Here is a 72089-nt window from a genome sequence, read left to right as displayed (position 1 = left end):
ATATATGTGTCGGAGGTGGAGGGAACGAGAAGAGGGAGACCAAATTGGAGGTGGAAAGATGGAGTGAAAAAGATTTTGTGTGATCAGGGCCTGAACATGCAGGAGGGTGAAAGGAGGGCAAGGAATAGAGTGAATTGGAGCGATGTGGTATACCGGGGTTGACGTGCTGTCAGTGGATTGAATCAAGGCATGTGAAGCGTCTGGGGTAAACCATGGAAAGCTGTGTAGGTATGTATATTTGCGTGTGTGGACGTATGTATATACATGTGTATGGGGGGGGTTGGGCCATTTCTTTCGTCTGTTTCCTTGCGCTACCTCGCAAACGCGGGAGACAGCGACAAAGTATAAAAAAAAAAAAAAGAATGTGATGTCATAAGCACAGCCAGATAGTGACTATGGACTGCCAACCACCCAGGCCAAGCAGGTGGCCTTGAAATACAGGTACGAAACCAGATGCATATATCAACATCTAGAGGAGTCACTCACCTAGCATATATTTACATCTGGAGGATGTAAGGGAGTTACAGTTGAGCTGCTAAGATATTGCAACAGAGGGTTAAAGATGGCTGGAAATGAAGTGAAAACTGGAAATGCAAGATGTTTAAATGGGAAGTGAATGACAGGGTTAAGAGCAGAGTATTCACTGCTACTAATGACAATGATTGTATGGGTAATAATTATCCCTGGAGTTAAGGGAGAAAGAATACTTCCCACACATTCCCCGCGTGTCAGAGAAGGCGACTACAGGGGACGGGAGCGGGGTCTAGAAACCCTCCCCTCCTTGTATTTCAACTTTCTAAAAGGGGAAACAGATGAATGAGTCATGCAGGGAGTGCTCATCCTCCTTGAAGGCTCAGATCAAGGTGTCTAAATGTGTGTGGATGTAACCAAGATGAGAAAAAACGAGAGATAGGTAGTATGTTAGAGGAAAGAAACCTAGATATTTTGGCTCTGAGTGAAACGAAGCTCAAGGGTAAGGGGGAAGAGTGGTTTGGGAATGTCTTGGGGGTAAAGTCACGGGTTGGTGAGAGGACAAGAGCAAAGGAAGGAGTAGCACTACTCCTGAAACAGGAGTTGTGGGAGTATGTAACAGAGTGTAAGAAAAACTCTTAGATTGGTATAGGTAAAACTGAAAGTGGATGGAGAGAGATGGGTGATTATTGGTGCCTATGCACCTGGTCATGAGAAGAGAAATCCTTAGAGGCAAGTGTTTTGGGAGTAGCTGAGTGAGCGTGTTGGCAGCTTTGATGCAGGAGACCGGTTTACAGTGATGGGTGATTTGAATGCACAGGTGAGTAATGTAGCAGTTGAGGGTATAATTAGGGTACATGGGGTGTTCAGTGTTGTAAATGGAAATTGTGAAGAGCTTGTAGATTTGTGTGCTGAAAAAGGACTGGGGATTGGGAATTCCTGGCTTAAAAAGAGAGATATACATAAGTATATGTATGTAAGTAGGAGAGATGGTCAGAGTGTTATTGGATTACATGTAAATTGATAGGTGCGTGAAAGAGAGACTTTTGGACGTTAATGTGCTGAGAGGGGGCAACTGGAGGGATGTCTGATCATTATCTTGTGGAGGGGAAGATATGTAGAGGTTTTCAGAAAAGAAGAGAGAATGTTGGGGTGAAGAGAGTGGTGACAGTAAGTGAGCTTGGAAAGGAGACTTGTGTGAGGAAGTACCAGGAGAGAGCAAGCGACGTAAGGGGAAAGGGGGAGGAATCATATGTATTTAGGAAAGCAGTGAAGGTTTGCACAAAAGATGCCTGTGGCATGAGAAAGGTAGGGGGTGGGCAGATTAGAAAGGGTAGTTGAGTGGTGGGATGAAGAAGTAAGATTGTTAGTGAAAGAGAAGAAAGAGACATTTGGAATATTTTTGCAGAAAGGTAGTGCGAATGACTGGGAGATGTATAAAAGAATGAGGCAAGAGGTCAAGAGAAAGGTGCAAAAGGCATTAAATCTTAAGGAGAATAAAAATATGTTCGGAAGGAGGTAAATAAAATGCATAGGACAAGAGAACAAATGGGAACATCGGTGAAGGGGGCAAATGGGGAGGTAATAACAAGTAGTAGTGGAGATTCATAAATGCCACATACAAAGCCAACTGTTTCTCTAAGTATTTCTTACATTCTTCAAAGCAAACACCTCATCCACACATCCTCCACCACCTCGAAACCTACACTGCTCTTTCCCAATCTGATGCTCTGTACATGCCCTCATCCTCTCAATCAATCTTTTTTCTTTTTCTTTCATACTATTCGCCATTTCCCGCATCAGCGAGGTAGCACCAAGAACAGAGGACTGGACCTTTGAGGGAATATCCTCATCTGGCCCCCTTCTCTGTTCCTTCTATTGGAAAATAAAAAAAAAAAGAGGGGAGGATTTCCAGCCCCCCACTGGAAATATAGTTTCCCATATACTTTCCCAGGAATACCCAACAAACTTATGCCTCAGTAGTTTGAACAATCACTCTTATCCCCTATGCCCCTGCAACAACAGCACTATGCATGCATTTCGCCAATCCTCAGGCACTTCACCACGGTCCATACATACACAGAATATCTCCACCAACCAGTCAACAACACAGTCACCCCCTTTCTTAATAAATTCCACAGCAATACCATCCAAACTTGCCACCTTGCTGGATTTCATCTGCAAAGCTTTCACTACCTCTTAACCAAACCATTCCCCTGACCCTCTCACTCTGCATACCAACCCAACCAAAACACCATATATCTGCCACTCTATCATTAAATACATTCAACAAACCTTCAAAATACTCACTCCATCTTCTCACTTTACTTTTATCTGTTATTACCTCCCCACTTGCCCCCTCCACCAATGTTCCCATTAGTTCTCTTGTTTTACGCATATCATTTACTGCCTTCCAAAACATCTTTATATTCTCCTAAACTTTAATGATAATCTCTCCACCCAACTCTCATTTACCCTCTTTTTCAACTCTTGCACCTTTCTCTAGACCTCCTGCCACTTTATACATCTCCCAGCCATTTGCAGTACTTCCCTGCAAGTATCATCCAAATGCTTCTCTTTTCTCTCACTAACAACCTTATTTCTTCATCCCACCACTCACTACCCTTTCTAATCTGCCCACCTCCCACCCTTCTCATGCCACATGCATCTCTTGCGCAAGCCATCAGTGCTTCCCTAAATACATGCCAATCCTCATCCACTCCCCTCACATCATTTGCTCTCACCTTTTGCTATTCTACATTCAATCTCTCCAGGTACTTCCTCACACAAGTATCCTTTCCAAGCTCACTTACTCTCACCTGCTTTTTATTTTGACTTTGGCTGCACCACTACTCATTAAACCACTGATTATCATTATCATTAATATCATCATCATCATTGTTTTTGTAATAGTCAAATGGATATGCCCCATATTTTGTGAAAAATAGAATTCTGATTCCCCTCATATATGAATCGGGATCTGCTGGTAGGTGAAAAAGAGGTAGAAGTATAGAGATATCCAAAGATCATTCTTTCGCTAAACTTACTCGTAATTTGTTCTCTAATTCTGAGGTCCACTGGCGAGTGTGAGTAACCAAAGCATTGCCTGACTTAACAGAGCGAACATGAATGGTAGATCGTGGAGAAAAGATTGGGTTTGGTCCCCCATCCAGTGCATCCTCCACCACTAGTGTCAGCTGACCATCTAGAAATTCATCTTCCTGAAAAAAACATGCACATTTTGAAGTATAAAAAAAGTGTTTGTCCCTTGGGCAATATCCTAAATACCTTAATCTCTAGAATCCCTGGAGGTCAAAAACCTCAATCCTCTTCCTTTTGGTGAGTTAAATACCTCTTACCACTTGCTTGCCACCTATTCAATGAGAGCAGCCAGCTGGCTCAACCTGCAATCACTCATGCTATTTGGTGGTAATGTCACTATCCCCTGGCCATTGTTACCAACCTCTTGCATAATTCTCAAGACATGGATATCAACCCGATGGTGGTCACTGTCAGTTAATTAACCCTAAGGTTGTGGAACTAAGTTCTAGCTGCATTCCCGAGGAGTGTGAATTCTCCAGTAAAATAAGAAAATGGTAATGTCCTATTTTTTGTCACAGCCAAACTAAACTTGTAAATGTTGATCAGATTTGGTTTCATGGGGGATTCAACTAAAAACTGTCTTCTTTTTATCTATAAAACATATGCTATGTAATAAGTGACACTGCCAGGAATGCATCTATATAGACACCAAGTTAAAGCTAACCCTTTTAGAGGATTTTTCACTTAACAAACAAACCTCAAAAAATGCATCTTATCTAGGTATCATTGTATCAAAAAATATATGCGGGTTAAGACTGATATTCACTACAATAATTATCTATCCTTACATGTCTTAAGTATATATTCACAACTGATCATTGAACATGATATCAACCAATCTTATCATTACTAAACATAATCACAAAATCAGTAATAATGTGGGTGAGCTGAGACTGATATAGACTGAGATGATTTTTGTGTGTCTATGTAAATATTCACAGCAAAAGTTGAATAAATCATCAAACTTTCTATCAATCAGTCTCCTTATCACTTAACATAATTTCTATCATCAAAAAATAAGGGTGGGCTGAGATCTGCAGTGATAATAATCAAAAATGCAGTTGTTTGTGTGTATCTATAAATATGTTGACTAGTGATATTGTTTAAATCATCAAATACCTATCAATAATCATATTCATCATTCAAACTTACTGATGAAAAGGGTATGTCGAGATACATATGGTTCTAGAATGATTTCTGCAGACATAAGTTTTTAGGGATGGCGGAATTTTTGTGGCTGAGTATTGTACCAACCATTGGACTTCAAGGCATTAGCTAAAAACCTACCATTGTTTGTCTTATTATTAGTCATTGTACTTATACGTAATATATGTAGGCCAAGATCAACACTGAAATAATTGGTATATTGTGTTTTTCTCTAATAATGTATTAACAACTAAAGAGGAATATATCATGAATCAAACTATCTTTTTCATATCACCATGCAATGGGAGGGGGCTAAAATTACCAAGTTCATGGGCCAATCACTTAAATTATCAGCTAAATCTGAACAATCTTTCATTTTTGTCTGTACATACTGAAACCAAGTACATCATCAAACATGCCATCAATGATTAACTTCAGCATTCAGTGATAATCAAAGTATAATAATAAGAATGGTCAGAGATCAGTTATAAGAAACTAACAAAAACTTATTAACAAAGTAAACATCAAGGGTATTCACATGTGAAGCAACAGCAGGAGGAGGAGGGTGTGGAGCATTAGTGTACAATAAGGGATGAAATGTTGGTATGGGCTGGTGTCAGAACAAATCAGGGGCCAGGGTAACACTGGTGAAGCCCTGTTGACTAAAGAAATCTTGATTCATAATAGCATGTAATGACTTTTCAGTATGTATTTCTATGAGTTATGATCCACCAAAATTCAAGAGGAATGCAACAGAAATTGGGTATATTAGGATAAACAATGAAATCCACTGAACCAGAAGTGAAACAAATTAATCTATTTGGATTTTGGATTAAGGTTCATATTAATTGAGAAGGTTTGTAACTTTTAGTGGGAAGTATGACACTAAGCAATGAAATCCATGATGATTGTAGGAGTATCAGTGAAATACACCTGTAATGATGTGGGAGGCCTAGTCATCCAATGAATTCTCTTGGATTTTGATAAATTTTGTTATGGAGGCTGAGAAACTATCTCAAGATTTTGGTAGGAAGTAAAGGCATCCCTTAATCAACAACACATAAGAGAGCTGTTGTAAGTGTTGAAATAAACTTGTAGAACTGCAGCTAACTCACTAACTTGCAGCTAACTCACTAACTGATAAATCTCGTGGATTTTGGCGGATCTCGTAGCAAAGGCAATAATACTTGTGTATCATTTACTTATACAAGGATGTAAGTGTGGCATCACATCATCAGGATGGAGATCATAACAAAAATCATAAAATCCATAGTGAAGAACTAAACTGGTAATATAAACATAAACCCCCTTCGTTCACGTGGTTTCTTACAGTATCACAGTGATCCAAGGGAAAATTTCTTGGATTTTGGTTGATTTTATATATCTTTATTTAGCGATAACAGACCAAGTGGTTACATAATCCCAGCAGCATATAATATAATGCTGGTACATTTTTTATCACCATTTTTCCCAAGATATAATACTGGTACATTTTTTACACTTACTGGGCTATAATGTTGGAATATTTTTACCTCCATTCTGACAATCTGGTGAAATTAGTGCAATTTTTTTGAGTATGCTGATTTTCTGCAAGAGCATTACTTACTTTACATCGATCATCCGTATACTTTCCCTGAACTATATAACTCTTGTTAAATGATTTATTATAGTCTAACAGAAATTAAGCACCAAAAAAACGGGTACTGTATTCCCAAACGCTACGCTAACAATGGAAATAAAAAAAAGATTCACTCAATATTGGTAAATTTATCACTGGAACCGGTGAACATTGCTTGCACTAGTCATGTCCGTGTTGTTCAAGGAATGTGACTATGGATGATACAGTTGTAGGTAATGAAAATATGATTCAATAAAGCGGTGGTGGCACCTGTTGGATCCAAATAACTTTTATCCTGTTCTTTGCCACTGAACTTCCTACCCCATATTTTATCTTTTGCTCTTTCAAGTCAATATCCAACAGTGTAAACCACATTTACTATTACCTGGAAGCTATAAGATCCCACTGATGCAGCCGCCAGGGAACTCAGAAATATAAATTGACATAATACCGATATTCTTGTCATCATCCACAGACGGCACCCGTTCACAGGCCTGAAAACAACAACCACCACTGTTTGTTGAGATTTTGGATACTCCGTCAGATATTTCATTACAGAGACAACATCTTGTTCATCAAGAAACAATTATATACCAAGTAATTTTGACATTATATAAACAATATACCCAATTGTATTTTGAGATGTATTGGTGATATATATTACATATCGTCATGCGTCTGAACGCATTCTTAATCCCGTTCTCATCCATTACATGCTGTAGGAACCTATTTGGTACAAAATTGAATTAAACGAGGGAATGTTATCTTTTTAGATAGGAAATATAGCATTATTTTTTTCTATCAATAAATTCAATGCAATGTGGATCACGAAACAGCCACGTTTCATATGAATATTCAGGAATCGAAATGAAGGGCCTTTGGTAATTTCTTATCAACATATGACCAATGTCAACATGAGGTCCAAGGGATCCTAGAGAGTTATGTAAAAACTAATAATAAATATTTTTAGCCGTGAGATAAGTTTACACACACACACACACACACACACACACACACACACACATATATATATATATATATATATATATATATATATATATATATATATATATATATATATATATATATATATTCCTATGAGTCCACAGGAAAAATGAAACACGATAAGTTCCCAAGAGTACTTTCGTGTAATAATCATATCATCAGAGGAGACACAAGAGAGAAATATGTCAGTTTACCTTAAATTAAAATTTGGTTGGGAAATGAATACTATGTTCCATCAGATGGCAATAAAGCACTACATTATGATAAAATAAGACAAGTGTAAAATATTTTAGAACGACTGACATCTTTAATACCAGTATATCAATTATTTTTAATTCTTAAGTCGAATTCAAATGATAACGTCATAGCTACGCAGTACTCTGAACTGCGCTATGTTGTCAGTTACTAAATTATTGGCATAGCGGAGGTTGGTCGGTCAGAGTCCATTCCTAACAAAATCATCTCTTCCCGCTCCAAAATGGATTTATCTTATATACATATTAGCTTTTGTTCAATTTATTACATATCATATGCAGTGCTAAGAATTATGAGTTGCCGTAACTATATTAGATGAAATATACCTGAAATGTTAGGTATCTGGTATAAGTTGGAAATGACATTGTAGCGGGAACAAGTGTGATGTTAGAGCAACATGCTTGATCTCCATGTGGGAAATAAGCAATGTATATAATGGAAGACTCAACTTTAACAAACAACTGCAGAGTTTCTTCTGATATATCTATATGTCGAATAACTCCTCTCACGTTGACAGCCTTAGCAGCCACAGTCACACTGTAAAATCACTACAGTCTGCCAAAGAAAATATATCAACAAGTACATTTACCTGAAAACAGTAAATTTTGTCAATTGTGCAGACTTCAAATTTATCCACAGCGAGTGAAAAATATATTAAAACATTTTACCTAAATACTTGGTAAATCTTATTAACCATCTTTATTTATATACTATTGATTATCATCTCTATATCATTGTACAGACATCAAATATATACAATGCCAACGAAAAACATAGTAACAAATACATTTAACCTGGACACAGTAAATTTTATCAATTGTAACAGACTTCAAATTAACACACTCAGCAAGTGAAAATACATAAACAAAAAAGGTTTCCCAAAAAAACTTAGTAAATCTTATCAACCATCTTTGTATCAAATACAAAATCAATCGAAATAATTTACTCTCACCATAATCGAATGCTTCATACGTCAAGCTCGCTAAGAGTAACAAAAACATCAGAAATCGCTCACTAACTTGTAGGAAGACAACATGTCACTGTCTTTCAAAATGTGATATTTCACTATCTTCATGTCCACACATATTTGGAGCGGGTTCATAATAGAAGCCAGCGATGTCATATCCTTCTGAAAACTGAACGAGCTGAATTTTGTGGTACATAAGTCGACAAGCTGAAAAGGAAGCCTTTACATTAGGAAGGTACGTAAGCTGATTCGACCATGAATACTTTTGGTCATGTGCTAGACGGGCATTTTAGCTGTCGGATATCTGCTTCTGCTGTAATAAACAAGGTCGTATGTCATAATGTCCGAGGTAGTAAAAAAAAAAAAAGGGGGAGGGGGGCGAGGTTGGGAATGATTCGGCTTCCATACTATCATTTGCTCAGTTGTACAACTACAGTAATGCTATAGTGAGTGACATGAAGGTTGATCATATTAAAGTTTGCTACCATACCTCATTCTTCAAAGGAACTTTGACAAAGCCACACGCTTAATAATGCCAAGTACAGCAGAATAGCTTGATTTTGGTGTCGAAATAAGCCACAGGATAACAGTTCTTGTTGAACGGATTCGCTGCTTGCACACAGTACAGTAAGGAAAAGTTCCTTGTACGTAATTTTCATAACTATAGTGTTTTCGCGGTGTTTAAGTTAGCTCAGTCTCTGCTGTTGATAGCTGCTTTTCCCGGAGAGCACGTGTTGCATAAGGGTATTGCTGGGACTTGCAAAGTTCCATTGTGTACGAAGACCCATGTGGGTAAAAGATATTATGTCCATACCTGATGTCTACGGCCTGTTAGGTTATGATTCAGTTGGCATCATTGTGTTCAGTGAACCTCTTGAGTTACGGATGCTTCCATGGGATGGTTCCTTTGTTGTGTCTGGACACCACCTGGTCGTCTCCTGGTGCAGAAAACATGGCTGGAAAGTGCTGCTGAGTGGGATGACTTAGAAATATATGTCCTGCAAGAGGACTTCGGGTATGCTGCCAGGGAAGCATATGTAATGATTACTCGTGCGCTGATAATATTGACTGCTTCCTCCATTCCACGGTTGATACGCCTCTTCTGGTGATGTGCCAACAATTGGTGAGGGTTTTACAGGCTCAGGAGACCAGTTTAGAAGGACGTGAGGCCCAAGTGTCCTCTGAGTATGTTATTCGTTCCGTGTGATTAGGATCTCTTTAACATGTAACATTGCATCCAGTGTTATTACCTGTCTGCTGTCTCCTCTAATAGACATACTGATTAGCCAATCCATGAGGATTTGATTGAAGGTATAGACGCAAGCAAGGCTTGCAAAGGCAACTAGTAGCCTTCTGCTAGTAAAGTTGATGATTTTTCCGATTATCAAACCTGCTCATTCGTTCCCCTTACCCTAAAAGGAGCAACTAATTTTTCCAGCATTTTAAGATAACAGAATTGCACGGGATAGAGTGGACTGAAGCAATGTGGTATACGGGGGCGGGGGGGGGGGGAACCTGTTATCAATAGATTACATCAGGGCAAAGGGTGCGGTCAGGGGAAACCATGAAAAGGTCTGTGGAGCCTGGTTGTGAATATGGGGCTGTGGCTTCGGTTATGACATATGATAGCTAGAAAATGAATGTGAGTGAATGAGGCCTTCCTATGTTCCTGCCGCTACCTAGCTAATGCGGGGAACGAAGAACACGTATGAAAAAGTGAGTGTTAGTGGATACCCTCCAGAATTTAAGGATGGTAACGAGGTTTATTGAGTTGTACTGTGTATATTTCAGATAATATATTTTCAGTGTGTCGTGTTGGCATATATCCCTTTGAACTGCGTCCAGTGATTGCTAGGACTGGTGGGAACATCGCCTGTTGTCACAGCTTATTCATCCGGGCCACAAGGATCCCAGATTAAGGCTACTCCATCCCTATAAGAAACACGACTAGGCTTTAGGTTACCCTGTCATTTAGAAGTTCGGTAGAGCGACATCTGTAGTCAGGGGACTTACCCAACTTGGACCATCTTAATACTGTCTCCATCCCGGTTTAACACGCCTTGTCCTCCATAAGCACTGGCATCTGCCCGGCGGTAGCAGTAGTCTCCCGCAGTATTCGTGGATGTTGAGGTGATGGAAGCAGTCCTGAGGACTGCAGGTGATGCTAGGATTGGTGACTTGCAGCCCTGCGGTTCCGCCTACAGCTATCCGGTCAACATTGCTGATGCGCCCTGATGGATTCTTGCAGGTCACTGCTGACGCTGGTGCGGCCCTTGATGTTTATAACGCACTCCCAACAAGAATAAGTTCAGCAGTAGTTCCAGCTCCACCGGTTTTGAATTGCTTAGTGTTCTGCTGGCACTGGCATACATTGTCCGACTCCCAGATCTTGCTGTATTCCTCTCTCACTCAATTTCTCAAAACGCTGTTCACTTTCTGCTCGGAAAGCCAATTACAATCCTCAAGATATCCACTTCCCATGGATCGTAAGCGTTATGTTGATAACCCTGATTAAAATAAGTTGCTGTTCCCAGATTTGGTCTGACTAAAGTCGTAGTTAGCACCGTCCTCACCAGCGAGGCACAGTACGACTTAATCTCTAGAAAAGTTACAGAAACACCTGGCGCCATGGGCAGTTTTCCTTGGGATTTCACTGTACGGGTAGGTCTCAACAAAACAGTTTTGAGAAATTGTTTCGTTAGAACTAAAGAAACAATACAATAACTACCCGAGCACTTAGCTTAATGGGAAATAAGAGCATGTCACTCATGAATCTGCTATGAAATGCAAACCATAGCAAGTAAGGATGACATATAACCTGGATTAGGTGACTGGTCCTTCAATATACAGGGTCCTCTACATTTAAAGCCGCCCCTACCTGTTTTCTGTGGTTCTAAATTTTAATGATATACAGTTGAGAAACAGTCAGTATGAAAAACGTTGACAATATGCTATCCAGTGTGATATTGTCACTACTTCCAGTTACATTTATATCTGGTAAGTTCCAGATAACCATGAACCCAAACATTCCAACTGTCGGCTCTGACACCCTCATACTAATCTAGGAACTTCATGTCTTAAGAGTCGAAAGTGTAGAGAACAGAGATCACTTTACTAATATTGATGCTCTTGAAGATATTCCCTTTTTCTCATGAGAGGTCAGTGTCGCTGTATAGACTGTTTATCATGCACCTTTTTTTTTTTTTTTGTTATTACGCTGTTCTGCATCACTACCATCACAGTGCTTTCTGTATATTGGATAACTTAATCTGATGTCAGTACTTTGACCATCCATGGTATTGGTATTAACATCATTCTAATCTGAACATTGCCATTTATATGTACATTTGTTGAAAAGTAGCCCGCCCTCTTTGTAACATAGCGTTATTAGCATTATTCCATATATCCCTCCGACGACACAAGAACCCTCTGGGTCAGATCTGGGTCCACTTAGAAGCACCTGTCACTCTTATCGAAGCAATATACCTGCTGTACACTCTATGCATTCTTGATTAACAATGGAAGTTCCTGTAGGGGTGCCGCAACATTGACTACATGTAATGCAGGTGGTGACATTTCCCTTCCGTGGCTTTGTGTGAACTTAATGGGTGTCTGTAGAAAGTCACTGAAAATGAGAGCCCCCCTCAAAAAAAAAAAGCCTTCAATGTGTTCCCTCTGTACAAAGAGCTACGTAATGTGTACCTTAGGAAAATTAGAGGAAACAACAGCTTCGTATGTAGTCGGACATTACGAGGAACAATGTTTAGATTACTCTACAGAAATAACACCCTACCTGTGTCACTCATCATTAAATTCATACCAAATTCAGGCGCAAACAGCTTCCCTTAACACGCAGATGTGCTGGAAACTGACTATAATAGCAAACTACTCTCTTACCCCTGGTGCTGAGATGAAGAACTAAAGATGAGACTGCCAGATACTGCCAGATGAATAGTCTGCCTGGCGGCAACTGAGCTATCCGTGTCCAAACAGGAATCTGTATAGCGTGCCTCTTGTCCGTCAGCCTTACACACGAGGAGACGCACTTTGCTCACGGAGCTGATTGAACATTGCTAAATCTTCTGTTGAATCCTACTATCCCTGTTATAACTATGAAGGTAAGTGGTTCCATTCTTATTATTATAAGAGAAGTAGTTAGCGCCATCAGAGAACTTTAAAGCAAAATTTGAAGATGATACTCCCAGAGGTAACAGGGTGCAGGACATATTGACGTGGTGTTTGTTTTCTAGGCTCACGTGGTCTTGTAGGTGCCTTTTCTCATGGCTTACTTTACATCATAACGCATTAGTGAGATGTAAGAGGTACTTAGTTATATTCGTAACTAAATGCAGCAATGGGATGAATTGTTAGGATCAAAGTGTCTGCTAGCACACAGGTGCTTAAGCCTGAGCCTTGGGGTTCAAACGTCCTTAGCTAAACTTAGAGATTGAAAGAACGTAGATAGCGCTGTCCAGAAGTTGAACAAAAATATTAATTGGAACTGAAATAAGTCGTGTCATTTATTTTGGTTCACCTGGGTTCAAAAACCTGGGATCTTCCAAAACTGAAATCCAAGAGGCCTATTGTAGTAGTATCGGTGAAATACACTTATGTTAGAGACCCAGTCAACTATTGATTTTTTTTCCTTTATTAGTATAAATTGTAAAGTTTAAATTTTATTTCGCTGTCTCCGTCCTGATGCATCACCATACTTCCTGCTGTGCTAGACGAACTAATTTTGAGATACTTCTATGCTTCATTAAGTAACATGAATAAAGTTCTTGAAATATCGCCTCCGTATAGGACATGAAATAAGGGATTCTGATTAGAAAAAGTAGATTCAGGTTCGGGAATAGGTTACCAGATTTATGCCAAGGGACAAGTTGCCAGGGACAGTAGTGGAAGCTATAGTAGGTCTTTAGGTAGCTTTCATCGAAGGTTGGATGTGTTTATGGGTTCAGGCAGTTGGTTGTAGGGTAGACAGACTCAGGACATACCTAGCATGGTCCAATAGGCCTCTTGCTGTGTCCTTTCTCTTACTGTTAGTGAAGTGGGTCTCGCAGAGCAACATTTCAGTTTTGGATATTCTTCCATTAAGAAGTTGCAGTTTTGTGTTTGCTATGATATTTATTGTTTGTAAGATTCTAACCTTAATTTCTACTTCAAATTACTACTTTTTGAAATATCTCCCCCTCGTATTCAGTGATAATGGGGGACACCAGTGGCTATGAAGGTTTTCGGTTGGGAAGATATGCGTCAGAAATAAAGATATTTCAAAAGATAGCAAAACTATTGGGAAAATTTTCAACTAAACCAGCCTTGACTCTATGTGACAAACTTTATCCGAATGTCTGAAGATGTTATTATACCAGCTTTGTCTAGAGCTGCTTACATAGATTTCAAAATTCAGTTGTCTTCCTTCCGCTGTCCTTAGGATTTTGTTATGTCGTATACGTTTAATGTAAATCTGACCATGCTGTTCATGGTTGAAGTGTATTTATGAAAATTATATCAAACATTGGTATGTCAATTTTGGCTATGCGTTGAAACGGGCTTCGAATATTTAGTATTGATAGTGCAGTGTTGTTAGTAAAAGGTAAATTATATTTTCAAGCATTATTCTGAAAGGTTTAAAATGGTATGAAACACTTTGAAGTTAAGGAAAGATATCAACTTAACCAAACCTGTGTGGATGTTTCTCTGAATATTTTGCTGTCGTTTTACTATTTTTTGTTAGAGGTAACCCCATAGTATAGCCAGTTAGGGCATATAGTATATAGTATGATTTGAGTAAATCATGTACATTTTTTGTTTGGTAGTTTAGTGGTTGTCCAGTTTAGCCCTGCATTGCTCTTAGATGTGGATATTTCATGATCATGCTGTACAGTGCCATTGTATTTTGTGGGGAGGAAGAGGTGGTGAGAGAGGTGGCATGTGGGGAGGAAGAGTGGTGAGAGAGGTGCATGTGGGGAGGAAGAGGTGGTGAGAGAGGTGCATGTGGGGAGGAAGAGTGGTGAGAGAGGTGCATGTGGGGAGGAAGAGTGGTGAGAGAGGTGCATGTGGGGAGGAAGAGTGGTGAGAGAGGTGGCATGTGGGGAGGAAGAGGTGGTGAGAGAGGTGGCATGTGGGGAGGAAGAGTGGTGAGAGAGGTGGCATGTGGGGAGGAAGAGGTGGTGAGAGAGGTGGCATGTGGGGAGGAAGAGTGGTGAGAGAGGTGCATGTGGGGAGGAAGAGGTGGCATGTGGGGAGGAAGAGGTGGTGAGAGAGGTGCATGTGGGGAGGAAGAGGTGGTGAGAGAGGTGCATGTGGGGAGGAAGAGTGGTGAGAGAGGTGGCATGTGGGGAGGAAGAGGTGGTGAGAGAGGTGCATGTGGGGAGGAAGAGGTGGTGAGAGAGGTGGCATGTGGGGAGGAAGAGGTGGTGAGAGAGGTGCATGTGGGGAGGAAGAGTGGTGAGAGAGGTGCATGTGGGGAGGAAGAGGTGGTGAGAGAGGTGGCATGTGGGGAGGAAGAGGTGGTGAGAGAGGTGGCATGTGGGGAGGAAGAGGTGGTGAGAGAGGTGGCATGTGGGGAGGAAGAGGTGGTGAGAGAGGTGGCATGTGGGGAGGAAGAGTGGTGAGAGAGGTGGCATGTGGGGAGGAAGAGTGGTGAGAGAGGTGGCATGTGGGGAGGAAGAGGTGGTGAGAGAGGTGCATGTGGGGAGGAAGAGGTGGTGAGAGAGGTGCATGTGGGGAGGAAGAGTGGTGAGAGAGGTGGCATGTGGGGAGGAAGAGGTGGCATGTGGGGAGGAAGAGGTGGTGAGAGAGGTGGCATGTGGGGAGGAAGAGTGGTGAGAGAGGTGGCATGTGGGGAGGAAGAGGTGGTGAGAGAGGTGGCATGTGGGGAGGAAGAGGTGGTGAGAGAGGTGCATGTGGGGAGGAAGAGGTGGCATGTGGGGAGGAAGAGTGGTGAGAGAGGTGCATGTGGGGAGGAAGAGTGGTGAGAGAGGTGGCATGTGGGGAGGAAGAGTGGTGAGAGAGGTGCATGTGGGGAGGAAGAGTGGTGAGAGAGGTGGCAATGTGGGGAGGAAGAGTGGTGAGAGAGGTGGCATGTGGGGAGGAAGAGGTGGTGAGAGAGGTGCATGTGGGGAGGAAGAGGTGGTGAGAGAGGTGGCATGTGGGGAGGAAGAGTGGTGAGAGAGGTGCATGTGGGGAGGAAGAGGTGGTGAGAGAGGTGCATGTGGGGAGGAAGAGTGGTGAGAGAGGTGGCATGTGGGGAGGAAGAGGTGGTGAGAGAGGTGGCATGTGGGGAGGAAGAGGTGGCATGTGGGGAGGAAGAGTGGTGAGAGAGGTGCATGTGGGGAGGAAGAGTGGTGAGAGAGGTGGCATGTGGGGAGGAAGAGGTGGTGAGAGAGGTGCATGTGGGGAGGAAGAGGTGGTGAGAGAGGTGGCATGTGGGGAGGAAGAGGTGGTGAGAGAGGTGCATGTGGGGAGGAAGAGTGGTGAGAGAGGTGCATGTGGGGAGGAAGAGGTGGTGAGAGAGGTGCATGTGGGGAGGAAGAGGTGGCATGTGGGGAGGAAGAGTGGTGAGAGAGGTGCATGTGGGGAGGAAGAGTGGTGAGAGAGGTGGCATGTGGGGAGGAAGAGGTGGTGAGAGAGGTGCATGTGGGGAGGAAGAGTGGTGAGAGAGGTGGCATGTGGGGAGGAAGAGTGGTGAGAGAGGTGGCATGTGGGGAGGAAGAGGTGGTGAGAGAGGTGCATGTGGGGAGGAAGAGGTGGTGAGAGAGGTGCATGTGGGGAGGAAGAGTGGTGAGAGAGGTGCATGTGGGGAGGAAGAGTGGTGAGAGAGGTGCATGTGGGGAGGAAGAGTGGTGAGAGAGGTGCATGTGGGGAGGAAGAGGTGGCATGTGGGGAGGAAGAGTGGTGAGAGAGGTGCATGTGGGGAGGAAGAGGTGGTGAGAGAGGTGGCATGTGGGGAGGAAGAGTGGTGAGAGAGGTGGCATGTGGGGAGGAAGAGGTGGTGAGAGAGGTGCATGTGGGGAGGAAGAGTGGTGAGAGAGGTGCATGTGGGGAGGAAGAGGTGGTGAGAGAGGTGCATGTGGGGAGGAAGAGTGGTGAGAGAGGTGCATGTGGGGAGGAAGAGGTGGTGAGAGAGGTGCATGTGGGGAGGAAGAGGTGGTGAGAGAGGTGGCATGTGGGGAGGAAGAGGTGGTGAGAGAGGTGGCATGTGGGGAGGAAGAGTGGTGAGAGAGGTGCATGTGGGGAGGAAGAGGTGGTGAGAGAGGTGCATGTGGGGAGGAAGAGTGGTGAGAGAGGTGCATGTGGGGAGGAAGAGGTGGTGAGAGAGGTGCATGTGGGGAGGAAGAGTGGTGAGAGAGGTGCATGTGGGGAGGAAGAGTGGTGAGAGAGGTGCATGTGGGGAGGAAGAGGTGGTGAGAGAGGTGCATGTGGGGAGGAAGAGGTGGTGAGAGAGGTGCATGTGGGGAGGAAGAGTGGTGAGAGAGGTGGCATGTGGGGAGGAAGAGGTGGTGAGAGAGGTGCATGTGGGGAGGAAGAGGTGGCATGTGGGGAGGAAGAGGTGGTGAGAGAGGTGCATGTGGGGAGGAAGAGTGGTGAGAGAGGTGCATGTGGGGAGGAAGAGTGGTGAGAGAGGTGGCATGTGGGGAGGAAGAGTGGTGAGAGAGGTGGCATGTGGGGAGGAAGAGTGGTGAGAGAGGTGCATGTGGGGAGGAAGAGTGGTGAGAGAGGTGCATGTGGGGAGGAAGAGGTGGCATGTGGGGAGGAAGAGGTGGTGAGAGAGGTGCATGTGGGGAGGAAGAGTGGTGAGAGAGGTGCATGTGGGGAGGAAGAGTGGTGAGAGAGGTGCATGTGGGGAGGAAGAGTGGTGAGAGAGGTGCATGTGGGGAGGAAGAGTGGTGAGAGAGGTGCATGTGGGGAGGAAGAGGTGGTGAGAGAGGTGCATGTGGGGAGGAAGAGTGGTGAGAGAGGTGCATGTGGGGAGGAAGAGGTGGCATGTGGGGAGGAAGAGGTGGTGAGAGAGGTGGCATGTGGGGAGGAAGAGGTGGTGAGAGAGGTGGCATGTGGGGAGGAAGAGGTGGTGAGAGAGGTGGCATGTGGGGAGGAAGAGGTGGTGAGAGAGGTGGCATGTGGAGAGGAAGAGGAGATAGGGGAGGAGTTAGTTTCAGAGGAAGGGCCAAAGTTGGTTCCCCATTTCAAGGGAATTACTACAGATGGAGTGAGGTTAGTATAACATCAAGCAATTTGTTTTTCGTTTCGTATTTTTTGATGTTTCATGTATCTCGGCCAAATTGTTGACGCATAGCTTATTAAAGTATAGTAAAGCTTGCCTTGCTCTCTATTAGAGTTTGCAGTGAAGGAGTACCAATTTGTCATTGAGCTGGGATAGTTTGAAGCTCTCACTGCACGACTCACATGATTGACAGTACTGTTTCTTGCTGCCATTATGCCCATTACCTTATCATCAATCCTGGATTCATTTGTAAATGTTTTAACCATTTATCCCAGCTTCTTTTAAATATTTATCCCTTGTCCATGCTTGTTTGCTGTTACATATGTTCATGCATGTTTCTTGTTTTTGGTGGTATTGTTCAATGAATTGTTGAAACATTTTTCTTGCTGAGCTCCTATTTATTTTATTATTCATACATTCTTAAGTTTTTTTTTTCTTTTTTTGCTTTGTCGCTGTCTCCAGCGTTTGCGAGGTAGCGCAAGGAAACAGATGAAAGAAATGGCCCAACCCACCCCCATACACATGTATATACATACGTCCACACACGCAAATATACATACCTACACAGCTTTCCATGGTTTACCTCAGACGCTTCACAAGCCCTGATTCAATCCACTGACAGCACGTCAACCCCAGTATACCACATCGATCCAATTCACTCTATTCCTTGCCCACCTTTCACCCTTCTGCATGTTCAGGCCCCGATCACACAAAATCTTTTTCACTCCATCTTTCCACCTCCAATTTGGTCTCCCACTTCTCCTCGTTCCCTCCACCTCCGACACATATATCCTCTTGGTCAATCTTTCCTCACTCATTCTCTCCATGTGCCCAAACCATTTCAAAACACCCTCTTCTGCTCTCTCAACCACGCTCTTTTTATTTCCACACATCTCTCTTACCCTTACGTTACTTACTCGATCAAACCACCTCACACCACACATTGTCCTCAAACATCTCATTTCCAGTACATCCATCCTCCTGTGCACAACTCTATCCATAGCCCACGCCTCGCAACCATACAACATTGTTGGAACCACTATTCCTTCAAACATACCCATTTTTGCTTTCCGAGATAATGTTCTCGACTTCCACACTTTCTTCAAGGCTCCCAGAATTTTCGCCCCCTCCCCCACCCTATGATCCTCTTCCGCTTCCATGGTTCCATCCGCTGCCAGATCCACTCCCAGATATCTAAAACTTTTTACTTCCTCCAGTTTTTATCCATTCAAACTTACCTCCCAATTGACTTGACCCTCAACCCTACTGTACCTAATAACCTTGCTCTTATTCACATTTATTCTTAACTTTCTTTTCACACACTTTACCAAACTCAGTCACCAGCTTCTGCAGTTTCTCACATGAATCAGCCACCAGCACTGTATCATCAGCGAACAACAACTGACTCGCTTCCCAAGCTCTCTCATCCCCAACAGACTTCATACTTGCCCCTCTTTCCAAAACTCTTGCATTCACCTCCCTAACAACCCCATCCATAAACAAATTAAACAACCATGGAGACATCACACACCCCTGCTGCAAACCTACATTCACTGAGAACCAATCACTTTCCTCTCTTCCTACACGTACACATGCCTTACATCCTCGATAAAAACTTTTCACTGCTTCTAACAACTTGCCTCCCACACCATATATTCTTAATACCTTCCACAGAGCATCTCTATCAACTCTATCATATGCCTTCTCCAGATCCATAAATGCTACATACAAATCCATTTGCTTTTCTAAGTATTTCTCACATACATTCTTCAAAGCAAACACCTGATCCACACATCCTCTACCACTTCTGAAACCACACTGCTCTTCCCCAATCTGATGCTCTGTACATGCCTTCACCCTCGCAATCAATACCCTCCCATATAATTTACCAGGAATACTCAACAAACTTACACCTCTGTAATTTGAGCACTCACTCTTATCCCCTTTGCCTTTGTACAATGGCACTATGCATGCATTCCGCCAATCCTCAGGCACCTCACCATGAATCATACATACATTAAATAACCTTACCAACCAGTCAATAATACGGTCACCCCTTTTTTTAATAAATTCCACTGCAATACCATCCAAACCTGCTGCCTTGCCGGCTTTCATCTTACACAAAGCTTTTACTACCTCTTCTCTGTTTACCAAATCATTTTCCCTAACCCTCTCTCTTTGCACACCACCTCGACCAAAACACTCTATATCTGCCACTCTGTCATCAAACACATTCAACAAACCTTCAAAATACTCTCTCCTTCTCACATCACCACTACTTATCACCTCCCCATTTGCTCCCTTCACTGAAGTTCCCATTTGCTCCCTTGTCTTACGCACTTTATTTACCTCCTTCCAGAACATCTTTTTATTCTCCCTAAAATTTAATGATACTCTCTCACCCCAACTCTCATTTGCCCTCTTTTTCACCTCTTGCACCTTTCTCTTGACCTCCTGTCTCTTTCTTTTATACATCTCCCACTCTATTGCATTTTTTCCCTGCAAAAATCGTCCAAATGCCTCTCTCTTCTCTTTCACTAATACTCTTATTTCTTCATCCCACCACTCACTACCCTTTCTAATCAACCCACCTCCCACTCTTCTCATGCCACAAGCATCTTTTGTGCAATCCATCACTGATTCCCAAAATACATCCCATTCCTCCCCCACTCCCCTTACTTAAGTAGTATAATTGCATAATTTGTTTTTAACTTGTTGTAGTACTTTAGGCTTAGTGCAACAAAACCTTTGTTGTCCGAAATGCTTATGGATTTATCTGTTGCATATAAAAAATTTTGAGTGCTTGAGCCTGAACATACAAAGGGGTGAAAGAAAGGCATGTATGGGATAAAGTGAATTGGAGAAATATTTGAGGAGCTGTGCGTATTTGTAAAGATACTTTTGACTTGACAGCATTGCATTGGTGTTCTTTGGGCATTTAAGAATTAATTGAGATTGGAGTCTCTGTAACAGCCAGCTTGAATGTGCTTAGTGAATGACTGTAACTAGTTATTTAGAAGATTGATCAGAAGCTCATTTTAATTAAAAGTATTTTGGCTATTAGATCTGATTAAAGCAAAATTGGATGGCCCCAAAGTCCCTCATTTACAGTGTACAAAATCTCTCTATGACCCACCATCTGGCATTCCATTAATAATAGGAAGAATGAAATTGTTGGAGAAATTTCAGATTGTAATGTTAGTGTAAACAGACTTCAATCTTCTAAAGAAAACATAAAGATATGATTTTAAGGAAAGAGATAAAAGTTTTTAGATATCTTTTAAAGAGGCCCAAATATGTAATTTTGTGTGTATGAGTTTAAGTTTTTGTTATCTTTTCCTGCTAAAAATTGCTAGGTATCCCGTAGGTTCTAATGCTTAAATTTCACAATCAATTAGTTCAGTAATGGATCGTCAGGAAAGGGCCAAGTATATACAGCCATTCCAGTAAAGCATCAAATGGAAAATATCTTTCTTGAGGGTTTTATCTTTGCTTGCTAGTGAAATTTGTATTGCATATCACTTGGAGAATATTCTATTTAAGGGAAATTGTTTGCCCAAGGGAATTTGGCATTGCTTCTCTTTGCCAGCATGAGGGTTTAGATTGGTTTACTTGTCCTGCAGAATTGATTTCCATTTATTATGCATGCTTGTAAGCTGTCAATCCAGAGTTGAATGCTAATGAAGTTTCTATATGTAGGAGAGAGCATTGAAAAATTATTATGTTTTGGTATGGAAAGCTAATTAAGTGATGTGAAAAACTCACCATAATGACCAACAGGTATTTGAAATAGTTTTCTTTTCTGTACAGACAAAACCAGAAGTTGATCCTTGTGGATTTTTTGTAGTGTTCCCAGAAAATATTGGCCGTGAAAATATGAAGAAGTTGACTGATATTATTGATTCATCCAAAGACTATCATATATCAAGGTAAGTTGAAAAGATAGGGACATATAATCTCACTTAATCTGTATAACATAGATCTTGTTTTACCAATTATTGTATCTTGAGTCTGTCCTACAAGCACAAGATATATTCCCTGGGAATGTGGAGTATTAGTCAGGACTTCCCAGCCCTCAAGGTGTCTACCTTTGCTCACTATCAATGAACTGGTGTTAATGGCTGCTCACATACATATGGGGTCACCCCTGGCCAATCAGCAGTTGCCACCAGGCTGATGCCATCAACCACACTCATGTTCTCATAGTTGTTTGGGATCACATAAGTCAGATATGCAGTCTAGTGCTGCCATCAGCTAAGCCTATAGGGATTGGTATTCATTTCTTTTACTCATTAGTTTATATATTTATTTATTTATTTTGCTTTGTCGCTGTCTCCCGCGTTAGCGAGGTAGCGCAAGGAAACAGACGAAAGAATGGCCAAACCCACCCACATACACATGTATATACATACATGTCCACGCATGCAAATATACATACCTATACATCTCAACGTATACATATATATACACACACAGACATATACATATATACACATGTACATAATTCATAGTCTGCCTTTATTCATTCCCATCACCTCCTTGCCACATGAAATAACAACCCCCTCTCCCTTCATGTGTGCGAGTAGGCGCTAGGAAAAGACAACAAAGGCCCCATTCGTTCACACTCAGTCTCTAGCTGTCATGTAATAATGCACCGAAACCATACCTCCCTTTCCACATCCAGGCCCCACAGAACTTTCCATAGTTTACCCCAGACGCTTCACATGCCCTGATTCAATCCATTGACAGCACGTCAACCCCAGTATACCACATCGTTCCAATTCACTCTATTCCTTGCACGCCTTTCAACCTCCTGCATGTTCAGGCCCTGATCACTCAAGATCTTTTTCACTCCAACTTTCCACCTCCAATTTGGTCTCCCACTTCTCGTTCCCTCCACCTCTGACACACATATTCTCTTTGTCAACCTTTCCTCACTCATTCTCTCCATGTGCCCAAACCATTTCCAAACACCCTCTTCTGCTCTCTCAACCACACTTTTTATTACCACACATCTCTCTTACCCTATTATTACTTACTCGATCAAACCACCTCACACCACATACTGTCCTCATACATCTCATTTCCAGCACATCCACCCTCCTGCGCACAATTCTATCCATAGCCCACGCCTAGCAACCATACAACATTGTTGGAACCATTATTCCTTCAAACATACCCATATTTGCTTTCCGAGATAATGTTCTTGACTTCCACACATTCTTCAAGGCTCCCAGAATTTTTGCCCCCTCCCCCACCCTATGATTCACTTCCGCTTTCATGGTGCCATCCACTGCCAAATCCACTCTCCGATATCTAAAACACTTTACTTCCTCAAGTTTTTCTCCATTCAAACTTACCTCCCCTTTGACTTGACCCTCAACCCTACTGTACCTAATAACCTTGCTCTTATTCACATTTACTCTCAACTTTCTTCTTTCGCACACTTTACCAAACTCAGTCACCAGCTTCTGCAGTTTCTCACATGACTCCAGTGCTGTTAAATCAGTGAACAACTGACTCGCTTCCCAAGCTCTCTCATCCACAACAGCCTGCATACTTGCCCCTCTTTCCAAAACTCTTGCATTCACCTCCCTAACAACCCCATCCATAAACAAATTAAACAACCATGGAGACATGACACACCCCTGCTGCAAACGTACATTCACTGAGAACCAATCACTTTCCTTTCTTCCTACATTTACACATGCCTTACATCCTCGATAAAAACTTTTCACTGCTACTAACAACTTTCCTCCCACACCATATACTCTTAATACCTTCCACAGAGGATCTCTATCAACTCATGCCTTCTCCAGATCCATAAATGCTACATACAAATCCATTTGTTTTTCTAAGTATTTCTCGCATGCATTTTTGAAAGCAAACACCTGATCCGCACATCCTCAACCACTTCTGAAAGTGGATGGAGAGAGATGGGTGATTATTGGTGCCTATGCACTTGGGCATGAGAAGAAAGATCAACCACTTCTGAAACCACACTGCTCTTCCCCAATCTGATGCTCTGTACATGCCTTCACCCTCTCAATCAATACCCTCGCATATAATTTCCCAGGAATACTCAACAAACTGATACCTCTGTAGTTTGAGCACTCACCTTTGTCCCCTTTGTCTTTGTACAATGGCACCATGCAAGCATTCCGCCAATCCTCAGGCACCTCACCATGAATCATACATTAAATAACATTACCAACCACTCAACAGTACAGTCTCCCCCTTTTTTAATAAATTCCACTGCAATACCATCCAAACCTGCTGCCTTGCTGGCTTTCATCTTCTGCAAAGCTTTTACTACCTCTTCTCTGTTTGCCAAATCATTTTCCCTAACCCTCTCACTTTGCACACCACCTCGACCAAAACACCCCATATCTGCCACTCTATCATCAAACACATTCAACAAACCTTCAAAGTACTCACTCCATTTCCTTCTCACATCACCACTACTTATCACCTCCCCATTAGCCCACTTCACTGAAGTTTCCATTTGTTCCCTTGTCTTACGCACTTTATTTACATCCTTCCAAATTATCTTTTTATCCTCCCTAAGATTTAATGATACTCTCTCACCCCAACTCTCATTTGCCCCTTTTTCACCTCTTGTACCTTTCTCTTGACCTCCTGCCTCTTTCTTTTATACATCTCCCACTCATTTGCATTATTTCCCTGCAAAAATCGTCCAAATGCCTCTCTCTTCTCTTTCACTAATAATCTTACTTCTTCATCCCACCACTCACTACCCTTTCTACTCTGCCTACCTCCCACGCTTCTCATGCCACAAGCATCTTTTGTGCAAGCCATCACTGCTTCCCTAAATACATCCCATTCCTCCCCCACTCCCCTTACCTCGTTTGTTCTCACCTTTTTCCATTCTGTACTCAGTCTCTCCTGGTACTTCCTCACACAAGTCTCCTTCCTAAGCTCACTTACTCTCACCACTCTCTTCACCCCAACATTCTCTCTTTTCTGAAAGCCTGTACAAATCTTCTTTGCCTCCACAAGATAATGATCAGACATCCCTCCAGTTGCACCTCTCAGCACATTAACATCCAAAAGTCTCTCTTTCGCATGCCTACCAATTAACACGTAATCCAATAATGCTCTCTGGCCATCTCTCCTACTTACATACGTATACTTATGTATATCTCTTATTAAACCATGAATTCCCAATCACCAGTCCTTTTTCAGCACATGAATCTACAAGCCCTTCATTTCCATTTACAACACTGAACATCCCATGTATACCAATTATTCCCTAAACTGCCACATTACTCACCTTTGCATTCAAATCACCCATCACTATAACCCAGTCTCATGCATCAAAACCACTAACACACTCATTCAGCTGCTCCCAAAACAATTGCCTCATGATCTTTCTTCTCATGCCCAGGTGCATATGCACCAATAATCACCCATCTCTCTCCATCAACTTTGTTTTACCCATATCAATCTTGAGTTTACTTTCTTAACACTCTATCACATACTCCCACCACTCCTGTTTCAGGAGTAGTGCTACTCCTTCCCTTTCTTTTGTCCTCTCACTATATCCTGACTTTACTCCCAAGACATTCCCAAATTACTTCGTTTCACACAGAGCCAAAACATCCAGGTTCCTTTCCTCAAACATACTACCTATCTCTCCTTTTTTCTCATCTTGGTTACATCCACACTCATTTAGACACTCCAATCTGAGCTCTCGAGGAGGATGAGCACTCCCTGCGTGGCTCCTTCTGTTTCCCCTTTTAGAACGTTAGAATAGGAGGGGAGGGTTTCTAGCCCCCCGCTCCTGTCCCCTATAGTCGCCTTCTACGACAATATATTATCCCAGGGGATGGGGAGAAAGAATACTTCCCTCGTACTCGTTTTTAATTTATCAAATGAAGGAACAGAGAATGGGGTTAAGTGAGGATATTCCCTCAAAGGCTCAGTCCTCTGTTTTTAACACTACCTCACTAACGTGGGAGAAAACAAATAGTATGAAAAGAAAAAATTATACTTTATTGCTGTCTCCCGCATTAGCGAGGTAGCGCAAGGAAACAGACAAAAGAAAGGGCCAATCTACCCACATGCACATGTAAATACATAAACGCCCACACGCACATATACATACCTATATATTTCAACGTATACATGCATGTACAAAAACAGACAAACATACACAGACAAACATATACACATGTACATATTCATACATGTACATGTGTATGTGTTTGTCTGTGTATGTTTGTCTGTTTATGTACATGCATGTATACGTTGAAATATATAGGTATGTATATGTGCGTGTGGGCGTTTATGTATTTACATGTGCATGTGGGTGGATTGGCCCTTTCTTTTGTCTGTTTCCTTGCGCTACCTCGCTAATGCGGGAGACAGCAATAAAGTATAATTTTTTTCTTTTCATACTATTTGTTTTCTCCCGCGTTAGTGAGGTAGTGTTAAAAACAGAGGACTGAGCCTTTGAGGGAATATCCTCACTTAACCCCATTCTCTGTTCCTTCATTTGATAAATTAAAAACGAGAAGGGAGAATTTCCAGCCCCCGCTCCCTCCCCTTATGGTCATCTTCTACGACACGCAAGATATACGAGGGAAGTATTCTTTCTCCCCATCCCCTGGGATAATATATTGTTGTAGAGGGCGACTATAGGGGACAGGAGCGGGGGGCTAGAAACCCTCCCCTCCCTTCATCTATTCCTGCCACCATCCCGCAACACATGAAATGACAACCCCCGTCCCCGTGTGTGTGAGAGGACTCGCTAAGAAAAGATGACAAAGGCCACATTCGTTCGCACTCGGTCTCTATATTATTTATTTTATATACTTTGTCACTGTCTCCTGCATTAACGAGGTAGCGAAAGGAGACATGAAATAATTGCCCAACCCACCCACATACACATGTATATACACACACGCCCACACACACACATATACATGCCTATACATTTCACCATATACATACATATACTTACCTTTACATTTCAACGTATACATACATTTAAATACACTGACATACATATATACACTTGTACATATTCAAACTTGCTGCCTGTATTCATTCCCATTGCCACCCTGCCGCACGTGAAATAGCAAAGAAAAAAAAAAAGAGCACTTGGAAATGACAGAAGGCTACATTCGTTCACACTCAGTCTGTAGCTGTCATGTGTAATGCACTGAAACTACAGCTCCCTTTCCACATCCAGGACCCACAAAACTTTCCATGTTTACCCAAAACGCCTCACATGCCCTTGTGCAATCCATTGACAGCATGTCATCCCCGGTATACCACATTGTTCCAATTCACTCTATTCCTTGCACGCCTTTCACCCTCCTGTATGTTCAGGCCCCAATTGTTCAAGATCTTTTTCACTCCATCCTTCCACCTCCAATTTGGTCTTCCACTACTCGTTCCCTCCACCTCTGACTCGTATATCCTCTGTCAATCATTCCTCACTCATTCTCTCCATGTGACCAAACCATTTCAATACACCCTCTTCTCTCTCAACCACACACTGTTGATTACCATACATCTCTCTTACCCTTTCATTACTTGATCACACCACCTCACACCACATATTAGAGAGTTAGTTGTTTGCCGATGTTACAGTGCTGGTGGCTGATTTGGGTGAGAAACTGCAGAAGCTGTGGCTGATTTGGGTGAGAAACTGCAGAAGCTGGTGGCTGATTCTGGTGAGAAACTGCCGAAGCTGATGGCTGTTTGGTAATGTGTGTGAAAGAAGTTGGGAATAAATGTGAAGAGCAAGGTTATTAGGTTCAGAAGGGTTGAGGGATAAATCAGTTGGGAGGTAAGTTTGAATGGAAAAAACTGGAGGAAGTGAAGTGTTATAGATATCTGGGAGTGGATTTGGCAGCGGATGGAAGTAAGTCACAGGATGGGGGAAGGGGCGAAGGTTCTGGGAGCGTTGAAGAATGTGTGGAAGGTGAGAACGTTATCTTGGAGGAAACAGGATATGTTTGAAGGAATAGTGGTTCCAACAATGTTATATGGTTGCAAGGCATGGGCTATAGATAGAGTTGTGCGGAGGAGGGTGAATGTGTTGGAAATGAAATGTTTGATGACAGGATGTGGTGTGAGGTGGTTTGATCGAGTAAGTAATAATAGGGTAAGAGAGATGTGTGGAAATAAAGAGTGTGGTTGAGAGAGCAGAAGAGGGTGTTTTAAAGTGGTTTGGTCACATGGAGAGAATGAGTGAGGAAAGATTGACCAATAGAGGATATATGTGTCAGAGGTGGAGGGAACGAGAAGTGGGAGACCAAATTGGAGGTGGAAAGATGGAATGAAAAAGATTTTGAGTGATTGGGGCCTGAACATGCAGGAGGGTAAAAGGCATGCAAGGAATAGAGTGAATTGGAACGATGTGGTATACCGGGGTCGACCTGCTGTCAATGGATTGAACCAGGGCATGTGAAGCGTGTGGGGTAAACCTTAGAAAGTTCTGTGGGGCCTGGATGTGAAAAGGGAGCTGTGGTTTCGGTGCATTATTACATGACAGCTAGAGACAGTGTGAATGAATGTGGACTTTGTTGTCTTTTCCTGGCGTTACCTCGCGCACATGCGGGGGGAGGGAGTTGTTATTTCATGTGTGGTGAGGTGACGATGGGAATGAATAAAGGCAGACTATGAGTTATGTCCATGTGTTTATATGTATATGTGTGTGTGTATGTGTATGTATGTATACATTGAGATGTATAGGTATGTATATTTGCGTGTGTGGACATGTATGTATATACATGTGTATGTGGATGGGATGGGCCATTCTTTCGTCTGTGTCCTTGCGCTACCTCGCTAACACGGGAGACAGCGACAAAGAAAAATAAAATAAATAAATGAATATACATTTATTTTGCTTTGTCGCTGTCTCCTGCGTTAGCGAGGTAGCGCGAGGAAACAGAAAGAAATGGCCCAACCCACCCACATACACATGTATATACATGCTATTCCACACATGCAAATATATATATATACCTATACATCTCAAAGTTTACATATATATATACACACACAGACATATATACACATGCACATAATTCATACTGTCTGCTTTTATTCATTCCCATCGCCATCCTGCCACACATGAAATAACAACCCCTCCCCCCGCATGTGCGCGAGGTAGCACTAGGAAAAGACAACAAAGGCCACATTTGTTCACACTCAGTCTCTGGTTGTTATTTAATAATGCACCGAAACCACAGCTCCCTTTCCACATCCAGGCCCCACAGAACTTTCAATGGTTTACCTAAGACGCTTCACATGCCCTGGTTCAATCCATTGACAGCACGTTGACCCTGGTATATCACATCGTTCCAATTCACTCTATTCCTTGCACGCCTTTCACCCTTCTGCATGTTCAGGCCCCGATCACTCAAAATCTTTTTCACTCCATCTTTCCACCTCCAATTTGGTCTCCCACATCTCATTCCCTCCACCTCGTGGTCAATCTTTCCTCACTCATTCTCTCCATGTGACCAAACCATTTCCAAACACCCTCTTCTGCTCTCTCAACCACACTCTTTATTACCACGCATCTCTTACCTTATTATTACTTACTCGTTATTACTTACTCGATCAAACCACCTCACACCACATATTATCCTCAAACATCTCATTTCCAGCAAATCCACCCTCCTCCACGCAACTCTCTCCATGGCCCACGCCTCGCAACCTTATAACATTGTTGGAACCATTATTCCTTCAAGCATACCATTTTTGCTTTCCAATATAATGTTCTCGACTTCCACACATTCTTCAACGCTCCTAGAACTTTTGCCCCCTCCCCTACCCTATGATTTACTTATGCTTCTATGGTTCCATCCGCTGCCAAATCCACTCCCCGATATCTAAAACTCTTCACTTCCTCCAGTTTTTCTCCATTCAAACTTACCTCCCACTTGACTTGTCCCTCAACCCTACTGTACCTAATAACGTTGTCCTTATTCACATTTACTCTCAGCTTTCTTCTTGCACACTTTACCAAACTCAATCACTAGCTTCTGCAGTTTCTCGCACAAATCAGCCACCAGCGCTGTATCATCAGCAAACAACAATTGACTCACTTCCCAATCTCTCTCCTCCACAACAGACTGTATACTTGCCCATCTTTCCAAAACTCTTGCATTCACCTCCCTAACAACCCCATCCATAAACAAATTAAACAACCATGGAGACATCACACACCTCTGCCACAAACCAACATTCACTGAGAACCAATCACTTTCTTCTCTTCGTACATGTACACATGCCTTACATCCTCCATAAAAACTTTTCACTGCTTCTGACAACTTGCCTCCCACACCATATATTCTTAAAACCTTCCACAGAGCATCTCTATCAACTCTTATCATATGCCTTCTCCAGATCCATAAATGCTACATACAAATCCATTTGTTTTTCTAAGTATTTCTCGCATACATTCTTCAAAGCAAACACCAGATCCACACATCCTCTACCACTTCTGAAACCACACTTCTCTCCCCAATCTGATGCTCTGTACATGCCTTCACCCTCTCAATCAATACCTTCCCATATAATTTACAGGAATACTCAACAAACTTATACCTCTGTAGTTTGAGCACTCACTTTTATCCCCTTTGCCTTTGTACAATGGCACTATGCAAGCATTCCTCCAATCCTCAGGCACCTCACCATGACTCGTACATACCTTAAATAACCTTACCAACCAGTCAACAGTACAGTCTCCCCCTTTTTTTCATAAATTCCACTGCAGTACCATCCAAACTCGCTGCCTTGCGTGCTTTCATCCTCCGCAAATCTTGTACAACCTCTTCTCTGTTTACCAAATCATTCTTCTTAACCATCTCACTTTGCACACCACCCCGACGAAAACACCCTATATCTGCCAGTCTATCATCAAACGCATTCAACAAACACTCAAAATACTCACTCCATCTCTTTCTCACATCACCACTACTTATCACCTCCCATTAGCCCCCTTCACTGAAGTTCCCATTTGTTCCCTTGTCTTTCGCAATTTATTTACCTACTTCCAAAACATCTTTTTATTCTCCCTCAAATTTAATGATACTATGCCACCCCAACTCTCATTTGCCCTCTTTTTCACCTCTTGCACTTTTCTCTTGACCTCCTGCCTCTTTCTTTTATACATCTCCCACTCATTTGCATTATTTCCCTGCAAAAATCATCCAAATGCCTTTCTCTTCTTTCACTAATAATTGTACTTCTTCATCCCACCACTCCTTACCCTTTCTAATCTGCCCACCTCCCACGCTTCTCATGCCACAAGCATCTTTTGCGTAAGCCATCACTGCTTCCCTAAATACATCCCATTCCTTCCCCACTCCCCTTATATCGTTTCTCACCTTTTTCCATTCTGTACTCAGTCTCCTGTTACTTCCTCACACAAGTCTCCTTCCGAGGGTCTCTTACTCTCACCACTCTTTTCACCCCAACATTCTCTCTTCTTTTCTGAACACCTGTACAAATCTTCACCTTTGCCTCCATAAGATAATGATCAGACATCCCTCCAGTTGCGCCTCTCAGCACATTAACATCGAAAAGTCTCTCTTTTGCGTTCCCTATCAATTAACACGTAATCCAATAATGCTCTCTGGCCATCTCTCCTACTTACATACGTATACTTATGTATATCTCTCTTTTTAAACCAGGTATTTCCAATCACTAGTCCTTTTTCAGCACATAAATCTACAAGCTCTTCACCATTTCCATTTACAACACTGAACACCCCATGTACACCCAATTATTCCCTCAACTGCCACATTACTCACCTTTGCATTCAAATCACCCATCCCTATAACCCGGTCTCGTGCATCAAAACCACTAACACACTCACTCAGCTGCTCCCAAAACACTTTCCTCTCATGCTCTTCTCATGCCCAGGTGCATATGCAACAATAATCACCCATCTCTCTCCATCCACTTTCAGTTTTACCTATATCAATCTAGAATTTACTTTCCTACACTCTATTACTTACTCCCACCACTCCTTTTTCAGGAGTAGTGCTACTCCTTCCCTTGCTCTTGTCCTCTCACTAACCTGTGACTTTACTCTCAAGACATTCCCAAGCCACTCTTCCCCTTTACCCTTGAGCTTCGTTTCACTCCGAGCCAAAACATCCAGGTTCCTTTCCTCAAACATACTACCTATCTCCTTTTTTCTCATCTTGGTTACATCCTTACACATTTAGACACCCCAATTTGAGTCTTCGAGGAGGATTAGCACTCTCGCATGACTCCTTCGGTTTCCCCTTTTAGAAAGTTAGATACAAGGAGGGGAGGGTTTCCTTCCCTGTTCCCGTCGCCTTCTATGACACATGAGGAATGCGTGGGAAGTATTCTTTCTCCCCTACTGATTGAGAGGATATATGGATCAGGTGTTTGCTTTGAACAATGTATATGAGAAATACTTTGAAAAACAAATGGATTTGTGTGTAGTATGTATGGATCTGGAGAATGCATATGATATAAAGTTGATAGAGATGCTATTTGGAAGGTATTAAGAGTATATGGTGTGGGAGGCAAGTTGCTAGAAGCAGTGAAATGTTTTTATAGAGGATGTAAGGCATGTGTCCGAGTAGGAAGAGAGGAAAGTGATTGGTTCTCAGTGGATGTTGGTTTGCGGCAGGGGTGCGAGATGTTTCCATGGTTAAGTTGTTTATAGATGGGGTTGTTATGGAGGTGAATACAAAAGTGTTGGTAAGAGGGGCAAGTATGCAGTCTGTTGTGGATGAGAGGGCTTAGGAAGTGAGTCAGTTGTTTGTTGATACAGTGCTGGTGGCTGATTCGGGTGAGAAACTGCAGATGACTGAGTTTAGTAAATTGTGTGAAAGAAGAAAGCGAAGAGTAAATGTGAATAAGAGCAAGGTTGTTATGTACAGTTGGGTTAAGGGCAGTTGGGGAGTAAGTTTGAATGGAGAAAAACTGGAGGAAGTGAAGTGTTTTAGATATCTGGGAGCGGATTTGGCAGCGGATGGAACCATGGAAACGGAAGTGAGTCGCAGGATGGGGGAAGGGGCAGAAGTGCTGGGAGCGTTGAAGAATGTGTTGAAGGCAAGAACCTTATCTTGGAAAGCAAAAATGGGCATGTTTGAAGGAATAGTGGTTCCAACAATGTTATATGGTTGCGAGGTGTAGGCTATAGTGGGGTTGTGCAGATGAGATTGGATGTGTTGGAAATCAGATGTTTGAGGACAATATTTGGTGTGAGGTGGTTTGATCGAGAAGTAATGAAAGGGTAAGAGAGATGTGTGGTAATGAAAAGAGTGTGGTTGAGAGTGCAGAAGAGGGTGTATTTAAATGGTTTGGTAACATGGAGAGAATGAGTGAGGAAAGATTGACAGCGGATATATGTGTCAGAGGTGGAGGGAACAAGGAGAAGTGGGAGACCAAATTGGAGGTGGAAGGATGGAGTGATGCAGGAGCGTAAAAGGCATACGAGGAATAGAGTGAATTGTAATGATGTGGTATACTAGGGTAGATGTGCTGTCAATGGATTGAACCAGGGCATGCGAAGTGTCTGTGGTAAACCCTGGAAAGTTTTGAGAGGCCTTCACCTGGAAAGGGAGCTATGTTTTTGCTGCAATATACATGACGGCTAGAGACTGAGTGTGACCGAATGTGGCCTTTGTTGTCCTCCTAGCGCTATCTTGTTGGGGGAAGGGGTTGTCATTTTGTGTGTGGCGGGGTGGCAACAGGAATGAATATAGGCGGCAAGTATGAATTATGTACATATGTATATGTCTGTATGTATATATATGCATACGTCGAAATGTATAGATATGTATATGTGCGTGTGTGTGTACATGTATGTATATACATGTGTGTGGGTTGGGCCATTCTTTCGTCTGTTTCCTTGCGCTACCTCGCTAACATGGGAGACAGCAACAAGCCTAATAAATGAATAAATAAACTGTATGTATATGGGCGTTTATGTACATATGTGTGGATTTGAGTGTTGGGCGATTCATTTGTGTTTCCTTGTGCTACCTTCTTAACAAGGGAAACAGCGATTAAGTATAATTATAATGATAAACAATTTATTTCTTTTTTATTGGAGTGGCATGGTAGACAGGGATGTGGTATACTGGTCAGACAGGTAGTAATCATTTTTGATTGTTTTAGACTTTAAGTATGTAGAAGTAGAACCATCCAGTGTGTGGGAATAATACTCCCATACGATGACATAAGACCTTTGGTTAATTGAGTTTGTTCATAATTAAATAATTTATGCATCTACTATTAGTTACTTATGCTGAACTTAAATATAAGTTGAATTTATACATCTGCTTTTAGTGACTTACCCTGAACTAGAGAAACTAAAGTTTTTTAACATTTACATGCAACTGGTATAAGTATTCAGTCATGGATGCATATTACATATTCTGTGCTTGAATTGTTCCCATTGATGAAGCTCTTGATTTTTGGTAGAGGGGGTTTTTGTAAATATGAATAGAAGAGGTGCAAGTTGTAAATGAACTTGAATTTGTTTGATTGATGAATGAGAATTAAGGATGTAAAGAGTAGAGAAGTAAAGGGATGAAAATGTAAAATTTGCTAGAGTAGTCAAAAGTGAAGCTATTAGCTGTTGATAAATCTGTACAAATTGAATTTGAGTTTGTGTAGAAGCATAAAGTGCTTTGATAGAGGTTAGTACTGAGGTGTATGAGAAGAGGTTGTGGAAAGAGAGGAACGGTGTGTTAGAATGAAGATGGAATAGGAGAAAATTAAGTGTGAAAGAAGCTGAATCTTTCAGAGATCATTGGAAGAAATGCTCTAGATTTGCCTGTTGCATTTCTCTCCAAAGATAAGTGGTTACAATATGGAATGTGTTTCATGGATTAGTGTTATCAGAAGGACTTATAAGAAGGATTGTAGACAAGAATAGCTGGAAGGAAGATTAAGCAGAAGAAAGTGAATAAGTTAGCAGTGATGTTTGGAGAATAGTTGATTTTGAAATGTAAATTGTTTGTCGCCCATAGTAGACAGGAGAGGGAAGTACATTTTAAGATTCAGTACTTAAGTTGCGACACAAGTTGATATAATTTTTTTCGTTTTTCCAGGACCATATTTGTATACTATAAGACAGAAGCTGGAGCTGAAGAGGCAAAACAAAAAATAATGGAAACTGAGTTTCAGGGGGTTCAACCAGTTATCAGAGGTGCCATCAGAAATAGTCATGGGTATGTATATGATATGCTTGTAGTAAGATATATCTGCTCCTTGTTGACATTAGTTTTTCTTGTTTTTTTTTACTGCATTATTGAGTTAGCACTAAGAAACATACACGTTTGTACATTTACATACATACAAGCACATTTATTTATATAGTGAAGAGCTTGTGGATTTGTGTGCTGAAAATAGTCAGGTGATTGGGAATGCCTGGTTTAAAGAGATATACATAATTATACATATGTATACATATGAAAAATGGGATAAAAGAGGTATAAGTTTGTTGAGTATTCCTGGGAAATTATATGGGAGGGTATTGATTGAGAGGGTGCAGGCATGTACAGAGCTTCAGATTGGGGAAGAGCAGTGTGGTCTCAGAAGTGGTAGAGGATGTGTGGATCAGGTGTTTGCTCTGAAGAATGTTTGAGAAATACTTAGAAAAGCAAATGGATTTGTATGTAGCATTTATGGATCTGGAGAAGGCATATGAATGAGTTGATAGAGTTGCTCTGTGTAAGATATTAAGAATATATAGCGTGGGAGGCAAGTTGTTAGAAGCAGTGAAAAGTTTCTATCGAGGATGTAAGGCATGTGTACATGCAGGAAGAGAGGAAAGTGATTGGTTCTCAGTAAATGTTGGTTTGCAGCAGGGGTGCATGATGTCTCCATGGTTGTTTAATTTGTTTATGGATGGGATTGTTAGGGAGGTGAATGCAAGAGTTTTGGAAAGAGGCGCAAGTATGCAGTCTGTTGTGGATGAGAGAGCTTGGGAAGTGAGTCAGTTGTTGTACGCTGATGATACAGCACTGGTGGCTGATTCGGGTGAGAAACTGCAAAAGGTGGTGACTTGAGTTTGGTAAAGTTTGTGAAAGAAGAAAGTTAAGAGTAAATGTGAACAAGAGCAAGGTTATTAGGTAGAGTAGGGTTGAGGGACAAGTCAATTGGGAGGTAAGTTTGAATGGAGAAAAACTGGAGGAAGTGAAGTGTTTTAGATATCTGGGAGTGGATTTGGCAGGGGATGGAACCATGGAAGCAGAAGTGAATCATATGGTGGGGGAAGTGGCGAAAGTTCTGGGAGTGTTGAAGGATGTGTGAAAGTCAATAACATTATCTCGGAAAGCAAAACTAGGTATGTTTGAAGGAATAATGGTTCCATCAATGATATATGGTTGCGAGGCGTGGGCTATAGATAGAGTTGTGCGGAGGAGGGTGGATTTGCTGGAAATGAGATGCTTGAGGACAATATGTGGTGTGAGGTGGTTTGATCGAGTAAGTAATGAAAGGGTGAGAGAGTTTTTTTTTGTTTTATTATTTTGCTTTGTCGCTGTCCCCCACGGATTAGCGAGGTAGCACAAGGAAACAGACGAAAGAATGGCGCAACCCGCTCACATACACATGTATATACATACACGTCCACGCATGCAAATATACATACCTATACATCTCAATGTACACATATATATACAGATGTATGGTAATAAAAGAGTGTGGTTGAGAGAGCAGAAGAGGTTGCATTGAAATAGTTTGGTCATATGGAGAGAATGAGTGAGGAAATATTGACCAAGAGGATATACGTGTCAGAGGTGGAGGGAACGAGGAGAAGTGGGAGACCAAATTGTAGGTGGAAAGATGGAGTGAAAAAGATTTTGAGTGATCAGGGCCTGAACATGCAGGAGGGTGGAAGGCTTGCAAGGAATAGAGTGAATTGGAATGATGTGGTATACCGGGGTCGACTTGTTGTCAATGGATTGAACCAGGTCATGTGAAGCGTCTGAGGTAAACCATGGAAAGTTCTATGGGGCCTGGATGTGGAAAGGGAGCTGTTATTTCGGAGCATTATACATGATAGGTAGAGAGTGGGTGTGAACGAATGCGGCCTTCGTTGTCTTTTTCTAGCACTACCTCACGCACATGCGGGGGAAGGGGGCTGTTATTTCATGTGGCGGGGCGGCAACGGGAATGAATAAGGGCAGACAGTATGAATTATGTATATATCTGTGTGTATATATATATGTATATGTTGAGATTTATAGGTATTTATATGTGCATGTGTGGACATGTATGTATATACACATGTGTATGTGGTTGGGTTGGGCCATTCTTTCGTATGTTTCCTTGTGCTACCTCGTTAACGTGAGAGACAGTGACAAAGTATAATAAGATAGATAAATATATACATATGTGAGTAGGAGAGATGGTCATAGTTCATTATTAGATCACATGTTAATTGATAGCTGTGTAAAAGAGAGGCTTTTGTATGTTAAAGTGCTGAGAGGGGCAGCTGGTGGGATAACTGATCACAGTCTTGTGGTGGCAAAGGTGAAGACTTGTAGAAGTTTTCAAAAAAGGAGAAAATGGTGAGAAGAGAGTAATTGAGCTTGGAAGTTGCAAGGATTGAAAAAGAGGGCAAATGAGAGTTGGGGTGAGAGAGTATTGTTAAACTTTAGGGAGACTGAAAAGATTTTGGAAGGAGGTAAATATCATGCGTAAGACAAGACAAAAATGGGAATGCCTGTGAAAGGGGCATGGGGGGATGTGATAACAGGTGATATAGTGAGGAGATGGAATGAGTATTTTGAAGGTTCGTTGAATGTGTTTGATGATAGAATGGCTGGTGGATGTTTTGGTCTGGGTAGCTTCTGAAGTGAGAGGGTCAGGGAGAATTGTTTGGGTAAGAGAGAAGAGGTAGTGAAAGCTTTCTGTAAGATGAAATCCTGCTAGGTGGTGAGTTTGGATGGTATTGCAGATGAATTTATTAAAAAAGTGGGTGACTGTGTTGTTGATTGGTTGATAAGGATATTGGATGTATTTATGGATCATGGTGAGGTACGTGCTTATTGGCGGAATGCATGCATAGTGCCATTGTACAAGGGCAAAGGGGATAAAGGTAAGTGTTCAAACTACAGAGCCATAACTTTGTTGAGTATTCCTGGGAAATTGTATGGGAGGGTATTGATTGAGAGGGTGAAGGCATGTACAGAGCATCAGATTGGGGAGGAGCAGTGTGGTTTCATAATTCGTAGAGGTTGTGTGGTTCAGGTGTTTGTTTTGAAGAAAATATGAGAAATACAAGAACAGAGGGATTTGTACGCAGCATATATGGATCTGGAGAAGGTGTATGATATAGTTGATAGAGATGCTTTGTGGAAGGTCTTTAGGGTATATGGTGTGGAAGGTAAGTTGCTAGAAACGGTGAAAAGTTTTTGTCATGGATGCAAGGCATGTGTTGGAAGAGGAAGAGAGGAGAGTGATTGGTTCCCAGTGAAGGTCAGTCTGCGGCAGGGGTGTGTGATGTTCCCATGGTTGTTCGATTTGTTATTTATGTCAATACAATCATCACAGAACTTGCAGTGATTTGAATTGGCACCACTCTGTCAAGAGGGTTTGGGCTAGAACATTCAAGTTCCTTTTTCCCAAGCATGCTATCTATCTACTCTTCACCTCATCCTTACCTTTTACTGCTTCCTTGTTTGCTTCCTTCACCTCTGCACGTTTATGTTCTCATGTTTTCCCCATATTGTTGACCTTCCTCCAAAACCTCTAATTTATTAGGATTGTGCCAATACTCTCACAACCCAGCTCATTTGCCCCTTTTTTCAATCTTTGCATTTTCCTCTTAACATAGTGCCATTTTTTCATGTACATCTCCCAGTTAGTTGCATTCCCTTGGTGCAGGTAATACCCTTACAATATTTTCTCTCATTAGCAACTTTACTGTCTCATCCCATCGCTTCCCATTTTTCACCTGCCTACATTCTTCCTTTTGCACACCACATGCTTTTCACAATCATAAGGATTGCTTCTCAGATACTTTTTTATTTCTCACTCGATCCCCTAGCTTCATTTGATCTCATCTTTTGCTATTTCTCGCCAAATCGCTCCTTTTTCTCCTCAAATGAGCCTGTTTTTAATGTTAGTCATTTTCACCTTCCCACCCATATTGTTTCTTTCACCCTCACTTCCCCAAGAAGTGTAATGACATCCCACCAGCTGCTCTTCTTAAGATATTTTCGTTTTTCAAAAGGCTTATTTCTGTATGCCTATCAATTTACACAATCGGGTAACATCCACTTGCCATCTTCCTACTTCACTCACATACACTTAGGTATGCCTCTTTTTGTACCAGGTATTCAGTAACCAGTCTTTTTTCAGCACACAATTCCACAATCTAGTTCATTATTTATGTTCACAACTTTAGTTACCCCATACACTCCAGTTATACTTTCAATTGCCACACTGCCCACTCTATGCTCAATCCTTTTCTTTAAAATTGCTTGTGCATTTGCCAAGCTCCTCAGATCCTTACTCCTCTTGATGCCAGTGTAAAAGCACTAACAGTCACCTGCCCCTCATAATGCAATCTCATTTTTACCAACATAAGTCTGGAAATTGCTTTTAAAGACTCTCACTCTCACAATTTATCTTTCAGCAGAAGGGCCACTCCATTTTTGCCTCTTGGTCTCAATCTTACTTTACCCATAAGACATTACCAAACCATTCTTCTCCCATCCCTTTGAATTTAGTTTCGCTCAGAGCCAGAACATCCAGGTTTCCCTCGTCACACACACACACACACACACACACACACACACACACACACACACACACACAAAGGGGAGTGGGGGAGGAATGGGATGTATTTAGGGAATCAGTGATGGATTGCGCAAAAGATGCTTGTGGCATGAGAAGAGTGGGAGGTGGGTTGATTAGAAAGGGTAGTGAGTGGTGGGATGAAGAAGTAAGATTATTAGTGAAAGAGAAGAGAGAGGCATTTGGACACACACACACACACACGTGAGAACAATGGAAGTAAGGGGAGTGGGGGAGGAATGGGATGTATTTAGGGAATCATTGATGGATTGCGCAAAAGATGCTTGTGGCATGAGAAGAGTGGGAGGTGGGTTGATTAGAAAGGGTAGTGAGTGGTGGGATGAAGAAGTAAGATTATTAGTGAAAGAGAAGAGAGAGGCATTTGGACGATTTTTGCAGGGAAAAAATGCAATTGAGTGGGAGATGTATAAAAGAAAGAGACAGGAGGTCAAGAGAAAGGTGCAAGAGGTGAAAAAGAGGGCAAATGAGAGTTGGGGTGAGAGAGTATCATTAAATTTTAGGGAGAATAAAAAGATGTTCTGGAAGGAGGTAAATAAAGTGCGTAAGACAAGGGAGCAAATGGGAACTTCAGTGAAGGACGCAAATGGGAAGGTGATAACAAGTAGTGGTGATGTGAGAAGGAGATGGAATGAGTATTTTGAAGGTTTGTTGAATGTGTTTGATGATAGAGTGGCAGATATAGGGTGTTTTGGTCGAGGTGGTGTGCAAAGTGAGAGGGTTAGGGAAAATGATTTGGTAAACAGAGAAGAGGTAGTAAAAGCTTTGCGGAAGATAAAGTGGCAGATATAGGGTGTTTTGGTCGAGATGGTGTGCAAAGTGAGAGGGTTAGGGAAAATGATTTGGTAAACAGAGAAGAGGTAGTAAAAGCTTTGTGGAAGATAGTGGCAGATATAGGGTGTTTTGGTCGAGGTGGTGTGCAAAGTGAGAGGGTTAGGGAAAATGATTTGGTAAACAGAGAAGAGGTAGTAAAAGCTTTGCGGAAGATGAAAGCCGGCAAGGCAGCAGGTTTGGATGGTATTGCAGTGGAATTTATTAAAAAAGGGGGTGACTGTATTATTGTCTGGTTGGTAAGGTTATTTAATGTATGTATGACTCATAGTGAGGTGCCTGAGGATTGGCGGAATGCGTGCATAGTGCCATTTTACAAAGGCAAAGGGGATAAGAGTGAGTGCTCAAATTACAGAGGTATAAGTTTGTTGAGTACTCCTGGTAAATTATATGGGAGGGTATTGATTGAGAGGGTAAAGTCATGTACAGAGCATCAGATTGGGGAAGAGTAGTGTGGTTTCAGAAATGGTAGAGGATGTGTGGATCAGGTGTTTGCTTTGAAGAATGTATGTGAGAAATACTTAGAAAAGCAAATGGATTTGTATGTAGCATTTATGGATCTGGAGAAGGCACATGATAGAGTTGATAGAGATGCTTTATGGAAGGTATTAAGAATATATGGTGTGGGAGGCAAGTTGTTAGAAGCAGTGAAAAGTTTTTATCGAGGATGTAAGGCATGTGTACGTGTAGGAAGAGAGGAAAGTGATTGGTTCTCAGTGAATGTAGGTTTGCGGCAGGATAGCGAGGTAGCGTTAAGAACAGAGGACTGGGCCTTTGAGGGAATATCCTCACCTGGCCCTCTTCTCTGTTCCTTCTTTTGGAGGTGGAGGGAACGAGGAGAAGAGGGAGACCAAATTGGAGGTGGAAAGATGGAGTGAAAAAGATTTTGTGTGATCGGGGCCTGAACATGCAGGAGGGTGAAAGGAGGGCAAGGAATAGAGTGAATTGGAGCGATGTGGTATACAGGGGTTGACGTGCTGTCAGTGGATTGAATCAAGGCATGTGAAGCGTCTGGGGTAAACCATGGAAAGCTGTGTAGGTATGTATATTTGCGTGTGTGGACGTGTGTATGTACATGTGTATGGGGGGGTTGGGCCATTTCTTTCGTCTGTTTCCTTGCGCTACCTCGCAAACGCGGGAGACAGCGACAGAGTATTAAAAAAAAAAAAAAAAAAAAAAAAAAAATATTGACACCTTAACCTGAACCATTGAGGAGGATCAGCACTCCTTGCTTGGCTGTTTCTGTTCTTAGGTATTGCAGTGCAAGGATGAGAGTGATTTCCAGCCCCCACACTTTCCCCTTCTAGTTACACCCTCTCTTGACATGCAGGAAATTTAAGGATGGTTTTCTTTTTTTCCTTATCCTCCAGGTAATACTATTTAAAACAAATAACTTTATTGTATTATTTTTATACTTAAGTGTTTCTAACTTGCAAGGTAGTGCCAGATATGATCAGTGGCTCCACTTGCACTTATCCAATCTGTAGCAATCTATCTATCCATACATGTTTAGCTGACTTCCATTCCCTCCAGGAACCCCCTAAGGGGATGTCCTGGCAAAAGCTCCAAAACTGGTGAATTTGAGTGCCACTTCTTATCCTGTAGTGCTTCACCCACAACAGCCACAGGGAGAGGGTAACTAACTCGAGTGCAGGATTTCCAGGGGCTCCTACCCAATGTTCCACCCTACTGCTTCAACCTAATGCTTCCAGCAAATTCTCCTTCCTATTGTTCCTAAATGTTAATTATAACTTGTTCCTGATATTATGCCAAATGGCAGGGCAAGGACAAGCTCAGTGCTTATGACAGGAAAATCAAGAGTTAAGAAGAGTGAGTTGTAAGTTTGTGGACAGAATACCGGCAGTCCAAATGTGGATGAGGCAGAAAGCATAAACATGGAAAAAATAATTAAGAAACATGGCATGGCAAAGACAGCATATCCTGGTGAAGTGCATGATTACAAGTAGAGTATTGGAAAGACTGATGGTTAGGTAGAAGTTTGAAAAGGAGTTCAGATCTGTGAACGAATTATGTTAGATTTACACAATGACCAAAGTTTTTAGAAATAAGTGCTAAAAGTGGTTTCCTGCTGTAGATGAAGATGAAGCAACAATTTTCTGTACCAATATCTTATTTTTTTTTCTTTTATTATACTCTGTCGCAGTTTCCTGCATGTAAAGCGTCTGGGGTAAACCATGGAAGTTTTGTGGGGCCTGGATGTGGAAAGGGGGCAGTGTTTTCGGTGCATTACACATGACAGCTAGAGACTGAGTGTGAACAAATGTGGCTTTGTTGTCTTTTCCTAGCGCTACCTCACGCCCACACGCAGAGGGAGGTGGGGGTGCAGTTTCATGTGTGGCAGGGTGGGGACAGGAATGGATGAAGGTAGCAAGTATGAATATGTACATGTGTATGCCTGTGTATATGTATGTATACGTCAAAATGTATTGGTATTTACATGTGCGTGTGTGGGCATTTAAGTATATGCATATGTATGTGAGTGGGTTGGGCTATTCTTTTGTCTGTTTCATTGCACTACCTCACAAACATGGGAGACTAAGTATATTAATAATGATCAAATAATAACATAATTTTTTTTTTTTTACTTTGTTGTCTCCCGCGTTAGCAAGGTAGCGCAAGGAAACAGACAAAAGAAGGGCCCAACACACCCACATATGTCCAAACACGCAAATATACATACCTATACATCTCAACGTATACATATATATACACAGACATATACATATATACACATGTACATAATTTATACTGTCTGCCTTTATTCATTCCCATCGCCACCCCACCACACATGAAATAACAACAACAAAACACACCACACCATACCACACCATACCACACACACACACACACACACACACAGACACACACACACACACACACACACACACACACACACACACACACACACACGTGTGTGTGCGAGGTAGCGCTAGGAAAAGACAACAAAGGCCACATTCATTCACACTCAAGTCTCTAGCTGTCATGTATAATGCACCGAAACCACAGCTCCCTTTCCACATCCAGACCCCACAGAACTCAACTAGGTTTACCCCAGAGGCTTCATGCCCTGGTTCAATCCATTGACAGCACATCGACCCTGGTGTACCACGTCATTCCAATTCACTCTATTCCTTGCACACCGTTCACCCTCCTGCATGTTCAGGCCTCAACCACTCAAAATATTTTTCACTCCATCTTTTCACCTCCAGTTTGGTCTCCCACTTCTCGTTCCCTCCACCTCTGACACGTATATCCTCTTGGTCAATCTTTCCTCACTCATTCTCTATGTGACCAAACCATTTCAAAACACCCTCCTCTGCTCTCTCAACCACACTCTTTTTACTACCACACATCTCTCTTACCCTATTATTACTTAATCAAACCGCCTCACACCACATATTATCCTCAAACATCTCATTTCCGGCACATCCACCCTCCTCCGCACAACTCTGTAAATAGCCGACGCCTCTCAACCATATAACATTGTTGGAACCGATATTCCTTCAAACATACCCATTTTTGCTACATTGTTGGAACTGCTATTCCTTCAAACACCCATTTTTGCTTTCTGAGATAATGTTCTTGACTTCCACACATTCTTCAAGGCTCCCAGAAATTTCGCCCCCTCCCCCACCCTATGATTCACTTCTGCTTTCATAGTTCCATCCGCTGCCAAATCCACTCCCAGATATCTAAAACACTTCACTTCCTCCAGTATTCCTCCATTCAAACTTACCTCCCAGTTGACTTGTCCCTCAACCCTAATGTACCTGATAACCTTGCTCTTATTCACTTTTACTCTCAGCTTTCTTCTTTCACACACTTAACCAAACTCAAGTCACCAGCTTCAGTTTCTCACACGAATCAGCCACCAGTGCTGTATCATCAGCGAACAACTGACTTGCTTCCTAAGCTCTCTCCCCCACAACAAACTACATACTTGCCCCTCTTTCCAAAACTCTTGCATTCACCTCCCGACCAACCCCATCCATAAACAAATTAAACAACCATGGAGACATCACACACCCCTGCCGCAAACCTATATTCACTGAGAACCAATCACTTTCATCTCTTCCTACACGTACACATGCCTTACATCCTCGATAGAAACTTTTCACTGCTTTTAACAACTTGCTTCCCACATCATATATTCTTAATACCTTCCACAGAGCATCTCTATCAACTCTATCATATGCCTTCTCTAGATCCATAAATGCTACATACAAATCCATTTGCTTTTCTAAGTATTTCTCACATACATTCTTCAAAGCAAACACCTGATTCACACATCCTCTACCACTTCTGAAACCACACTGCTCTTCCCCAATCTGATGCTCTGTACATTCCTTCACCCTCTCAATCAATACCCCTCCCATATAATTTCCCAGGAATACTCAACAAACATATACCTCTGTAATTTGAGCACTCACTTTAATCCCCTTTGCTTTTGTACAATGGCACTATGCAAGCATACCGCCAATCCTCAGGCACCTCACTATGAGTCATACATACATTAAATAACCTTACCAACCAGTCAACAATACAGTCACCCCCTTTTTTAACAAATTCCACTGCAATACCATCCAAACCTGCTGCCTTGCCGGCTTTCATCTTCCGCAAAGCTTTTACTACCTCTTCTCTGTTTACCAAAGCATTTTCCCTAACCGTCTCACTTTGCACACCACCTCGACCAAAACACCCTACATCTGCCACTCTATCATCAAACAAATTCAACAAACCTTCAAACTACTCACTCCATCTCCTTCTCACATCACCACTACTTGTTATCATCTCCCCACTTGCCCCCTTCACTGAAGTTCCATTTGTTCCCTTGGCTTTCGCACTTTATTTACTTCCTTCCAAAACATCTTTTTATTCTCCCTAAAATTTGATTTTCTCTCACCCCAACTCTCATTTGTCCTCTTTCACCTCTTGCTCGTTTCTCTTGACCTCCTGCCTCTTTCTTTTATACATCTCCCACTCATTTGCATTATTTCCCTGCAAAAATCGTCCAAATGCCTCTCTCTTCTCTTTCACTAATAATCTTAACTTCTTCATCCCACCACTCACTGCCCTTTCTAATCTGCCCACCCCTCCCATGCTCCCTCCCTCCCACCCCTCCCATCACTGCTTCCCAAAATACATTCCATTCCTTCCCCACTCCCCTTACGTCCTTTGTTCTCACCTTTTTCCATTCTGTACTCAGCCTCTCATGGTACTTCCTCACACAAGTCTCCTTCCCAAGCTCACTTACTCTCACCACTCTTTTCACCCCAACATTCTCTCTTCTTTTCTGAAAACCTGTACAAATCTTTACCTTCGCCTCCACAAGATAATGATCAGACATCCCTCCAGTTGCACCTCTCAGTACATTAACATCTAAAAGTCTCTCTTCCCCCGCACCTATCAATTAACACATAATCCAGTAACGCTCTCTGGTCATCTCTCCTACTTCCATACGTATACTTATGTATATCTCTCTTTTTAAACCAGGTATTCCCAATCATCAGTCCTCTTTTAGCACACAAATCTACAAGCTCTTCACCATTTCCATTTACAACACTGAACATCCCATGTACACCAAATTATTCCCTCAACTGCCACAGTACTCACCTTTGCATTCAAATCACCCATCACTATAACCTGGTCTCGTACATCAAAACTACTAACACACTCGCTCAGCTGCTCCCAAAACACTTGCCTCTCATGATCTTTCTTCTCATGCCCAGGTGCATATGCACCAATAATCACCCATCTCTCTCCATCCACTTTTAGTTTTACCCATATCTATCTAGAGTTTACTTTCTTACACTATCACATACTCCCTCCACTACTACTACTACCAAATCTAATGGTCCCAGTTAATGCTGCTCCTTCCCACTGCCTCTTGCTCCTACCAATTTGCCAATTGGCAGGGCTAGTGCAAAGCAGTCACAACTGGAAAATTTTGAAGTTGCAAAGAATGAGTGGTACAATTTAAGTCTTTTTTTTTTTTTTTTTTTTTTTTTTTTTTTTATACTTTGTCGCTGTCTCCCGCATTTGCGAGGTAGCGCAAGGAAACAGACGAAAGAAATGGCCCAAACCCCCCCCCCCCCATACACATGTACATACACACGTCCACACACTCAATATACATACCTACACAGCTTTCCATGGTTTACCCCAGACGCTTCACATGCCTTGATTCAATCCACTGACAGCACGTCAACCCCTGTATACCACATCGCTCCAATTCACTCTATTCCTTGCCCTCCTTTCACCCTCCTGCATGTTCAGGCCCCGATCACACAAAATCTTTTTCACTCCATCTTTCCACCTCCAATTTGGTCTCCCTCTTCTCCTCGTTCCCTCCACCTCTGACACGTATATCCTCTTGGTCAATCTTTCCTCACTCATTCTCTCCATGTGCCCAAACCATTTCAAAACACCCTCTTCTGCTCTCTCAACCACGCTCTTTTTATTTCCACACATCTCTCTTACCCTTACGTTACTTACTCGATCAAACCACCTCACACCACACATTGTCCTCAAACATCTCATTTCCAGCACATCCATCCTCCTGCGCACAACTCTATCCATAGCCCACGCCTCGCAACCATACAGCATTGTTTGAACCACTATTCCTTCAAACATACCCATTTTTGCTTTCCGAGATAATGTTCTCGACTTCCACACATTTTTCAAGGCTCCCAAAATTTTCGCCCCCTCCCCCACCCTATGATCCACTTCCGCTTCCATGGTTCCATCCGCTGACAGATCCACTCCCAGATATCTAAAACACTTCACTTCCTCCAGTTTTTCTCCATTCAAACTCACCTCCCAATTGACTTGACCCTCAACCCTACTGTACCTAATAACCTTGCTCTTATTCACATTTACTCTTAACTTTCTTCTTCCACACACTTTACCAAACTCAGTCACCAGCTTCTGCAGTTTCTCACATGAATCCGCCACCAGCGCTGCATCATCAGCGAACAACAACTGACTCACTTCCCAAGCTCTCTCATCCCCAACAGACTTCATACTTGCCCCTCTTTCCAGGACTCTTGCATTTACCTCCCTAACAACCCCATCCATAAACAAATTAAACAACCATGGAGACATCACACACCCCTGCCGCAAACCTACATTCACTGAGAACCAATCACTTTCCTCTCTTCCTACACGTACACATGCCTTACATCCTCGATAAAAACTTTTCACTGCTTCTAACAACTTGCCTCCCACACCATATATTCTTAATACCTTCCACAGAGCATCTCTATCAACTCTATCATATGCCTTCTCCAGATCCATAAATGCTACATACAAATCCATTTGCTTTTCTAAGTATTTCTCACATACATTCTTCAAAGCAAACACCTGATCCACACATCCTCTACCACTTCTGAAACCGCACTGCTCTTCCCCAATCTGATGCTCTGTACATGCCTTCACCCTCTCAATCGATACCCTCCCATATAATTTACCAGGAATACTCAACAAACTTATACCTCTGTAATTTGAGCACTCACTCTTATCCCCTTTGCCTTTGTACAATGGCACTATGCACGCATTCCGCCAATCCTCAGGCACCTCACCATGAGTCATACATACATTAAATAACCTTACCAACCAGTCAACAATACAGTCACCCCCTTTTTTAATAAATTCCACTGCAATACCATCCAAACCTGCTGCCTTGCCGGCTTTCATCTTCCGCAAAGCTTTTACTAAAATTATTTAAGTCTTGTCAAGTGTTATTTGACAGCATGTTATTCCCCTGTATACCACATTGATCCAGTTCATTCCTCTCCATGTGCTCACTCTCCTTAAAGTTAAGGTCACGATATTTCAAAGCTTATTTTGCTCCAACCTTCCATCTCTGGGCATTGTAAGACCTTTGTTATTTGCAAACTGCCCGCAACTGATTTGCCTGTCATGCCCACCCAAACCTTCATTATACAATAGAACTGGCCATTGCTCTTAAGAATTTTGCAGATTAAGCAACTACTTTGTCACCACACTTCCTTTATGCAGACTTGCTTTCCCTGAGAAGTACTGAGCCTTGTCCCTTCCTATTGCACTCATGCTTTACTACCATGGAAAATAAAGCACTGTGGGAAACACTTTTTCCACCTATAATTTGGAAACATTCTTGGGTTAACAGATCCTTGAATCATAGGTTGCTACATTAGAGGCTTTGAGGTACATTCCCTTTTTCATCTTTTTTAGAGTCCCTTCTTCAATATTGTCAGTTTTTTCATTATAGGTTTGTAAATTATTGCACATGACCCCTTTTTGTCAAATTTAATCTGCTTTTATGTGATACTGTTTGTAAATGTATGTTATGCCTATGGTAAATGACATGGAACGATAGAATAATATCTTGGAAGGAATGGAAAAGTTGGGAATGATTGTTGAAAATATTGGAGGGGGCTGTGATTGATGATATTCATTAGATTTGACTTTTTTTTTTTTTTTCCAGTCCTCATGCTTTGTCCTATGAGTGTGCAAATTTTCCTGGTTTAACATTTGAATGAAAACCTTTCAGTGGATGAAAACTAAATCACTTGTAGATTTTGATAAGTATGAATATTTTAGTGGGTTTATGGATGTTTCAGGATGCTTGGTTTTGAAGGTCTTAAGGATTCTGCAAATCCAGAGCAAGGAAAGAGAGTTGCAGATGATTCAAAAGAGTCTCAAAATAAAAAGCAGAAAACTGAGGTAAGTTATTTTGCAAGTTAACCCTTCAGATAAAGCTATATTTTCAAGTCATTTCTCCTTAAAGTGTTAGTTTACACTGAAAATGAGAATTTCATTTCATATACTTTTATTTCTTATTTTGCCATGATCATAAAGTTTATACCCTTGAATTATATTATATATCACAGGTTACACAAAATTTGGTGCCTGAGATATTAGGCCTTTTTTTAGGTAGATTTTGCTTTTGTTATTTCTGGTTATCAAGATATGATGTACCCATAATTGCTATGCATACAGCCGATTAGGCACTAGGATTGATGACTACAAGTCATTATTGTTGCCTTTTTGATAAGAAAAATGGCTTCATACAAGTAGAATTCGTTTTTAAATATAAAAAATTTAATTACGCCAGTAGAATCTGATAATGGTGAAACAAGCATAGAAAGTTATATATCATTGATACAATGTTCATTTACTTGAACATTTCACATTTCAAACACTTTTTGCGGTGAGCTGCCCCAGGACAATCATGAATGGTCCAGAAGTAATCCGCCATCATATGGGTATCCCAGTGTCCTTGGTATCTTTCTTCTATGGTTTTTAAATCTTGGTGGAATTGTTTGCCTTGTTCATCACTATGGTCACGGTGGAATTGTTCACTCTGTTCATCACGAAGGCCACCAAGGTTGTCTGGGAAATAATCCAAGTGGCTGTGGAGGTAATGCACTTTGATGCTCATTTTACAGCAGAGTTGATGGAAAGAAGAGAGCATATTCTCCACTAGTTCAGAGTAGTTATCAGCTTTATAGTTCCCAAGAAAATTCCATATAACCAGAGTGAATGAAGACCATGCATCTGCCTCAGCTTTGTTTATTGCATCTTGGAAATGTTAGTCCTTCATGAGTTCCCTGGTTTGGGGCTCGTTGAAAATACCTGCCTTCAGCTTCTCCATAGCACAGGAAATTTTCTGCATATGTTGTCAAAGCAGTCCCCTTCTTTGTTCAAAGCCTTTACAAGCTGTCTCATTAAACCTAGTTTAATGTGCAGTGGTGGTTTAATGATCTTATCTCTGTCAACCAAGGGTTTTGCGATTACATTCTTTTCTCAAACCACTGTGTTTTTTTTAGAGGCCATTGTTTTCTCACCCAATGTTCATCCTTAGCTCTACTATCCCATAGACATAAAGGAGGGATACATGGTGTATCCACTCTGCTGACCCAAGTGAAAAGTCTGCACAGATTAGTCATTGGTGATCGTGGTATGATATCTTCTGTAAGACCAGGGCAATTGTTTCCTGCTGTTCAGTCATCTTAGTTGAGTGACCATTGGGATTGATCCATATTTGTTGCCATTGTGTAGAAGCACACATTTTAAGCTCCACTTAAAACTTATCTATTCTCATAAGAGGTACAATTATTGATAAATGCATTATCTCAAAAACTATAGCTGCTAGAAGGAAATGAAGGTCATATTCTTATTCAGTGGTTTGAATAAACTTACAATCATGTCTTAGATCTGAGGCACCAAAATTCTTACCTCTGCATTTAAATCACTTACTGATATACCCAGTCTTGTGCACATTAACTGCCACAGTCATGCAGCTGTTCCATATATTCGTGAAGCCTTCCTCAAAGTCTCCCTATGATCTATATTATATGATTTCTTCAGATCCATAAATGGCTTGTACAAATCCTTGTGTTCCTTTAAGATTTGGAGTCTAAGTATTTCTCACACATTATTTTATGCAAATGCCAGATCCACATATTCTTTTAAGCAAATATCATATCCTCACATCAGGTACCATTCCTGATTCCCCATTGTTCCTCCTTAATCTGATACCATGTACATGTCTTCACTCTCCCATACAACATACTAGATATACTCAACAAACTTACAGCTCTGTACTTTGTACTCTCACATGTCTCCCTTACGTTTATATGGTGGCACTATACACATATTTTCACCAATTGTGTGACATGTCATGTCGTCATGATCCATGCATAAGTTAAAAATCCTGACTAACGAATCATCACACTCGCCCCTTCTTAAGAAATTCAACAGCAGCACAATCCATTTCAGTCATCTCTCCTCATTTCATTTTATTCAAGAATTTTGCCACTTCTTCTCATGAAACCACTTTTCATGACTGACTTTGCATACCTTCCTCTTCCAGACACCATACTTGATCAAACACATTCAGCCATCTTTCTAAGTGCTCATTCCATATCCACTTCACTTCATCACTGTCAGTTATCACTTCCTCATTTACCCCATCATTGATATTCCCATTTGTTCTCTTGTTTTTCTCACATGTTAACTTCCCTCTAAAGCATCATATTTACAATGTTTGTTGTCACTCAGCCAAATTGTTGTCACTGCCAAAATCATCTGTTCTCAAAGTCTGCCCTTGAATGTAGTTTGTTGTCACTCAGCCAAATTGTTGTCACTTTGCCAAAATCATCAGTTCTCAAAGTCTGCCCCTGCATCATCATGTTCTTGACTTCATGCTACTCTCTTTTGTATATCTTTCAATCCCCTTTCAGGTAGTGAAGTGAGAAGATGGAGTTAGTATTTTTAATATCTGTTGAATGTGTTTCATGATAGAGTGGTAGATACATGGTGTTTTGGTCTGGATGGTGTGTGAAGGGAAAGGGTCAGGGAGAGTGGTTTGGTAAAGAGAGAAGAGGTAGTGAAAGCTTAGTGGAAGATGAAATCCAGCAAGGTGGTGGGTTTGGGTGGTATTGCACTGGAATTTATTAAAAATGGAGGGGGTGGCTGTGTTGTTGATGGGTTCATAAGGATATTAAGTGTATGTATGGGTCATGGTGAAGTGCCTGAGGATTGGTAGAATGCATGCATTGTACTAAGGCAAAGGGGATATAATTGATTGTTCAAACTACAGAGGCATAAGTTTGATGAGTATTCCTGGGAATTATGTGGAAGGGTATTGAATGTGAGAGTGAGGGCATGTACAGAGCATCAGATTGGGGAAGAGCATTGTTGGTTCAGAAGTGGTAGAGAATGTGTGGATCAGGTGTTTGCTTTGAAGAATGTATGAGAAATACTTAGAAAAATCGATGGATTTGTATGTAGCATTTATTTATCTAGAAAGGCATATGATAGGGTTGATAGAAAAGCTTTGTGGAAGGTTTTAAGAGTATATGGTCTGTGAGGTAAGTTGCTAGAAGCGGTCAAAAGTTTTTGTTGAGGATGTAAGGCATGTGTACGAGTAGAAAGAGAGGAGAGTGATTGGTTCCCAGTGAATGTGGTTAGCGAGTTAAATGCAAAAGTTTTGGAGAGAGGGGCGAGTATGCAGCCTGTTGTGGATGAGTGCACCTGGGGAATGAGTCGTCGTTTGCCGATGATACAGCTCAAGTGGCTGATTCATGTGAGAAACTTCAGAGGTTGGTGACTGAGTTGGAAATGTATGTAAAAGGAGAAAGTTGAAAGCAAATGTAATTAAGAGGGGCAAGTTAATTGGGATTAGTTTGAATGGAGAAAAATTGGAAGTGAAGTGTTTCATACATCTGGGAGTGGGCTTAGCAGCAGTTGGAACCATGGGAGGAGAAGTGAGTCGCAGGGTTGGGAGGGAGTGATGAAGAATGTGTGGAAGGAGAGAACGTTATCTTGGAGAGCAAAAATTGTTATGTTTGATGGAATAGTAGCTCCAACAGTGTTATATGGTTGCAAGGCATGGGCTATAGATAGGGTTTCACAGGAGGGTGAATGTGTTGGAAACAAAATGTTTGAGTACAATATTTGATGTGAGGTGGTTTGATCAAGTAATGAGAGGGTAAGAGATATGTGGGGAAATAAAAAGTGTGGTTGAGAGAGCAGAAGAGGGTGTGTTGAAATGGTGTGGGCATATGGAGAGAATTATTGAGGAAACATTGTCAAAGAGGATATATGTTAGAGGTGAAGGGAACAAGAAGCAGGAGACCATATTGGAGGTGGAAGGATGGAGTGAAAAAGACTGAGCGATCGGGGCCTGAATATAGGAGTAGGGTGAGAGTTGTGCAAGGAATAGTTAATTGAAACGATGTGGTATACTGGGGTCTATGTGCTGTTAATGGACTGAACCAGGGCATGTGAAGCATCTGGGGTAAACCGTGGAAAGGTGTGTGGGGCCTGGATGTGGAAAGGGAGCTGTGGTTTCGTTGCATTACTTAAGACAACTAGAGACTGGGTGTTTACATGTGGCCTTTTTATCTTTTCCTGGCACAACCCTAGTGCATTGTTTCCAGAGGCTGGTACCTGTTGTTTTCACCCAGTGACTACCAAATTCTCCATTACTTCTACCTAATTCTCCCACCCAATATTCCTACCTACCACTTCTACCCAGTAAACATTTCTACCTAATGTTCCCACCTATTACTCTAGTCTTATGAATTTCATGATGGATAACATGTCTTTTTTGTAATTGATTCATCTTCAGGTATCAAAAGTAAATGATGATGTCGAAGGCAACGATGATGTGACAGCTGAAGATGGTGAGGATGTGGAGGAAGAAGGTGAAAGTGATGATGATGATGAAGAGGGTGATGACGACGAGGGTGAAGATGATGAGGGTGATGACGATGATGATGCTGAAGATGGGGATGAAGCTGAGGATGGGGATGAAGCTGAAGAGGGGGATGATGCTGAAGAGGAGGATGATGATGATGATGATGACGATGATGATGACAATGACGATGATGATGACGATGAATGATTCGTAGTTTGAACATTGTCACTGTTTGTTATATAATGAAATGATACAAAAATATAATCGTATGTATCATCAATAGTATCTCTCTCCCTGTCGAAAAAAAGACGAATTGTACGTTATGATGATATTCAAAGATGACAATCTCCTAACTTCCTCCTTTATCTCAACAGGTCAAAGCATTATTTTTAAAGACATTCTCCTTTCCTGTATCTTCATATGTCCACCTTTTTTCCCATCGTGGCTTTCCCCCAGTGTAGTTTTTCATAGAAGAGAGAATGTTGGGGAGAAGAGAGTGGTGAGAGTGCGCGAGCTTGGAAAGGAGACATGTGAGGGAGTACTAGGGGAGATTGAGTGTAGACTGACAAAAGGTGATAGCAAAAGACGTGAGAGGTGTGGGAGAGGAATGAGATGTATGTAGGGAAGCAGTGATAGCTAGTGCAAAAGATGCATGAGAAATGTGGGAGATGTGCAGATTTAGAAAGAGTTTATGAGTGGTGGAATGAAGAAGTAAGGTTGTTAGAGAGGCATTTGAACGATTTTTGCAGGGAAGCAGTGCAAATGACTGGAAAATGTATAAAAGAAAGCAGCAGGAGGTCAAAAGGTGAAAAAGAGTGCAAATGAAAGTTGGGGTGAGAGTATCATTAAATTTTAGTGAGAATAAGAAGATGAGTATTAGTGAAAGAGAAGAGAGAGGCATTTGGACGATTTTTGCAGGGAAAAAATGCAATTGAGTGGGAGAAGTATAAAAGAAAGAGACAGGAGGTCAAGAGAAAGGTGCAAGAGGTGAAAAAAAGGGCAAATGAGAGTTGGGGTGAGAGACTATCAGTAAATTTTAGGGAGAATAAAAAGATGTTCTGGAAGGAGGTAAATAGGGTGCGTAAGACAAGGGAGCAAATGGGAACTTCAGTGAAGGGCGTAAATGGGGAGGTGATAAGTAGTGGTGATGTGAGAAGGAGATGGAATGAGTATTTTGAAGGTTTGTTGAATGTGTCTGATGACAGAGTGGCAGATATAGGGTGTTTTGGTCGGGGTGGTGTGCAAAGTGAGAGGGTTAGGGAAAATGATTTGGTAAACAGAGAAGAGGTAGTAAAAGCTTTGCGGAAGATGAAAGCCGGCAAGGCAGCAGGTTTGGATGGTATTGCAGTGGAATTTATTAAAAAAGGGGGTGACTGTATTGTTGACTGGTTGGTAAGGTTATTTAATGTATGTATGACTCATGGTGAGGTGCCTGAGGATTGGCGGAATGCGTGCATAGTGCCATTGTACAAAGGCAAAGGGGATAAGAGTGAGTGCTCAAATTACAGAGGTATAAGTTTGTTGAGTATTCCTGGTAAATTATATGGGAGGGTATTGATTGAGAGGGTGAAGGCATGTACAGAGCATCAGATTGGGGAAGAGCAGTGTGGTTTCAGAAGTGGTAGAGGATGTGTGGATCAGGTGTTTGCTTTGAAGAATGTATGTGAGAAATACTTAGAAAAGCAAATGGATTTGTATGTAGCATTTATGGATCTGGAGAAGGCATATGATAGAGTTGATAGAGATGCTCTGTGGAAGGTATTAAGAATATATGGTGTGGGAGGCAAGTTGTTAGAAGCAGTGAAAAGTTTTTATCGAGGATGTAAGGCATGTGTACGTGTAGGAAGAGAGGAAAGTGATTGGTTCTCAGTGAATGTAGGTTTGCGGCAGGGGTGTGTGATGTCTCCATGGTTGTTTAATTTGTTTATGGATGGGGTTGTTAGGGAGGTAAATGCAAGAGTCTTGGAAAGAGGGGCAAGTATGAAGTCTGTTGGGGATGAGAGAGCTTGGGAAGTGAGTCAGTTGTTGTTCGCTGATGATACAGCGCTGGTGGCGGATTCATGTGAGAAACTGCAGAAGCTGGTGACTGAGTTTGGTAAAGTGTGTGGAAGAAGAAAGTTAAGAGTAAATGTGAATAAGAGCAAGGTTATTAGGTACAGTAGGGTTGAGGGTCAAGTCAATTGGGAGGTGAGTTTGAATGGAGAAAAACTGGAGGAAGTGAAGTGTTTTAGATATCTGGGAGTGGATCTGTCAGCGGATGGAACCATGGAAGCGGAAGTGGATCATAGGGTGGGGGAGGGGGCGAAAATTTTGGGAGCCTTGAAAAATGTGTGGAAGTCGAGAACATTATCCCGGAAAGCAAAAATGGGTATGTTTGAAGGAATAGTAGTTCCAACAATGTTGTATGGTTGCGAGGCGTGGGCTATGGATAGAGTTGTGCGCAGGAGGATGGATGTGCTGGAAATGGGATGTTTGAGGACAATGTGTGGTGTGAGGTGGTTTGATCGAGTAAGTAACGTAAGGGTAAGAGAGATGTGTGGAAATAAAAAGAGCATGGTTGAGAGAGCAGAAGAGGGTGTTTTGAAATGGTTTGGGCACATGGAGAGAATGAGTGAGGAAAGATTGACCAAGAGGATATATGTGTCGGAGGTGGAGGGAACGAGGAGAAGAGGGAGACCAAATTGGAGGTGGAAAGATGGAGTGAAAAGGATTTTGTGTGATCGGGGCCTGAACATGCAGGAGGGTGAAAGGAGGGCAAGGAATAGAGTGAATTGGAGCGATGTGGTATACAGGGGTTGACGTGCTGTCAGTGGATTGAATCAAGGCATGTGAAGCGTCCGGGGTAAACCAAGGAAAGCTGTGTAGGTATGTATATTTGCATGTGTGGACGTGTGTATGTACATGTGTATGGGGGGGGGGTTGGGCCATTTCTTTCGTCTGTTTCCTTGCGCTACCTCGCAAACGCGGGAGACAGCGACAAAGTATAAAAAAAAAAAAAAAAAGATGAGTGCTCAAATTACAGAGGTACAAGTTTAATTATTCCTCGTAAATTATATGGGAGGGTATTGATCGAGAGGGTGAAGGCATGTACAGAGCATCAGATTGGGGAAGAGCAGTGTGGTTTCAGAAGTGGTAGAGGATGTGTGGATCAGGTGTTTGCTTTGAAGAATGTATATGAGAAATACTTAGAAAAGCAAATGGATTTGTATGTAGCTTTTATGCATGATCTGGAGAAGGCATATGAAAATGTTGATAGACATTCTCTGTGGAAGGTATTAAGAATATATGTGTGGGAGGCAAGTTGTTAGAAGCAGTGAAAAGTTTTTATGGAGGATGTAAGGGATGTGTACGTGTAGGAAGAGAGGAAAGTGATAGGTTTTCAGTGAATGTAGGTTTGTGGCAGGGGTGTGTGCTGTCTCCATGGTTGTTTAATTTGTTTATGGGTGGGGTTGTGAGGGTGGTGAATGCAAGAGTTTTGGAAAGAGGGGCAAGTATGAAGTCTGTTGTGGATGAGAGAGCTTGGGAAGTGAGTCAGTTGTTCGCTGATGATACAGCGCTGGTGGCTGATTCATGTGAGAAACTACAGAAGCTGGTGACTGAGTTTGGTAAGGTGTGTGAAAGAAAGTTAAGAGTAAATGTGAATAAGAGCAAGGTTATTAGGTACAGTAGGGTTGAGGGTCAAGTCATTTGGGAGGTAAGTTTGAATGGAGAAAAACTTGAAGTAAAGTTTTTTAGATATGTGGGATTGGATCTGGCAGCGGATGGAACCATGGAAGCGGAAGTGAATGATAGGATGGGGGAGGGGGCGAAAATTGTGGGAGTGTTGAAGAATGTGTGGAAGTCGAGAACATTATCTCTGAAAGCACAAATGGGTTTGTTTGAAGGAATAGTGGATCCAACAATGTTGTATGGTTGCAAGGCGTGGGCTATGGATAGAGTTGTGCGCAGGAGGGTGGATGTGCTGGAAATGAGATGTTTGAGGACAGTATGCGGTGTGAAGTGGTTTGATCGAATAAGTAATGTAAGGGTAAGAGAGGTGTGGTAATAAAAAGAGCGTGGTTGAGAGAGCAGAAGAGGGTGTTTTGAAATGGTTTGGTCACATTGAGAGAATGAGAGGAAAGATTGAACAAGAGGATATATGTGTCGGAGGTGAAGGGAACGAGAAGTGGGAGACCAAATTGGAGGTGGAAAGATGGAGTGAAGAAGATTTTGAGTGATCGGGACCTGAACATGCAGGAGGGAGGATGAAAGGCGTGCAAGAAATAGAGTGAATTGGAACGATATGGTATACCGGGGTTGACGTGCTGTCAATGGATTGAACCAGGGCATGTGAAGCGTCTCGGGTAAACCATGGAAAGTTTTGTGGGGCCTGGATGTGGAAAGGGAGCTGTGTCTCGGTGCATTATTACATGACAGCTAGAGACTGAGCGTGAACGAATGTGGCCTTTGTTGTCTTTTCCTAGCTCTACCTCGCACACATGGGGGAGGCGGGGATTATTTCATGTGTGGCGAGGTGGCGATGGGAATAAGTAAAGGCAGATAGTTTGAATTATGTACATGTGTATGTATGTATATGTCTGTGTGTGTGTGTGTGTATATATATATATATATATATATATATATATATATATATATATACGTTGAGATGTATAGGTATGTATATTTGCGTGTGTGGACGTGTATGTATATACATGTGTATGTAGTTGGGTTGGGCCATTCTTTCGTCTGCTTCCTTGCGCTACCTCGGTAACGCGGGAGACAGCGACAAAGCAAAATGAAATAATAAATGAATAAAAAAGATGTTTTGGAAGGAGATAATAAACGTGCGTAAGACAGCTAATGGTAACATCGGTGAAGGTGGCAAATGGGAAGTAATAACCGGTATGATGGAGTGAGCATTTTGAGGGTTTGTTGAATGTATTTTTGATACAGTGGCAGATAGAGGATGTTGTGAAAGAGAGAGTCTGGGAGAATGGTTTGATAAACAGTGAAGAGGTAGTGAAAGCTTTGCTGAAGATAGAGTTCATAAGGCGGCAGGTTTGTTTGTATTGCAGAGGAATTTATTGAAGAAGGTGACTTAACTGGTTGGTATGGATATTCATCATCGTATATATGGATCATAAAGTGCCTGATGGTTGGCAGAGTGCATAGTGTCATTGTACGAAGACGAAGCGATGAAGTTACGTGATCAACTTAAGAGGCATAAGTTTGTTGAGTATTCCTGGGAAATTACATGGAAGGGTATTAGGAGGATAAAGGCATGTACAGTGCAACAGATTGGGGAAGAGCAATGTGGTAGAGATGTGTGGATCAGGAGTTTGCTTTGAAGAATGTGAATATCAGATACTTAGGAAAACATGGATTTGTATGTAGCATTTATGAATCTTGAAAAAGCATATGATGGGGTTGATAGAGTATATGGTGCGAAAGGTAAGTTACTGGAAGCAGTAAAAATTTTTGCGTAGGTTGAAAGGCATGTATAAGAGTAGGAAGGAAGGAAAGTGATTGGTTCCCAGTGAATGTTGGTTTGCGGGTTGGGTTCATGATGTCTCCATGGTTGTTTAATTTCTTTATGGATGTGATGGTTAGGAAGGTGAATCCAAGAGTTTTAGAGAGGGGCAAGTATGCTCTCTGTTGTGGTTGAGAGGCCTTGGGAAGTGAGTCAGTTGTTCGCTGATGGTGCAACGCTGGTGGCTGATTTGGGTGAGAAACTGCATAGGTTGATGGGTTTGCTAAAGTATGTAAAAGGAGAAAGTCAATAGTGTGTAAATAAGAGCAAGGTTATTAAGTCCAATAGGGTTGGGGGCTAAGGTAATTGAAAGGTAACTGTGAATGCTGGAGGAAGTTGAGTGTTTTACAAATCTGGGTGTAGACATGGCAGTGGATGGAAATATGGAAGCGGAAAAAGTCACAGGGTGGGGGAAGGGGCGAAGCTTCTGGTAGCTTTGAAAAATGTGAAAGGCAAGAACGTTATCTCGGAGAGTAAAAGTGGGTGTTTGAAGGAATAATGGTTCCAACAATGTTATATGGTTATGAAGGATGGGCTATATGTAGGATAGTGTGGAGGAAGGTGGATGTGTTTAAAATGAAATGTTCCAGCATATGTGGTGTGAGGTGGTTTGATCGAGAAACTAATGAAAGGGTAAGAGGGAAGTGTGGAAATAAGTGTAAGGATGGATTGAAAACTATTTTGAGCGATCGGGGCCTTAACATACAGGAGGAGGAAAGGTATGCAAGGGGCAGAGTGAATTGGAACTAATATACCTGGGTTAACGTGCTACACGTCAGTGGATTGAACCAAGGCATGTGAAGTGTCTAGGGTAAACATGGGGCCTGGATGTGGAAAGGGATGTGGTTTCAGTGTATTGCATATGATAGCTAGAGACTGAATGTGAACGGATGTGGCCTTGCTTTGTCTTTTCCTACCTTTACCTTGGGGTGGGGTGCTATTTCGTGTGGCGGGATGGCAATGGATAAAGAGACCAAGTATGAACACACACACACACACACATATATATATATTTTATTTATTTTGCTTTGTCCCTGTCTCCCGCGTTTGCGAGGTAGCGCAAGGAAACAGACGAAAGAAATGGCCCAACCCACCCCATACACATGTATATACATGTCCACACACGGAAATATACATACCTATACATCTCAATGTACACATATATATACACACACACAGACACATACATATATACCCATGCACACAATTCACACTGCCTTTATTCATTCCCATCGCCACCTCGCCACACATGGAATACCATCCCCCTCCCACCTCATGTGTGCGAGGTAGCGCTAGGAAAAGACAACAAAAGGCCCATTCGTTCACACTCAGTCTCTAGCTGTCATGCAATAATGCACGAAACCACAGCCCCCTTTCCACATCCAGGCCCCACACAACTTTCCATGGTATACCCCAGACGCTTCACATGCCCTGATTCAATCCATTGACAGCACGTCAACGAATACCACATCGATCCAATTCACTCTATTCCTTGCACGCCTTTCACCCTCCTGCATGTTCAGGCCCCAATCATTCAAAATCTTTTTCACTCCATCTTTCCACCTCCAATTTGGTCTCCCACTTCTCCTTCCCTCCACCTCCGACACATATATCCTCTTGGTCAATCTTTCCTCACTTATTCTCTCCATGTGGCCAAACCATTTCAAAACACCCTCTTCTGCTCTCAACCACGCTCTTTTTATTTCCACACATCTCTCTTACCCTTACATTACTTACTTGATCACCACCTCACACCACACATTGTCCTCGAACATCTCATTTCCAGCACATCCACCCTCCTGCGCACAACTCTATCCATAGCCCACGCCTCGCAACCATATGTTGTGTGTATATATATTTTTTTTTTTTTGCTTTGTCGCTGTCTCCCGCGTTTGCGAGGTAGCGCAAGGAAACAGACGAAAGAAAATGGCCCAACCCACCCCCATACACATGTATATACATACGTCCACACACGCAAATATACATACCTACACAGCTTTCCATGGTTTACCCCAGACGCTTCACATGCCCCGATCCAATCCACTGACAGCACGTCAACCCCGGTATACCACATCGCTCCAATTCACTCTATTCCTTGCCCTCCTTTCACCCTCCTGCATGTTCAGGCCCCGATCACACAAAATCTTTTTCACTCCATCTTTCCACCTCCAATTTGGTCTCCCTCTTCTCCTCGTTCCCTCCACCTCCGACACATATATCCTCTCGGTCAATCTTTCCTCACTCATTCTCTCCATGTGGCCAAACCATTTCAAAACACCCTCTTCTGCTCTCTCAACCACGCTCTTTTTATTTCCACACATCTCTCTTACCCTTACGTTACTTACTCGATCAAACCACCTCACACCACACATTGTCCTCAAACATCTCATTTCCAGCACATCCATCCTCCTGCGCACAACTCTATCCATAGCCCACGCCTCGCAACCATACATTGTTGGAACCACTATTCCTTCAAACATACCCATTTTTGCTTTCCGAGATAATGTTCTCGACTTCCACACATTCTTCAAGGCTCCCAGAATTTTCGCCCCCTCCCCCACCCTATGATCCACTTCCGCTTCCATGGTTCCATCCGCTGCTAGATCCACTCCCAGATATCTAAAACACTTCACTTCCTCCAGTTTTTCTCCATTCAAACTCACCTCCCAATTGACTTGACCCTCAACCCCACTGTACCTAATAACCTTGCTCTTATTCACATTTACTCTTAACTTTCTTCTTTCACACACTTTACCAAACTCAGTCACCAGCTTCTGCAGTTTCTCACATGAATCAGCCACCAGCGCTGTATCATCAGCGAACAACAACTGACTCACTTCCCAAGCTCTCTCATCTCCAACAGACTTCATACTTGCCCCTCTTTCCAAAACTCTTGCATTCACCTCCCTAACAACCCCATCCATAAACAAATTAAACAACCATGGAGACATCACACACCCCTGCCGCAAACCTACATTCACTGAGAACCAATCACTTTCCTCTCTTCCTACACGTACACATGCCTTACATCCTCGATAAAAACTTTTCACTGCTAATAACAACTTGCCTCCCACACCATATATTCTTAATACCTTCCACAGAGCATCTCTATCAACTCTATCATATGCCATCTCCAGATCCATAAATGCTACATACAAATCCATTTGCTTTTCTAATTATTTCTCACATACATTCTTCAAAGCAAACACCTGATCCACACATCCTCTACCACTTCTGAAACCACACTGCTCTTCCCCAATCTGATGCTCTGTACATGCCTTCACCCTCTCAATCAATACCCTCCCATATAATTTACCAGGAATACTCAACAAACTTATACCTCTGTAATTTGAGCACTCACTCTTATCCCCTTTGCCTTTGTACAATGGCACTATGCACGCATTCCGCCAATCCTCAGGCACCTCACCGTGAGTCATACATACATTAAATAACCTTACCAACCAGTCAACAATACAGTCACCCCCTTTTTTAATAAATTCCATTGCAATACCATCCAAACCTGCTGCCTTGCCGGCTTTCATCTTCTGCAAAGCTTTTACTACCTCTTCTCTGTTTACCAAATCATTTTCCCTAACCCTCTCACTTTGCACACCACCTCGACCAAAACACCCTATATCTGCCACTCTATCATCAAACACATTCAACAAACCTTCAAAATACTCACTCCATCTCCTTCTCACATCACCACTACTTGTTATCACCTCCCCATTTGCGCCCTTCACTGAAGTTCCCATTTGCTCCCTTGTCTTACGCACTTTATTTACCTCCTTCCAGAACATATTTTTATTCTCCCTAAAATTTAATGATACTCTCTCACCCCAACTCTCATTTGCCCTTTTTTTCACCTCTTGCACCTTTCTCTTGACCTCCTGTCTCTTCCTTTTATACGTCTCCCACTCAATTGCATTTTTTCCCTGCAAAAATCGTCCAAATGCCTCTCTCTTCTCTTTCACTAATACTCTTACTTCTTCATCCCACCACTCACTACCCTTTCTAATCAACCCACCTCCCACTCCTCTCATGCCACAAGCATCTTTTGCGCAATCCATCACTGATTCCCTAAATACATCCCATTCCTCCCCCACTCCCCTTACTTCCATTGTTCTCACCTTTTTCCATTCTGTACTCAGTCTCTCCTGGTACTTCCTCACACAAGTCTCCTTCCCAAGCTCACTTACTCTCACCACCCTCTTCACCCCAACATATATATATATATATATATATATATATATATATATATATATATATATATATATATATATATATATATATATATCTTCTTTCATACTATTCGCCATTTCCCGCATTAGTGAGGTAGCGTTAAGAACAGAGGACTGGGCCTTAGAGGGAATATCCTCACCTGGCCCCCTTCTCTGTTCCTTCTTTTGGAAAAAAAAAAAAAAAAGAGAGGGGAGGATTTCCAGCCACCCGCTCCCTCCCCTTTTAGTCGCCTTCTACGACACGCAGGGAATACGTGGGAAGTATTCTTTCTCCCCTAACCCCAGGGATAATATATATATATATATATATATATATATATATATATATATATATATATATATATATTGTACAAAGGCAAAGAGGATAAGAGTGAGTGCTCAACTTACAGAGATATAAGTTTGTTGAGTATTCTTGGTAAATTATATGGGAGGGTATTGATTGAGAGGGTGAAGGCATGTACAGAGCATCAGATTGAGGAAGAGCAGTGTGGTTTCAAAAGTGGTAGAGGATGTGGATCAGGTGTTTGCTTTGAAGAATGTATGTGAGAAATACTTAGAAAAGCAAATGGATTTGTATGTAGCATTTATGGATCTGGAGAAGGCATATGATAGAGTTGATAGAGATGCTCTATGGAAGGTATTAAGAATATATGGTGTGGGAGGCAAGTTGTTAGAAGCAGTGAAAAGTTTTTATCGAGGATGTAAGGCATGTGTACGTGTAGGAAGAGAGGAAAGTGATTGGTTCTCAGTGAATGTAGGTTTGCGGTAGGGGTGTGGATGTCTCCATGGTTGTTTAATTTGTTTATGGATGGGGTTGTTAGGGAGGTGAATGCAAGAGTTTTGAAAAGAGGGGCAAGTATGAAGTCTGTTGGGGATGAGAGAGCTTGGGAAGTGAGTCAGTTGTTGTTCGCTGATGATACAGCGCTGGTGGCTGATTCATGTGAGAAACTGCAGAAGCTGGTGACTGAGTTTGGTAAAGTGTGTGAAAGAAGAAAGTTAAGAGTAAATGTGAATAAGAGCAAGGTTATTAGGTACAGTAGGGTTGAGGGTCAAGTCTATTGGGAGGTAAGTTTGAATGGAGAAAAACTGGAGGAAGTAAAGTGTTTTAGATATCTGGGAGTGGATCTGGCAGCGGATGGAACCATGGAAGCGGAAGTGAATCATAGGGTGGGGGAAGGGGCGAAAATCCTGGGAGCCTTGAAGAATGTGTGGAAGTCGAGAACATTATCTCGGACAGCAAAAATGGGTATGTTTGAAGGAATAGTGGTTCCAACAATGCTGTATAGTTACAAGGCTTGGGCTATGGAAAGAGTTGTGCGGAGGAGGGTGGATGTGCTGGAAATGAGATGTTTGTGGACAATGTGTGGTGTGAGGTGGTTTGATCGAGTAAGTAATGTAAGGGTAAGATAGATGTGTGGAAATAGAAAGAGTGTGGTTGAAAGAACAGAAGAGGGTGTTTTGAAATGGTTTGGTCACATAGAGAGAATGAGTGAGGAAAGATTGACCAAGAGGATATACGTGTCAGAGGTGGAGGGAACGAGGAGAAGTGGGAGACCAAATTGGAGGTGTGGAAAGATGGAGTGAAAAAGATTTTGAGTGATCAGGGCCTGAACATGCAGGAGGGTGATAGGCGGGCAAGGAATAGAGTGAATTGGATCGATGTGGTATACCGGGGTCGACGTGCTATCAGTGGATTGAATCAGGATATGTGAAGCGTCTGGGGTAAACCATGGAAAGTTGTGTGGGGTCTGGATGTGGAAAGGGAGCTGTGGTTTCGGGCATTACTGCATGACAGCTAGAGACTGAGTGTGAACGAATGGGGACTTTGTTGTCTTTTCCTAGCGCTACTTCGCACACATGAGGGGGGAGGGGGATGTTATTCCATGTGTTGCGGGGTGGCGATGGGAATAAATAAAGGCAGACAGTATGAATTATGTACATGTGTATATATGTATATGTCTGTGTGTGTATACATATGTGTACATTGAGATGTATGGTTATGTATATTTGCGTGTGTGGACGTGTATTTATATACATGTGTATGGGGGTGGGTTGGGCCATTTCTTTCGTCTGTCTCCTTGTGCTACTTTATTTCCACACATATCTCTTACCCTTACATTACTTACTCGATCAAACCACCTCACACCACATATTGTCCTCAAACATCTCATTTCCAGCACATCCACCCTCCTGCGCACAACTCTATCCATAACCCACGCCTCGCAACCATACAACATTATTGGAACCACTATTCCTTCAAACATACCCATTTTTGCTTTCCGAGATAATGTTCTCGACTTCCAAACATTCTTCAAGGCTCCCAGAATTTTCGCCCCCTCCCCCACCCTATGATTCACTTCCGCTTCCATGGTTCCATCCGCTGCCAGATCCACTCCCAGATATCTAAAACACTTTACTTCCTCCAGTTTTTCTCCATTCAAACTTACCTCCCAATTGACTTGACCCTCAACCCTACTGTACCTAATAACCTTGCCCTTATTCACATTTACTCTCAGCTTTCTTCTTTCACACACGTTACCAAACTCAGTCACCAGCTTCTGCAGTTTCTCACATGAATCAGCCACCAGCGCTGTATCATCAGCGAACAACAACTGACTCACTTCCCAAGCTCTCTCATCCACAACAGACAGGATACTTGCCCCTCTTTCCAAAACTCTTGCATTCACCTTCCTAACAATCCCATCCATAAACAAATTAAACAACCATGGAGACATGACACACCCCTGCCGCAAACTTACATTCACTGAGAACCAATCACTTTCCTCTCTTCCTACACGTACACATGCCTTACATCCTCGATAAAAACTTTTCACTGCTTCTAACAACTTGCCTCACACACCATATATTCTTAGTACCTTCCACAGAGCATCTCTATCAACTCTATCATATGCCTTCTCCAGATCCATAAATGCTACATACAAATCCATTTGCTTTTCTCACACACATTCTTCAAAGTAAGCACCTGATCCACACATCGTGTACCATTTCTGAAATCACACTGCTCTTCCTCAATCTGATGCTCTGTACATGCCTTCACCCTCTCAATCAATACCCTCCCATATGATTTACCAGGAATACTTAAACTTATACCTCTGTAATTTGAGCACTCACTCTTATCCCCTTTGCCTTTGTACAATGGAACTATGCAAGCATTCCGCCAATCCTCATGGCACCTCACCATGAATCATACATACATTAAATAACCTTACCAACCAGTCAACAATACAATCATCCCCCTTTTTTTAATGAATTCCACTGCAATACCATCCAAACCTGCTGCCTTGCCGGCTTTCATCTTTCGCAAAGCTTTTACTACCTCTTCTCTGTTTACCAAATCATTTTCCCTAACCCTCTCACTTTGCGCAACACCTCGACAAAAACACCCTATATCTGCCACTATCATCAAGCACATTCAACAAACCTTCAAAGTACTCACTCCATCTCCTCACATCACCACTACTTGTTATCACCTCCCCATTTGCCTCCTTCCTAGAAGTTCCCTTTAGCTCCCTTGTCTTATGAACTTTATTTACTTCCTTCCAAAACATCTTTTTATTCTCCCTAAAATTTAATGATACTCTCTCACCCCAACTCTCATTTGCCCTTGCCCTCTTTTTCACCTCTTGCATCTTTCTCTTGACCTCCTGCCTCTTTCTTTTATACATCTCCCACTCATTTGCATTTTTTCCCTGCAAAAATCGTCCAATTGCCGCTCTTCTCTTTCACTAATAATCTTACTTCTTCATCCCACCACTCACTACCCTTTCTAATCAACCCACCTCCCACGCTTCTCATGCCACAAGCATGTTTTGCGCAAGCCATCACTGCTTCCCTAAATACATCCCACTCCTCCCCCACTCCCCTTACGTCTTTTGTTCTCACCTTTTTCCATTCTGTACTCAGTCTCTCCTGGTACTTCCTAACACAAGTCTTCTTCCCAAGCTCACTTACTCTCACCACTCTCTTCACCCCAACATTCTCTCTTCTGAAAACCCCTACAAATCTACACCTCCTCCACAAGATAATGATCAGACATCCCTCCAGTTGCACCTCTCAGCACATTAACATCCAAAAGTCTCTCTTTCGCACGCCTATCAATTAACACGTAATCCAATAACGCTCTTTGGCCATCTCTTCTACTTACATACGTATACTTATGTATATCTCGCTTTTTAAACCAGGTGTTCCCAATCACCAGTCCTTTTTCAGCACATAGATCTACAAGCTCTTCACCATTTCCATTTACAACACTGAACACCCCATGTATACCAATTATTCCCTCAACTGCCTCATTGCTCACCTTTGCATTCAAATCACCCATTACTATAACCCGGTCTTGTGCATCAAAACCACTAACACACTCATTCAGCTGCTCCCAAAACACTTGCCTCTCATGATCTTTCTTCTCATGCCCAGGTGCATATGCACCAATAATCACCCATCTCTCTCCATCAACTTTCAGTTTTACCCATATCAATCTAGAATTTACTTTCTTACACTCTATCACATGGTCCTGCAACTCCTGTTTCAGGAGTAGTGCTACTCCTTCCCTTGCTCTTGTCCTCTCACTAACCCCTGACTTTACTCCCAAGACATTCCCAAACCACTCTTTCCCCTTAGCTTTGAGCTTCGTTTCACTCAGAGCCAAAACATCCAGGTTCCTTTCCTCAAACACACTACCTATCTCTCCTTTTTTCTCATCTTGGTTACATCCATACACATTTAGACACCCCAATCTGAGCGTTCGAGGAGGGTAAGCACTCCCTGCGTGACTCCTTCTTCTGTTTACCCTTTTAGAAAGTTAAAATACAAGAAGAGGAGGGTTTCTGGCCCCCCGCTCCCGTCCCCTTTAGTCGCCTTCTACGACACGTGAGGAATGCGTGGGAAGTATTCTTTCTCCCCTATCCCCATATATATATATATATATATATATATATATATATATATATATATATATATATATATATATATATATTTTTTTTTTTTTTTTTTTCATTCATTTCAAGCTAGAAGTTTCAGTTTTCTAAATTGTTTCTTACATTTTTCATATGTATATATATATGTATGTGTGTGTGTGTGTGTGTGTGTGTGTATATGTGCGTATGTATGTGTATGTGTGTGTATGTGTATATGTATATATATATGTATATTATCCCTAGGGATAGGGGTGAAAGAATACTTCCCACGTATTCCTCGCGTGTCGTAGAAAGCGACTAGAGGGGACGGGAGCGGGGGGCCAGAAATCCTCCCCTCCTTGTATTAACTTTCTAAAATGGGAAACAGAAGAAGGAGTCACGCGGGGAGTGCTCATCCTCCTCGAAGGCTCAGAGTGGGGTGCCTAAATGTGTGTGGATGTAACCAAGATGTGAAAAAAGGAGAGATAGGTAGTATGTTTGAGGAAAGGAACCTGGATGTTTTGGCTCTGAGTGAAACGAAGCTCAAGGGTAAAGGGGAAGAGTGGTTTGGGAATGTCTGGGGAGTAAAGTCAGGGGTTAGTGAGAGGACAAGAGCAAGGGAAGGAGTAGCAATACTCCTGAAACAGGAGTTGTGGGAGTATGTGATAGAATGTAAGAAAGTAAATTCTCGATTAATATGGATAAAACTGAAAGTTGATGGAGAGAGGTGGGTGATTATTGGTGCATATGCACCCGGGCATGAGAAGAAAGATCATGAGAGGCAAGTGTTTTGGGAGCAGCTGAATGAGTGTGTTAGTAGTTTTGATGCACGAGACCGGGTTATAGTGATGGGTGATTTGAATGCAAAGGTGAGTAATGTGGCAGTTGAGGGAATAATTGGTATACATGGGGTGTTCAGTGTTGTAAATGGAAATGGTGAAGAGCTTGTAGATTTATGTGCTGAAAAAGGACTGATGATTGGGAATACCTGGTTTAAAAAGCGCGATATACATAAGTATACTTATGTAAGTAGGAGAGATGGCCAGAGAGCGTTATTGGATTACGTGTTAATTGACAGGCGTGCGAAAGAGAGACTTTTGGATGTTAATGTGCTAAGAGGTGCAACTGGAGGGATGTCTGATCATTATCTTGTGGAGGCTAAGGTGAAGATTTGTATGGGTTTTCGGAAAAGAAGAGTGAATGTTGGGGTGAAGAGGGTGGTAAGAGTAAGTGAGCTTGGGAAGGAGACCTGTGTGAGGAAGTACCAGGAGAGACTGAGTACAGAATGGAAAAAGGTGAGAGCAATGGAAGTAAGGGGAGTGGGGGAGGAATGGGAATCAGTGATGGATTGCGCAAAAGATGCTTGTGGCATGAGAAGAGTGGGAGGTGGGTTGATTAGAAAGGGTAGTGAGTGGTGGGATGAAGAAGTAAGAGTATTAGTGAAAGAGGAGAGGCATTTGGACGATTTTTGCAGGGAAAAAATGCAATTGAGTGGGAGATGTATAAAAGAAAGAGACAGGAGGTCAAGAGAAAGGCGCAAGAGGTGAAAAAAAGGGCAAATGAGAGTTGGGGTGAGAGAGTATCATTAAATTTTAGGGAGAATAAAAAGATGTTCTGGAAGGAGGTAAATAAAGTGCGTAAGACAAGGGAGCAAATGGGAACTTCAGTGAAGGGCGCAAATGGGGAGGTGATAACAAGTAGTGGTGATGTGAGAAGGAGATGGAGTGAGTATTTTGAAGTATAAAAAAAAAAAATATATATATATTTATTATACTTTGTCGCTGTCTCCCGCGTTTGCGAGGTAGCGCAAGGAAACAGACGAAAGAAATGGCCCAACCCCCCCCCCATACACATGTATATACATACGTCCACACACGCAAATATACATACCTACACAGCTTTCCATGGTTTACCCCAGACGCTTCACATGCCTTGATTCAATCCACTGACAGCACGTCAACCCCGGTATACCACATCGTTCCAATTCACTCTATTCCTTGCCCTCCTTTCACCCTCCTGCATGTTCAGGCCCCGATCACACAAAATCTTTTTCACTCCATCTTTCAACCTCCATATATATATATATATATACATATATATATGGGGATAGGGGCAAATGAGAGTTGGGGTGAGAGTATCATTAAATTCTAGGGAGAATAAAAAGATGTTCTGGAAGGAGGTAAATAGAGTGCGTAAGACAAGGGAGCAAATGGGAACTTCAGTGAAGGGCGCAAATGGGGAGGTGATAACAAGTAGTGGAGATGTGAGAAGGAGATGGAGTGAGTATTTTGAAGGTTTGTTGAATGTGTTTGATGATAGAGTGGCAGATATAGGGTGTTTTGGTCGAGGTGGTGTGCAAAGTGAGAGGGTTAGGGAAAATGATTTGGTAAACAGAGAAGAGGTAGTAAAAGCTTTGCGGAAGATGAAAGCCGGCAAGGCAGCAGGTTTGGATGGTATTGCAGTGGAATTTATTAAAAAAGGGGGTGACTGTATTGTTGACTGGTTGGTAAGGTTATTTAATGTATGTATGACTCATGGTGAAGTGCCTGAGGATTGGCGGAATGCGTGCATAGTGCCATTGTACAAAGGCAAAGGGGATAAGAGTGAGTGCTCAAATTACAGCGGTATAAGTTTGTTGAGTATTCCTGGTAAATTATATGGGAGGGTATTGATTGAGAGGGTGAAGGCATGTATAGAGCATCAGATTGGGGAAGAGCAGTGTTGTTACAAAAGTGGTAGAGGATGTGTGGATCAGGTGTTTGCTTTGAAGAATGTATTTGAAAAATACTTAGAAAAGCAAATGGATTTGTATGTAGCATTTATGGATCTAGAGAAGGCCTATGATAGAGTTGATAGAGATGCTCTGTGGAGGTATTAAGAATATATGGTGTGGGAGGCAAGTTGTTAGAAGCAGTGAAAAGTTTTTATCGAGGATGTAAGGCATGTGTACGTGTAGGAAGAGAGGAAAGTGATTGGTTCTCAGTGAATGTAGTTTTGCAGCAGGGGTGTGTGATATCTCCATGGTTGTTTGATTTGTTTATGGATGGGGTTGTTAGGGAGGTGAATGCACGAGTTTTGGTAAGAGGGGCAAGTATCCTGTCTGTTGTGGATGAGAGAGCTTGGGAAGTGAGTCAGTTGTTGTTCGCAGATGATACAGCGCTGGTGGCTGATTCATGTGAGAAACTGCAGAAGCTGGTGACTGAGTTTGGTAAAGTGTGTGAAAGAAGAAAGTTAAGAGTAAATGTGAATAAGAGCAAGGTTATTAGGTACAGTAGGGTTGAGGGTCAAGTCAATTGGGAGGTAAGTTTGAATGGAGAAAAACTGGAGGAAGTAAAGTGTTTTAGATATCTGGGAGTGGATCTGGCAGCGGATGGAACCATGGAAGCGGAAGTGAATCATAGGGTGGGGGAGGGGGCGAAAATCCTGGGAGCCTTGAAGAATGTGTGGAAGTCGAGAACATTATCTCGGAAAGCAAAAATGGGTATGTTTGAAGGAATAGTGGTTCCAACAATGTTGTATGGTTGCGAGGCGTGGGCTATGGATAGAGTTGTGCGCAGGAGGGTGGATGTGCTGGAAATGAGATGTTTGAGGACAATGTGTGGTGTGAGGTGGTTTGATCGAGTAAGTAATGTAAGGGTAAGAGAGATGTGTGGAAATAAAAAGAGCGTGGTTGAGAGAGCAGAAGAGGGTGTTTTGAAATGGTTTTGGCACATGGAGAGAATGAGTGAGGAAAGATTGACCAAGAGGATATATGTGTCGGAGGTGGAGGGAACGAGGAGAAGTGG

The 72089-nt window shown here is 42.1% G+C and overlaps 2 protein-coding genes across 2 annotated transcripts in view; one reads left to right on the top strand and one right to left on the bottom strand.

Annotated features, from left to right (window-relative positions):
• The window catches only part of LOC139756431 (uncharacterized), a 14766-nt gene extending 7746 nt beyond the window's left edge, over window positions 1-7020 (bottom strand). Inside the window, exons 1-3 of the mRNA XM_071675870.1 lie at window positions 7002-7020; window positions 6723-6831; window positions 3519-3692 (exon numbers count right to left, since the gene is read on the bottom strand). Of these exons, the coding sequence (XP_071531971.1) occupies window positions 3519-3692; window positions 6723-6831; window positions 7002-7003 (285 nt within the window). The 5' untranslated portion in view covers window positions 7004-7020. The remainder of the gene's footprint in view (window positions 1-3518; window positions 3693-6722; window positions 6832-7001) is intronic.
• A 10532-nt stretch (window positions 7021-17552) lies between these two features.
• Window positions 17553-53914, top strand: LOC139756430 (uncharacterized). The gene is made up of 5 exons (XM_071675869.1): window positions 17553-17780; window positions 21601-21719; window positions 34881-35000; window positions 49053-49155; window positions 53570-53914. Exons 1-5 carry the CDS (start codon window positions 17553-17555, stop codon window positions 53843-53845), a joined length of 846 nt encoding a protein of 281 aa, XP_071531970.1. The 3' UTR covers window positions 53846-53914.
• Window positions 53915-72089: the final 18175 nt, after the last annotated feature.

Source organism: Panulirus ornatus, chromosome 21, assembly GCF_036320965.1.
Source record: "Panulirus ornatus isolate Po-2019 chromosome 21, ASM3632096v1, whole genome shotgun sequence".
NCBI classification, from domain to species: domain Eukaryota; kingdom Metazoa; phylum Arthropoda; class Malacostraca; order Decapoda; family Palinuridae; genus Panulirus; species Panulirus ornatus.
Note: the sequence above shows the minus strand (reverse complement) of the source record. Positions and strands in the feature narration are given on the sequence as shown.

Coding starts and splice junctions, on each gene's coding strand:
- LOC139756430 (XM_071675869.1), top strand. CDS start 17,553: ATGTGGGGAGGAAGAGGTGGTGAGAGAGGTGGCATGTGGGGAGGAAGA. Junction 21,720..34,880: donor AAAGACTATCATATATCAAG/GTAAGTTGAAAA, acceptor TCGTTTTTCCAG/GACCATATTTGTATACTATA. Junction 49,156..53,569: donor ATAAAAAGCAGAAAACTGAG/GTAAGTTATTTT, acceptor ATTCATCTTCAG/GTATCAAAAGTAAATGATGA.